Source organism: Mus caroli, unplaced genomic scaffold (assembly GCF_978045245.1).
Source record: "Mus caroli unplaced genomic scaffold, Mus_caroli_1 scaffold_16, whole genome shotgun sequence".
NCBI classification, from domain to species: Eukaryota; Metazoa; Chordata; class Mammalia; order Rodentia; family Muridae; genus Mus; species Mus caroli.
This window is the reverse complement of record NW_028227271.1, coordinates 72,883,733-72,936,024: the sequence shown is the minus strand read 5'-3', so window position 1 is coordinate 72,936,024 and position 52,292 is coordinate 72,883,733. Positions and strand designations below refer to the sequence as shown.

The 52,292-nt window shown below is 45.0% G+C and overlaps 1 protein-coding gene and 1 pseudogene across 6 annotated transcripts; both read left to right on the top strand.

Annotated features, from left to right (window-relative positions):
• Window positions 1–22,087: 22,087 nt before the first annotated feature.
• Window positions 22,088–29,489, top strand: LOC147000795 (igE-binding protein pseudogene; annotated as a pseudogene). 2 transcript variants are annotated; one of them, XR_015045651.1, is made up of 3 exons: window positions 22,088–22,194; window positions 23,790–23,993; window positions 29,308–29,489. The product of XR_015045651.1 is annotated as an igE-binding protein pseudogene, transcript variant X2 (transcript). The 2 variants fall into 2 exon arrangements; XR_015045650.1 differs by lacking the exon at window positions 29,308–29,489 and having other exon boundaries at window positions 23,790–26,089.
• Window positions 29,490–33,084: 3,595 nt separating this feature from the next.
• Cmbl (carboxymethylenebutenolidase homolog) lies at window positions 33,085–51,803 on the top strand. Of its 4 annotated transcripts, XM_021183140.3 has the most exons (7): window positions 33,481–33,642; window positions 36,151–37,020; window positions 43,341–43,574; window positions 45,425–45,532; window positions 46,731–46,873; window positions 49,867–49,958; window positions 51,373–51,803. In XM_021183140.3, exons 3-7 carry the CDS (start codon window positions 43,360–43,362, stop codon window positions 51,550–51,552), a joined length of 738 nt encoding a protein of 245 aa, XP_021038799.1. In that variant the 5' UTR covers window positions 33,481–33,642; window positions 36,151–37,020; window positions 43,341–43,359; the 3' UTR covers window positions 51,553–51,803. The 4 variants fall into 4 exon arrangements, with proteins under 4 accessions (XP_029325390.1, XP_021038800.1, XP_021038799.1 ...); XM_029469530.2 differs by lacking the exons at window positions 33,481–33,642; window positions 36,151–37,020 and adding an exon at window positions 33,085–33,246; XM_021183141.3 differs by lacking the exons at window positions 33,481–33,642; window positions 36,151–37,020 and adding an exon at window positions 33,123–33,256.
• The last annotated feature ends 489 nt before the right edge of the window (window positions 51,804–52,292 follow it).

The following is a 52,292-nucleotide window of genomic DNA, read 5'->3' as shown; positions in this document are numbered from 1 at the left end:
CAGGAGGGAGGCTAACAGAACACATATGACAGGAAGGTGGAAAGGGAAGAACGGGGACAAAGGGGACAGTGGGAGGGTGGGGGAGGGGAGCACAAACAGAGGAACCAGCAAAGCCCCAGTAAATGTGTGACGTGGTACATGCTAATCTCAGAAAACAAAGCAACAGTGCAGTGGGGCTGGGGAGACGGCTCAGTGCAACTCTGTCCCCAGAAACAATATACGAAGTCAGATAAGGGTGCGCATTTGTAATCTCAGCAGGAGACCTGCTAGCTCAGAGGAGTGCGGTGTAAAGGGTGGTGTGCAGAAACAAAAGAGCCACAACACAGTGGAGGGAGAGACTTGGCTTCCTGAAAGCTGTCCTCTGATTTCTACTCGCTTGTTGTGTCATCCCTGAACACATGTGCATACACACCTGCACACACATGAGATAAATACATGAAATTTTAAAACAAACAATAAAACCACAAGAAATGACAATACTCACATTCCTCTACAACTGATTTCTGATATTTTTTTAAATGATTAACTGCTGGGGAACCGCCCCAGCCTTTACAGGTACTGCTGAGATGGGACACAGCGTTGGACATAGGCCAAAACCTGAAAACTTTCTGGTCTTGGGACCCTCTCCTACTGTTCTAGGGGCCACGAGCTGAAAGCCTCTGGAAACTTAACTCCCTGTTGCTATTCTGTGGCTAAAAGCCACTGGTTTCTGGAAATGAGCTCCTGATGTGAGCCGCAGATTATGTAAAGAAGTAGGAGTTGCTAGGGCTCTGTTTCTTTCTGACTCAAGGGCCCCTCCCTTGCCAGGCGAGAGGCTTGGAGCCGGTTAACTCTTTGTGAAACAGAGAGGAAAAAAAAAGAAGAGAAAAAAATAAAAGAAGGAAAAGGGAAAATTCACGCATGTAGAAGAACACTCACTCTGGATGAAACAGAAAACGAACCTCCAACAACCTTTATTTTCTGTTCTTAGTAGGCATACTGTCTCTAAAAATTACCTTGTACAACTATCAGGCAGAATTGTTACAGCAGGATAATTGATTACATGATTTTCTAAGTACTTTTACATTCCAACAAGTTCCTAGTAACTTTAAGGCAATAATTCATGTCATCAATCAATAAGACTTAAGGAATAACAACAGAATTGTGCAGAAGGTGGTTCAGACTCTTTGATGAGGAAACTGCTGCCACTGAATGTCTTTGCCCTCAATTGGTTTTTGATCTATCAATAAATTCCCAGTAGCCAATGGCTGAGCACGGGGCAAGGCACTGAGTTGTTGCGTGGGTAGGACATAGTAGCAGGGGTGCAGGGGGTGAGGAGATAAAGCCAACCAGCCATGTGAGTTTTGGGTAAGTGGCCTCTGGCCACTTTCCCAACTGAGCCTAGGATAGCAGGGGAAGATTCAGGAGTGCCCAGTCATTGTGTTAGCCAAGGCATTTTAAAAATAACTGGTGTGTGTGTGTGTGTGTGTGTGTGTGTGTGTGTGTGTGTGTGTGTGTGTGTTTTCTATTCAAGGATCTGCGATAGCCCCTGGGTGGTTGCACAAGGTGGTTGGCCTGGGAACACAAAGTGGTGCAGTCAAAGCTACACACAACAGAATTGTTTACATGAGTTTTCATTAAGACTAGTATCTCACTAAACATTCATTATCTGTTACTATCCCCATAAATTCATTTTAAGCTTAAAGCAATAATTTTTATGTCACAAGTTAGCACAGTTTTGTCAAAAGAAAAATCATCTGTTTATGTCTTATTAGTTTTGAAGTTCTGTATAGATAAACTTGTCAATATTTTATGTTTTGTCCCTGCACCTACAATAAATTTTCCATTCCCAGTCTATGACCTTTAAATACCAGATAATGGTCTCATACCTAATCTAGAAGGAATGTTTTCCTTGATTACAACTTTGTTCTGAGCCTGCTTTCTTTGTCTAGTGCAGTTAGCCCATGGCACATGAAGGTTTACAGAGCTCTATTTACAGCTTTTATTCTATAGGGGGCCGAGATTACTCATATCAATTTAAGAATTGTATAAAATCATTATCAGGAATTGTGAAATCATTAATCCATTATTCATTAATTCATCTATACAGCATCACTACATGAGAGTACATCTTCATGTGGATCTGCAGAAAATCTGCCCAATAAGGTGGACTAATGCCCAGGAATCATTAGGCGTTGTAATAGTGACAGGAAAAGGCAGATCTGCAGCAAGAAGCAATCCTGGGATGAAGTTTCTTGGGATCTTGCCTCATAGAGCTCTCTCATCTCAGGCCATGCAAAACAGTGGGCCGGCTCCAAAAAATTCATTTGCATGTCTTTAGCCTTTCCTAGATGGCTTCTGACAGTTAACTGCATTAAAACTGCACTGAAGAAGCCGGAGAGATGGCTTAGTGGTTAAGAGCCCTGGCTGTTCTTCCAAAGGACCTGGGTTCAAATCCCAGCATTCACATGGTAGTTCATAACTGTCTATAATTCCAGTTCTAAGAGACTTGACACCCTCACACAGACATACATGAAGGCAGAACACCAATGTAAATGAAAATTTAAATGTTAGAGAAAAAAATCTGCACTTAATGTGAATTTTTCTATTCAAAATCTATTTTAACCTAATTTCACCCAGTTCACAGTTTCACAGATTAAGAGCTATGTAGCATCAGGCATTAGGGAGCACACTTTTAATCTCAGCACTGGAGAGGCAGGTGAATCTGCCCGACAGTCTACATAGCAAGTTCCAGGACAGCCAAAACTACATAATAGACAAACTCTCTAAATAAATAAATAAATAAATAAATAAATAAATAAATAAATAGCTAACTTGGAGAATTCCTTTAAAAGTGTCAAGTGTCACTGATACAATGGTGGCTGGAGGCTACAGTTAGGGCCCCCGGTGAATGTACACCTGTGTCTCCTCCTTTGCTGTGTGTCCCCTCAAATTGCTACAGCTTCATTCTGCTGTTAAGCTTGTAACTCGCTTTAAATATAATGTTGCAGAAGTCCAGCCATACAAGCACTGAGTCTAGGCCTTGAGAGATAATGTGAACCTTTTCCAATCCCTGGGAACAAGCAAGCATCTCAGTCAAGAGGAGCTGTGCTGATGGCCACACCAAGGACCCAGACCTATCCCGCTAACTCCAGCTCTCCATGGGTAACTGAACAGGGAGTGTAACCTGATTTGCTCCAGACACACCATACGATGCTGCTTTAGGATCTTTGGACTTCAGCAATGAATGACTAATATAACTGATGTCCTGCCAAGGCCAGAACGGAGTCCTTTCCTCATAGAAGACTTATGGACTGAGGACATTGGGGGGCGGGGGGAGGTAGTGTCCGGGTACAATTTTCAATTCCCTTAGCTCCAAAACCAAATCCCTAAACCCTAAAAACATTCCCTAACTTTCAGTACCATGGAGTAGACTTCCCACCACTGAAATGATTGAGAAAGTCTATGAATGTAGCTTTTAATCCCAAATAGAGCCATGTATGCCATGTGGAATTTTAGGACAGAGCTAAAGGGCTAGTTGGGGGAAACGGAACTGTTAATGAACTGCTCCTCATTCTGCTCTTATCTGTAATCCAGGGAGTGTGGCTCTGCTCACTTTAACCCTGGCTTTCTGCATTATGAAAGTTGACCCCTTCCTCCCTGCTCCTTTTGTTTCCAGACGGGAACACTTCCCCTCAGCAGCTGTCTGAACACACACATAAGGAAATACTTCTCTCTCTCCCATTCTCTCTCCCTGATAGCAGGATATTTCCTGCAGGAATTTAAATTAAAACTCTTTTTCCAAATCAAGACTTTGGGATAAACTGTGCTGCTTTATTGAAAAAGAAAAGGCAGGCAGAATTCTGTGAGTTCGAGGTCAGCCTGGTCTTCAGAGTTCCAGGATAGCCAGGGCTACACAGAGAAACCCTGTCTCAAGGGGTTGGGGGAGGGGAGAGAGAGAGAGAGAGAGAGAGAGAGAGAGAGAGAGAGAGAGAGAGAGAGAGAGAGAGAGAGAGAGAGAAAGAAGAAGAAGAAGAAGAAGAAGAAGAAGAAGAAGAAGAAGAAGAAGAAGAAGAAGAAGAGGAGGAGGAGGAGGAGGAGGAGAAGAAGAAGAAGAAGAAGAAGAAGAAGAAGAAGAAGAAGAAGAAGAAGAAGAAGAAGAAGAAGAAGAAGAAGAAGAAGAAGAAGAAGAAGGAAGGGAGAGAGGAAGGAAGGGAGATTTTTTTTGTTTGTTTTTGTTTTGTTTTGTTTTGTTTTGTTTTGTTTTGTTTTGTTTTGTTTTTTGAGACAGTCTCTTGTAGATCAGGCTGACCGCAAATTCACCACAAAGAACTATCTTAAACTTCTGATCCTCCTGCCTCCACCACCTCTTGAAGGCTAGGATCACAGGTACGAGCAACTATGCCTATGTAAGCAGTTCTGGGAATCAAACCCAGGAAGGGCTTCATTCATAGATTACATTGTAGCAAATGAGTGAGTCATTATGTTGTAGCAAATGAGTTACACCGCAACTGCTCTCCCTAGTTTTAGCTTTCAGAACACTAGAAATGGAACAGTTAAGATAAAACCTTTGAGACTGATTTTTGTCAGCCATCTACTCATGTTTTAGGCTACATGAATAACTTGTTTCCTTTGATGTCTAAGAAGCACTTCATCGTGCAGATGTCCAAAAGCTTGTTGATCCATTCATTACATGTTAAAATTGGTTCTGATTTGGCATGGTTATAAATAGAGCTATTATAAACCTCTCTTCATTTTGATTCATAAAATTTCAGTGTTTTTATCCAAAGCTACTGTGTCAGCAGAAATATTAAACCACCATTTATAATTTGTGGCTTTATATGTCAAGGTTTTTCCTTAGTAGTTTTGGGGAGTGTTAAATAAGGATAAACACTGTATTGTGCCCCTTTTAAAATGTGGACATTAATTAAAAAAAAAACACCTGATGTGTTTCATTATTAAATTTATTTTGACACCAGTTATGTGGCCCAGGTTGTTCTCCAACTCATTATGTAGCTGAGAATGACCTTGTACCCAATTCTCCTGCCTCAACCTCCCATGTGCTGGGATTACATGTGTGTGTCACTATGCTGTATTTTCCTTATGACAGTTTTGTACAAACACATTATCATACTCACCTATACATTACATATATACACCTCCAGCCTTCTGGCCTGTCACTCAATAGTTACCTTTCTGGCATGATATGTTTTTCTACATATTCAAGACATCTACATGTGAAACAAGAGATGCAATCATTGTCTTTCTCATTTGAAAAATAGCTAGGTGTGGCCACTTGTACTAAGTAAACTGTGGGTGGCTACAGACTATAAGGCTTAGCACTGGGATCAGCCGGACAACTGTGTGTGAGAAAGTTTCAAATTTCATTCTGTCTGTATCAGGGGCTTTGTAAAAAAACACAACTGTCTTGGTTGGGGTTTCTATTGCTTTGACAAAACACTATGATGGAAAAGCAGGGCAGGGAGAAAAGGGTTTATTCAGCTTACACTTTCCAAAGGAAGTCAGGACAGGAACTCAAGCAGGCCAGGAAACTGGAACTAAGTGATGCAGAGGCTACAGAAGACTGCCGCATACTGGCTTGCTCCTCATGGCTTGCTCAACCTGATCTCTTACAGAACCCAAAACTACCAGCCCAGGGATGGCACCCTCCACGATGCCCCCCCCCCACTAATCTCTAATTGAGAAAAATGCCTTACAGCTGGATCTCATGGAGGTATTTCCTTAAGGGAGGTTTCTTCCTCTCTGATGACTAGTTTGTGTCAGGTTGACACAAGACTAGCCAGTACAACTGACACTTTGTCAACTTAATACACAAATAGATCACTATTAAGCCTTAAGCCTTCCTTTCTTATTCATCCCCAAGATCTCACATTAAAAACATAAATAACTTTAAAAGTCCCAGACAATCTTTACCAATTCAACACACATTAAAATTTCAGTCCCTTTAAAGTAGCCAATCTCTCTAAATGCTCATAATCTCTTTTAAAAGTTCAAAGTCTTTTAGCTGTTGGCTTCTATTAAAAAAAAAAATCAGAAATAAATGAAATACCTCCTTCAAGAGTGAAAGAGAAGCATTTGGGAGGCAGAAGCAGGCGGATTTCTGAGTTTGAGGCCAGCCTGGTCTACAAAGTGAGTCCCAGGACAGTCAAGGCTATACACAGAAACCCTGTCTTGGAAAAAAAAAAAAAAAAGGAGTGAAAGAGGGCACAGTCATAACCTGAACCAAGAAAAATCAAACTCCAACAGTATAAATAATGTCCAATTGTCTGGGATCCACTCTCGATCTTCTGGGCTCCTCCCAGTTGCTTGTGTCACTTCTTTAGCTCTGTTCTCTGTAACACACACAGCTTGTCTTCCACTCTCTGATTCTACTCTACTGCCCCTGTTTATCCCATGGTTACTGGCATTTCCAAAATGCTAGAGTCTTTTGCTGCAACTAGGTTGTAACTTTCACCAATGGCCTCTCTTGGTCTCAGCTGTTCTCCATGACCCCTTCAAACTCAGTACCACTTGAGTGACTGTTACACTGGCAAGGTAACTGCCAACCTCAGATACAACCTCAGCCACTTCTGGAGCACAGCTTGTGTGTACTGACCCGGAACAAACACTATCCAAAAGATTTCACCACAGCGATGCTAGTCTCTTCTCAATCACCAATTATTTCTTAGCTCCAGCTAACCAGTATCAATTTTTCTCATAGCACATATGTTTCACTTTAAGGTTGCTGGTCTCTTGTTAATCACAGCCGAATCTTCAGTCCCAGCTCACCAGAATGACAAAATCTCAGTTCAAAATAGAAAACTGTCCTAATAGAGTCTTTACACTTCTTTCAGAACTCTATAAGCCAAGCCTCCATCTTTTGCACTGCTCTCAACAATTTTTTAAAAAAAGATTTACATATGTATGCATATAGAGATTTGTCTGCATGTACATTTGCATAACAGAAAAAGGTACTGGATCACATGGGACTACAGTTATACACAGGTAGTAAGCTGGCATGTGGATGCTGGGAATTGAACTCAAGACCTCTGGAAGAGCAGTCTTAACGACCCAGCCATCTCTCCAGCCTCCTCAACATTCTTATCTTGAGGTAAGAATGCTTCTACAGAACCTTCCACTGAACTCTCAACACTCAATGGCTTTTCTAGCCCAAAGTTCCAAAGTCCTTCCACAAGCCACACCAAAATATGGTCACACCTGGCACAGCAATATCCCACAATCCTGGTACCAACTTGTCCTAGTTAGGGTTTCTGTTGCTGTGACAAAACACAATAACCAAAAAGCAAGTTGGGGAGGATGGGGCTTGTGTGGCTTGCACTTGCTGTTCAATAGGACAGGTAGCTAGAACTATGTTTGGATTGTGCCTCTCCTCTGACCTCAAATGTTGAAGTGCTTCACTGAGCTTGAATTTGAAGGTAGAGCCTTGATGGATGAAGGCAAAATGAGGTCACAGGCTGGAGCCTTCCTACATCAGGACTACTGTCTTTACAGGAAGAGGAAGAGACAATAGGTGTGTCATTTTTCACAGGTGCACAGAAGTGACCCCTTTTTATAAATTTGGAAACTCAGTTCCTGTGATGTCCTGTGTTTGGACAATGGGCACAGATTGTGATTTGTTCTTGATCACTGATATCAATAACTTCCCCAGGAGCATCTAACCAAATCTCCCCCAATTCATCATTTGCTGTCTTTGGAATTCTGGGATTAGTAATTTGAGAACCTCATTGTTGTAAAAGATCTCTTCCCCACAGATTTATGGGCATATCAGCTACATAAGGTCTTAACTTCCCTGTTTGCATTTCTGGTTCCACGCAGTTAATCCATCAGGCACTCTATCTTATTCCTGATAATTTATCAACCCCTGTAAATTGTGTGAAAACCTTTTGCAGTCCGGATTCTGAGACTTTCTGGGAAAGTATACTAACATCACCTCCCATACCCACCAAATGTTCTATGTCAACACCATTCATTTGTAACATTAATTTGGGTCTCTGATCATTAACCACTGTTTGCCAGAACACACATTTCCCAAAAGCCCCTGTTCTTCCTACAGGAGTGGCCTTACCCCTGATGTAAGGAAACAACAACAGTTGAACAATTCTGCATCAATTTGCATCTCCTTTCTCACATATGCCACGGTTTTTATTTCTTCCTTATCATCTCCATCTATTATACCTGGATGCATAATAAATCCTTGAGAAGTTGATTCACTTCTTCCCAAGATTATTTCTACTTCCCCCGAAGGTAAAGGACCACACACACCAGTGGTTAACTTTTAACATTCAACTTTTGGCGATAACTTGTGGCCAGATGCAAAGCTGCACTTCCTTCTGTAGCATGTGTAAGAGCATAAATACTTAGTTTTGATTTTCTTGCCCGCTGGGTTTTCTTTGGCTGACCAAAGGCAAACGGCTCATATTGTTTGCTCATATTGTGCTCAAGCTGACAGACCCCTCGGTTCATTTCCCAATGGCAAGAGCTTACCTCGTGTGTCTCTCTTGAACCGGCAATCCTTAATCCAAGGTTTGCCTTTTCCACAAAACCCTGGAAGCCTTTGTGGATCACAGCAACCAAACAAAACCTGCTTATTCTCTTCTATGAATGACGTATTCTCCAGAGTCAATGTGTGTGCAGTCTTCTTTTAAACTATATGAATCATTATAATTAACAACAAAATATTCCTGTGCTTTGCTTTGGCAGAAATATGCTAATAAGCATTCCTGAACTCTAATAACTATGAGAAATCTAGAATATTAAAAGGGTGAACAACTCAAGTTCTCTGTTAAGTACTACAATAAACTTTAAATTTATAAAACTTCATCCTTAAATCACAAGGGTAAAACCACTAGGAAGCTATACTTTAAATTGGTATTAAATACCTGATTTTCCTATAGACTAGCATCCTTTAACTATCTAAAGAACATAAAGTATGTATATATCCCACTAAACAGAATTCCAGTAAGATTACAGTTTAATTCTTATAAGATTTCACTAGAGATAAGTATTCTCAACTAAAAGATACCTGCCTCCAAGGAATGGTGACTCATTTTCTCCCATCACTCAGCACTTGGAGCACTTATGAATCCTGGTACTTCAGAGATAGAGAAGGGGTCTTCTTGCTGTCTGAAAGCCCTGTGGAGTACTGTCCTCAACACTGTTGCTCCTGTGACTTACAGAGAGTGTGCCATGTGGCTCACAACTAAAGTCCTTACATACCTCCTGCTTTGATAGTGGTCTTAACATAAGAAACACTCGTGCCCCTCAACATGGAGGAAGGTTAAGCTTATTGGTATCTTACATTCTCTCGCTTTGTCAGACTGCAGGTAACTTTTGTTTAAAATGCGATGTGAGTGAAAACTGGATGCCACACATGCATCCATCCATCCATTGATGAAGTCATTCTACTGGCCAAGGCCTGGTGAGGAGCCTATAGGACACGGGCCAAGTCCTAACACGCAGAATCTGTGTTGGTGAGGAGCCTATAGGACACGGGCCAAGTCCTAACACGCAGAATCTGTGTAATCTTTTTACAGATGTAATCAAGGATCTCAAGCTAAGATCTTTTTGGACAAATGTTTTGGGCTTAAATTCAATGTGCAAGAGATGAGATAGAGAGAGGGAGGGACCTGAGATGGAGATGGAAGAGGGAGAAAAAAAAGGGGCTCAGGAACAGGTATTGGAAGGGACAAGGGAGAAGTACAGAAGATCAGGAAATTGAATAGACACATCTCACACTGGGGCATGGGGAACTGGAGGTAGCCACTAGAAAGTCCCAGACTCCAGGGAATCGAGAGGCTCCCAGGAGCCAGTGGCAATGACTTTAGCTGAAATACCTAGCAAAGGGGAGATAGAACCTGTAGAGACCACCTCCAGTAGATAGGCACAGCCCCCAATTGAGGGATGGGGCCACCTACATATCTCAAATTTTTTAACCCAGAAATGTTCCTGTTCAAAGGGACAAAAAATAGAACAGAGACCGAAGGAAAGGCCATCCAGAGACTGCCCCACCTAGGGATCCATCCCATCTGCAGACACCAAACCCAGACACTATTGCTAATGCCAAGAAGCGCTTGCTGATATGGTTACTCCCTGAAAGGTTCTACCAGCACCAGATGCAGAAACAGCCAACCATCAGACTGAGCCTGGGGGCCCCAGTGGAAGAGTTAGGGGAAGGACTGAAGGAGCTGAAAAGGATTGCAACCCCATAGGAAGAACAATATCAACTAACTGGACCACCCAGAGTTCCCAGGGACTAAACCACCAACCAAAGAGCACACATAAAGGGAACCAGGACTTCAGATACATATGTAGCAGGGGATGGCCTTATTTGGCACCAATGGGAGGGGAAGTCCTTGGTCCTGTAGAGGCTTGATGCCCCATCATCAAGGTGATGATGAGAGATGAGGTGAGAATGGGTGTATGAGTGGAGGAGCACCCTCATACAGGGGACAGGGAAAGGGGGAATGAAATGGAAGGGTTGGTGGAGGGGTAACCAAGGAAGGGGATATCATTTTAAATGTAAACAAATAAAATTATTTTTAAAAATTAAAAAAAAAAAAGGAGGCAACAGAGATGACTCACACAAAGAAAAGCCCTCATGCAGATGGAACAGAAACTGAAGTAATGCAGTTACAGCCAAAGAACACTTGCAGCCCCAGAAGTAGGAAGATACAGGGAAGAATCCTCCCCGAAGATACACTGCACAGTCTGTATTCAGAACTGTGAGTGAACACACTCTTGTTACCTCAAGTCTCCAAATGTCAAGCAGACATTTGGTAAGGTGGCCATATTCACATGGGATACACAGGACCCTCCCATTGGTGCCAAATAAGGCTATCCTCTGCTACATATGTATCTGAAGTCCTGGTTCCCTCCTTGTGTACTCTTTGGTTGGTGGTTTAGTGCCTGGGAGCTCTGGTTAGTTGATACTGTTCTTCCCCATGGAGTTGCAATCCCCTTCAGCTCCTCCAGTCCTTTCCCTAACTCTTCCATGGAATACATATTGAGACTTTTGAGTTGTAAGGATGGAAAGCTAATGGCAGTCTTAAGCTTGAAAGGAACTCTTGTCTTAAGGAAGCTAGCTACTAGAACTGAAGTTTGAGAAAGGAACTGGAGCTGGACTTGGTGGTTCACACCTGTATTCCCAGCACACAGACACTGAGGTTGAGACCGAAGGATCATGAGTTCAAGGCTAGCCCGGGATACATTAATAAGATCTTGTCTCAGAATAAAATATCTGAACCTCAAGATGGGAAAGAGATGGAATGCAGCTCTGGAGTCCTGGTGGGACACCGCCCCCCTCCCCGTCCTTACCTCTGTGCCTGTTTCCATGTCTTCTCTCACCAAAAGCTACTCACGTTGTAGAATATGACCATGGAGAACACCGCATTCACATGTGGCTATTCCAGCCCTGCATTAGCAAAGTAACTCATTTTTTTTCCTCAGCCACAAACCTAAGGGCCAGCCTAGTGATAGAAAATACAGTACCCCGAGATGTTGGCCAGTGGCTGCAAGTAGTAGCAGCCTTTAAGCAGCCTACCATCATAAGGGAAAGAAAAATTACTACTCTGTAGTGTGCTGTGCTGTGAAGCTGTGCTGTTCAGAAAGTTATATGCACCCAGTACTTTTTCCACCTAGATTACTTGCAATCTAAAGTAGGAGCCCAGGCTTTAGCATAACAGAGAGGCATCTGTGCTCCAGGACTTAAAGCAACAATAGACACTATTTTATTTCATCTTTCTGAGGCAAAACCAGGAGAAAGCCACAGTGCTTCTTGTGGCTCAGTCTAGAAGGCATTTGCTGTTGCTTGCCTTAACTAAGGGCAGCCCACGTTTAAGGTGCAGAGCCATCTCTCTATGGAAGAATCAGAATATTTATGGATAGATTTAATTTAATTTTTTTAACTTACTTTTACTTATGTGTATGTATGCTTACTTGCTTCTCTGTATGTGTAACACGTACGTGCAGGTACCTATGAAGGCCAGAAGGTGTCAGAACCCCTGGAACGAGAATTACAGATGGAGTGAGCCCCTTGTATGGGGGTTGGAAATCAAGCCTAGCTCCTCTGCCAGAGCACCAAGTGTTCTTGGCCACCAAGCCATCTCTCCAGCAGTACCTATTTATATGGGAGATGTTAAAAGTTACTACAAGGCTGGGTGATGGTCACCCACACCTTTAGTCTCAGAACTTGGAGGGCAGAGGTGGGTTAATCTCTGTAGGCCAGTCTAGTCTACAAAGTTAGTTCCAGGACAGCCAGGACTGCACAGACAAATTCTGTCTTGAAACCCACCTCTCCACAAAAGGAGACTCATTATAAGAATGTCTATGTGGCACTTATTGGATTCTGGGTTTTCTAAAGCTAGAAGAACTCTGAAGACAATTGGCTTAGGGATAAAATGTCATAATGTCTGCAATTTACATTCAGATAGGTCAAGAAAAAAGAAAAAAAGGAAAGAGAGAGAGAAAAAAAGCTAGTACCTCCTAACTTCCAACAGAGAGCATGCACATAAGCGAACAGTGTCTGCTCAGAATCCCCCAAGACCAAGTTCTCAACACAAAGATTTATTTGCCCGGGGGTGGGGGGAGACAAAGGTCAGAGACTAAGAAACAAAGATAGGAGATAGAGGATGAGGGAAAAGGGGAAGTGGACAAGGGAGAGGAAGGCAGAGGTATTTGTCCCAAAGGGGGGCAAAGGACTGCCTCTGAACAGACTGTAGTAAAACCAATTTAAGCTTGTCCCCAGCTGGCTTCTGGTTATTTTATTTGGCTTTGACAATTACTGAGGGGTAACCCCTAATCTACTCTCCTAACTGCTGGCCTGGCTACCTCCCCAGCAGTGTACCCCAGATACTTACTGTTTCTCCTGGCTCAAGGTACCTCTCCCCTCGTGGGGACTTCCTCCATTTACCTTCATGTCATCCTACCCAGACCCAAGAATCCTAAACCCCACCTATGTCTCTTCTGCTCAGCTATTGGCTGTTAGCATCTTTATTCACCAATTAGAAATAACTTGGAGACAAGGTCACATCGTAACTTGGCTCTACGGGTGGACTCTCTCATCTCTGGGGCAACCATGTCTTGAGGAGCCAGTATTAACATTAGAATACAAGCAACATCAGGCCAACCCACTACAGGAGACAGATGTGGTCCATAGGTCCAGGGCCTGCCAGAGCCATGTTTGCCATGCTCAGGCTGGCTAGAGTTCCTTCAATACAGTTATTTATCACCCTAATTTTTGACTTTTTGAAAATTTTTAAGTTTTTTCAAACCTAAAAGTAGTCAAATATAATAGGATAATTTGGGCTCCCATTTGGGGTAGGTGTCTCAAATTCAAGGGTGAAGACCCAGGTTGCTGTCCTTGGATTGGCCACAATGGAGAGTGGCTTTTAAGATAGAGCCCTGCTTCATCCACTGCTCCTGACAAGTGCTTTGTGTGGACCTCTGGGAACCCCATTCCTGAAGAGAAATATGACCATGTGACGAGGGCTTCTGTAGGGTGAGGTCTTCTCATCCAGGTGGAGAAGACACACTGTAGATGTTGAAGACATTTGGAAAAAGCAGAGCAAATCAGGAGAAAGACCAGCATCTCTACAAAACCCATAAATTCCAGAACTTTCTAGCCTCCCTGTCAGCATGCCAAAGAAAACCCCCATGCATCCTTTATCCACTGAATACCTGAGGTTCCTAGAAGGAAAGGAGGGAAGATCATGTGCAAGGGTAACCATCATTTGAGACCTCAGCAGACTCCTCAGATATCATCCTGATCTGCATCACAGAACACAACTGGAGTCATTGGAATTTCGATGGAAGCTGCGCTGAACATATAGATTGCTTTCGGTAATATAGGTATTTTCATGATATTAATTCTCCTACCCCACTACTGTGTAAGAGTTTCCCCCAAGATTAAAACATCCTCTCCTGGGGACTGGAGAGATGACTCGGTGGTTAAGAGCATTGACTGCTCTTCCAGAGTCCTGAGTTCAATTCCCAGCACCCACATGGTGGCTCACAACCATCTGTAATGGGGTCTGATGCACTCTTCTGGTGTGTGTTTGAGGACAGCTACAATGTACTCATATAAATAATAAATAAATAAATAAATAAATAAATAAATAAATAAACCTTTAAAACATCCTGTCCTGCAGCAAAGCTCCTTACAAACAAAAAGGAAATTCCAGCTGTCAGGATGGCTGAGTGGTCTAAGGTGCTGCGTTCAGGTCAAGTCTTTCCCACTTTTTTTTTGTTTGTTTGTTTTTTTCGAGACAGGGATTTTCTGTGTAGCCCTGGCTGTCCTGGAACTCACTCTGTAGACCAGGCTGGCCTCAAACTCAGAAATCCACCTGCCTCTGCCTCCCAAGTGCTAAGCAGATTAAAGGCGTGCGCCACCACCGCCTGGCTCTAATCCTACTTCTTACAAGTTGCTCTTTTCTTCATAATTCAATTTATACATAAACTGAATTAGGTAACCAAAAAGGAAATCCCAGAGCTTGAGGCCCACATGAGTGGTCCTAGCTCTCTTTGTTTCCGAGCAAGCCTGCTCCTATGTCTCCATGCTAATGAGGCATCTCAGTACCCTAGCTTTCAGCCAATGACCTTTCCTCACCCTGGATATGCTCACTCCAAAACTATTAACCCTTGGTTCACCCCAAATAAAGTGTATACATTCAAATCTACCCCCAAATAAAGAAAGAAATATGAGCAAGCTAAGATTGTCTCAGAGAGCTGCATCATTAAAGATTGTCAGAGAAGGCCTTTGCCTAAAAGAGCCATAACACTAAGATTCTCTAGCAAGATCTTCTCTTTCCCTGCCCTCCCCAGCACTGGCAAAGCAACCTCACCGGTTGGCATCAGTGTCTGACGTCTCACGGAGAAAACAGAAGACTGGGAACCACCGTATTTGTCCCTCTCCTTCACTCCCTCCAGGTGGGCAGTGGCCCTGGACGCCCTATAGGGAAGAGGCAGACAGCAGACCCCATCCATTCCAGACTTGACTTGCCCACCCTGGGAGAGAGGCAGAACCAGAACCACATTTAGGAAGTTCCTAAACTGATCAGAATCTAGACCCTTTCCGCCAAAGAAAACAATACAAAGAGCTAAGCTACTAAAAAGACTAACACCAGACCAGCTGCCATTAATAAAAAGAAATTAAAAATTAAAAAGTCCAAGAGCTGCCTAAAAACTGTTTAGCCCAGAATCAGTTGTAAAGGGCACTCCCCAGCTTTTGAGCTACCAGCAGGCTTTGAGGTTTCCAGGTTACCAGCCTTTGTGAGCTGTCATTCATGCTGGGGTGGGCTTTAACGATGCTGCTGGCTTTGAGTCATTGCTGCTTCCGTAAGTAACAAGTCACTCACTCCTGTAAGTAGCCCCAATAAAAGTCATTGGTTCACCAAGTCAAACTTTGGTGGTATTGGTACTTGTAGGAGGTTGGCCTGGCGCTGCTTGTATTCAAATGCTACATTCTGTACCCCAAGATCTGGCCGCTCCAAGATGAGCAGATCCTCACATATAACAGCTTTTGTTGTGTAAACCTTGCTCCCCAAGTTTTCCATGATTGGTTATCAAAGATGCCTACAGCCTGTAGCTGGGCAGAAGAGAGGTAGGCGGGACTTAAGGTTCCGGGGCTTGGGGTCTCCAAGAAGAAAAGACAGGAAGGGAAGAAGTTGCTATGGGGTAGGTGGATCGTGAAGGCCTGGCCCATTGGAGCAGGAGCAGCCCATGTGGAACATGGCAAGCAATGTTTCGGGGTTATTGACAGGGAATAGACAAAATAGCACGGAGGGTTGATATTGGCCCAGCTCTCAGGCTTATTATAAGTATAAAGGGCTTGCGTCTTTTTTTTTCAAGACAGGGTTTTTCTGTGTAGCCCTGGCTGTCCTGGACCTCACTTTGTAGACCAAGCTGGCCTCGACATCAGAAATCCGCCTACCTCTGCTTCCCAAGTGCTGGGATTAAAGGCATGTGTTACCACCTCCCGGCAGGGCTTGAGTCTTTTAACTGGGAACTAAACGATCTAGAGTTGGGTAGAAAAATAAACAGTATTTACCACAACACGTACGTTGGTCTGTCGTGGGCTCCCCGTATCTGAGGTGAATGAATATGTGTGTAGAAGCTCCTTTAAAAAGTTTTGTCACACAGCGACCATGAAGATGGGAGGTTGCTGTGTGGTCCCATGAAGACGGGAGGTCGTCCTGTCTCTTAGGAGTTTCTTTGATTTCTTTCTTCAGTGTTTTAATTCTTTTGCTGTAAAGATCGTTCATTTCCTGATTTAGGTTTATTTCGAAGTGGTTTGTTGTTGCTATTTTCGAAACGATTTGTGAATGGGGATGTTTTAATGACTGTACTGACTCATTTATTTTAAAGTTATACTAGTCTGTGTGTGTGTGCGTGCACGTGTATGAGCACACACACACACAGAAACACATGAATGAGCATTGCTAGCACAATGTTCGTGTAAAGGCCATAGGACAGCTCTCTAGAGTCAGTTCCATTCTCTTGTAAAATGTGAGTCTTGGGGATTGAACTCAGGCTGTGGAGCTTGGCAGCAACTATGTTCACCCGCTGAACCATATTGCTGGCCCTGACTCATTATTTTCTTAGTATGTTTGTTATTCATTGTGATGGTTTGAATATGGTTGGCCCACGGAGTGGCACTATAAGAAGATATGGCCCTGTTGGAATAGGTGTGTCACTGAGGGTGTGGACTTTAAGACCTAACTGCCTGGAAGTCAGTACTCTGCTAGCAGCCTTCAGATGAAGATGTAGAACTCTTAGCTCCTCCTACACCATGCCTACCTGGATGCTGGTATGCTCCCACCTTGATAATGGACTGAATCTCTGAACCTGTAAGCCAGCCCCAATTAAATGGTATCCTTATAAGACTTGCATTGGTCACGGTGTCTGTTCACTAACTAAGACACTGGTATATAGGAAGGCTACTGATTTTTGTGTTGTTTTTTATGCTTTGCTGAAAGTGTTAGCCAGATCTAAGACTTCTCTCGTGGGCTCTTGAGTCTCTTATGTCTCATCTGCCCATGAAGACATTTCCTTTCCGTTTCATCTTTGTTTCCCTTGTGTTCCCTTCCAGTATTATTGCCCTCACTAAGCCTTCCAAGTACCATGTTACATATGAGTGGAGAAGTGGACGCCATTGTCTGTTCCTGATTTTGGTGAAAATCCTTTGATTTTTTTCCCCATTTATATAGTTAGGGTGTAGTTTCATCATAATAAGCCATTATTATATTGAGACATGGTCCTATTCCTAGTTTTTTTTCAGGACTTTAGATCAAGGGATTTTTGTTTTGTTTTGTTTTTCAAAAGTCCTTCTTGCATTTTTTGATACAGTAGTGTGATTTCTGTCTTGAGCTTATTTATGGGATGTATACCATTACTGATTTGATTTATGTTATACCATCTCTGTACCACCGGAATGAAGCCGCCTTGAACATGATGGATGACCTTTTGATGTGTTCTTGAATTCAGTTTGCAAGTGTTTTACTGAGAATGTTTGCATCTGTGTTTACCAGAGAGACTTGCTTCTAATTGTGTGTGTGTGTGTGTGTGTGTGTGTGTGTCTGTCTGTCTGTCTGTCTGTCTCTCTCTGTGTGTCTGCATTTTGTTTTAATGTTAAGGCAAATCTGGCATTGCATGCAGTATGGTAACATTCTTTCTGCTTCTATTTTATGGAGTAGTTTGAGAAAAATTTGGTATTAGTACTTTGTCTGGTAGAATTGAGCGCTCTATCCCCCAAAGTCTGGACTTTAAAAAAAAGGTTTATTTATTATTATTTGTAAGTACACTGTAGCAGTCTTCAGACACACCAGAAGAGAGTGTCAGATCTCATTATGGATGGTTGTGAGCCACCATGTGGTTGCTGGGATTTGAACTCAGGGCCTTTGGAAGAGCAGTCAGTGCTCTTAACCGCTGAGCCATCTCTCCAGCCTCCCTCTCTTTTCTTTGTCAAGAGAAACTTTGTCACTGCTTTGACCTCATTGCTCATCATAAAACCATCTAAGTTATTTATTGCACATGCTTCGATTTAGGTAGGTTATGTGAGTCTAGAAATTTGTGCATTTTTAAAGGTTTTTTTTTTCCAATTTAGTGGAATACAAAAGTTTTTAAATACAAGTTTTTTATCTTACTGGTTTTCTGAGTATCCTTATCTAATATAATGTCTCTTGTGAAAGCCTTTCTTATAGTTTCCATGAGAAGAAGTGGGCAGGGTAAGACTAATGTCTGATAGCCCGGGCGAAAGGGCTATCTCATACCTGGGTGTCTCACTCCTGACCTAAAGCGAAAAGCTGTGGCCAGTGTTCTGAGTGTGAGAGCCCAGAGCCCTAAGCTCTGACTCAGGACTGGCTCATTTGCAGATAAAAGGAACACTGTCTGTAGGACAGCTCTGAAGGGGCATGTCCAGGTCAGCGCAGGCCGAAAGCATCAGAAACACACAGACCAACACTGAGTGAGTCAGAACACAGACCACAGCCAGCTGTGATGTTCACGGCAATGCTCAGTCCTCAGGACAGTGCTGCAGAAAGGCTGCAGGTCTAAGGTCAGCATGGGCTGCTTAGAGACAGAGCTTACACTCGACAAATGCGTGCTTCTCATACAACATACCTTCTAACCGCCAGGCATGTGAGCTTAGTGACTCAGTGGCTCTTGCTCAGAGTCTCTCTGGAAGTTAGTATCGCTACATATCCAGGGTTACATCATCTGATGCTTTACTGAGGTTCTAGCATCTGTGTGTCCCAAATGGACAGCCATGTGGCCAATTGGAGAGAATCCTTAATTCTGTGCTAGACTTTGATAAGAGCCTCAGTTCTTCATCGTGAGGCTTCTTGGTACTGGCCTCTCCTGGAACCTATGGATTGACAGAGGAGGGAAATCATGGTGGAGGGAGGGAAAATCTTAATCACTCTCTACCTTTGTTTTTTGAGATAGGTTCTGTGATGGTTTGAATAAAAATGGTCCCCATAGTTTCATAGGGAGTGGCACTCTTAGGAGGGTGTGGCCTCATTGGAGTACTTGTGGGTTGGTTGGAACAAGAGTGTCACCAGCAGGTGGGCTTTGAGGACTCAGTGTGTCTCAGTTCTCTTCCTGCTGCCTGTGGATCCAGACGTAGAATTCTTAGCTACCTCTCCAGCAAGTCTGCCTGCAAGCCGCCAGGCTTTGTACCACGATGATATAAGAGTTGCCTTGGTCATGGTGCCTCTTCACAACCATAAAACCCTAACTAAGACAGGGCCTTTCACAGAACCTGAACCTCATCGGTTCAGCTATGCTGGCTCTGCTTGCCTTCCCACAGGGCTGGAGCTACGGGCAGGCTCTTATGTTCAGATCTCTATCTGGATTTTTCGGATCTGAACCTGGGTCCTTGGCTTGCACAGCAGGTACTTTACTTACTTACAGAGCTATCGCCCCTGCTCCTGAAATCTTTAAAATGCATGTTTTCTGGTCATGCCTACAGTTCTCTGAGTGACAGAGTTCTCAACAGACCTACCTGTGCATCTAATGTTTGCTTAGAAGCCACTTCACACTCATGCAGACTAGTTCGCCTCTGAGAAAGCGACCATGTCCACAGCCACCCAGGCCCAGCTCCTGACATGCAGCAGAGTCCTCTGTTAAGACCCAAGAACTTCGAAAGAAGGCTCTTTAGACTCATTGAAGCAAACAATTCGAAACTTGCAGGAAGTTCCTGAAAGGGACCATATCACAAGACCCCTGACTCCAAGGTCAGATAAGCTGTAAGGACTGCTGAAGAGACTCAGATAAGACTAGCTGACTGTCAGAGATTCTCCAGCCCGTTGAGCTGTCTACAGTGAGCTCCAGCGTCCAGCTTTTATGAGCTGTTACTCATGCCGGGGTGGGCTTTTGATGACACAGATGTCTTTGAGTTATTTCTGACCCTATAAATAACCCCTTACCCAATAAACTCATTGCCAGAGGACTTTGGTGGAATCTTATTTTGGTCTGTCATTGATTCTCTATCTGGGGTGAAGAGATGCTTGTTCATGTGTCCCCAGGTATTGTGCCTGTGTCCCCATCAGCATCTTGAAGCAACTGGAGGAAATTGGCAAACCCCAACATTCTGACTTGAAGTGTCCCCATTAAGAACCCAGAGCAGCTGCTTCTTTCCCCGTGGCATCAGGGGACAGCACTAAGCAGTGTTCTGGCCAACTCCAGAAGTTCCAGTCTTTGCATTCCTAACAGCCTCGCCTTGGTCTCCTGCAAGCACCGGAAACAAGTTGAAGCTGTCCAAGGCTTTCAGCCACTCTCAACAAAGTCTTTTTTCCAGTTCCAAAGCCTCTCCCACATGTAAAAGCAACACCTACTCCAAGTACCAGTAATCACAAAAATTTAGCCATAATCTTAGTGGGTTAAACCATAAACTTAGTTTATTGTTGCATAGTTTGTGATTTGTCAGATTTCAGGGAATGGCTGGGCTAGGTGATGCTGACTCAGCATCTCTCATGAAGGCGTGAGCTAGGGTCGCAGTTAGACACATTCTGTGCCATATAAGGCCTTCCACGGGGCCACTTAAAGCATGGCAGCTGCTTGCCTAGAGTAGATATGTGACAAGTGAAGTGGGGAGAGAGGGAGAGAGGTTGTGGGGAGGGCGCAGTAAGCGTCGGCCCCCATGCCTGTCTGCTGCTGGGCAGCTTCTCCCTGTAAGTGGGAACAGAGGAAGTGGGGATGCTTTCCTCAGGCACCTCCCCCGATACCCTAAAGCACCAAAGTGCCGCTTCTGATTTTGTTCCAGTTTCTTTGGAGAGGTTGTTCAGAGAAAATTCTTTAGCTAACCTTCAGATCAAGGGCGGTGTTCTTCACAGAGGCCCGCCGTCAGCAGTTTGGTTTAACTTTGCCCTCGCTCGTTTGTTAACTCAGCTTGGACTCATTGGCCCTTGGAATTTGGTTCCTTATTTCCTAATGAAAAATCAAAACAACTTTGCAAGAGCAACTTGTGGCAGCTGCTGACATGGTGCTCACTTGGCTAGGAGAGCTTATCAGAATGCATCAATCTCTCTCTCTCTCTCTCTCTCTCTCTCTCTCTCTCTCTTTCTGAAAAGATTTTGTGACTATGGCTGGTCCTCAGTTCATTCTAGGTAATACACTGGTGGCTTATTCTCATTATTCAGATGTTTAAAAATAAGACATCGATCGGGTCTATCGATCGATCGGGTCTATCGATCGGGTCTACTTGGTGAGTTCCAAGATAGCCAGGTCTACATAGTGAGATCCTGTCTCAAAAACACAAAGACAAACAAAAAACAACAAAACTAAACCAAACAACAACAACTAAAACAAAACCTAAAACACTCCTTTCCTTTATTTGAGGTAAGGCTCAAGGCAGTATGTAACACAGCCCGACATTTCAGACTAGAGTATGAACTATTCTGTTTGAAGGTGGTGAACTACTTACATGCATGGCCTGTCTGCACACATAGTCAGACAGGTATGACAAAGCCACCCTAGGTTTTGGGGCGCATTACACAACAAACTCTTTGTAGGGCACTAACACATTAACACGCTCAGAACAGAGCTCCTCCCCAGGGGGCTATCTCTGACTACCATCACAGTGAATGTTAGGATCAGTGTCTGAATGGGGTATGTAGAAGTCACATACCCCATTTGAGGGAGGTCAGGAAATGCATCCACTATGGTGTGACGATTTGCCAATGAGTCCCTGTTGTAAACTGTGCCATATTTTCTAGAATTCCCTTTGCTTGTGTATCTCCAAGTTTGGGTGAGGTGGAATGTCTTCTCCAAGAGACAGAGAGTGAAAGACTGTAGTGGGTCTGTAGAACTCCCTGCTGGTGCTTTTCTGCTGGCTGACTCTCCCTGTGTGCTTCATCTCTGCACAAGTGTATGAGTCTAGTTTCACGAAGAACAGCTCTGGGTTTTTGCAGGACATGCTCAGCACCACAGTGAGAAACAGGAAGGACAAATCAAATACAGGGTTCGGTCCATCAGGTTTCTCTGACTCACCATCTTTTCTTACCAACTCTGCTTTCTGTGTCAACTTTGGCCTTTAACATGGGATGTGGTTACCTAGCAACACTTCAAGGCCAGCTTGTATAACTAAGCTGAAATCGTGCAACGATGATGCATATGCTCGGTTTCTGAGGTTCATCAGGACCCTTGGATGAGAAGCTCTGCTGCCAGGTCTTAGCCTTTCAGTTTCTGCCAGCCTCCCCAGGGGTGAGTATAAGGACCAAATCCAGTGTAATTCCCTCATTTTGCAGTTAAGGGGACAAGTGCAAGAGCCTTGGTCATTTTGTTGGGTTGCCCAGAGGGGGAGCAGGAGACTCCTCAGTGATGTGAAGAGCAGGCTTTCCTCACTCAGAGAAAGGTCCAAAAACCCAGTTCCAGGAGAAGGCTCCTCTCCATTACACTCTACTCATCCCCTCACCACAGGCTAGCAAACTGTGGCAAGGCAGAGTCCTCAGACTATAACATCCCATCTATTAATAACAGTGTTATTAAATCAGAGACTAGTACTGATGCTTAAGGAGCTAAATTTAGCAAATAGAGAAAAATGATATGTAATTAGTCATGTCTATTATTTCCTCGTCTACACAGTTTCAAAGATGTCGAATGATGACTCAAAAAAGTGTTACTTGTTTAGTTTTAATACAACAGTGTCTCCTGTAACCCAGGCTGGCCTCAAACATGACATTGTAACCAAGAAGGTTTTGAACTTGTTCTTGGCCCCCATCCCCCTGGGTCAAGGGCTTATACCAGCATTCCTGATTTTATTAAGCAGTTCTGGGAAGTCCAACCCAGGGTTTTGCGCATGTCAGGCATGCACTCTACCAAATGAGCTGCAGTCCCAGTCCTTGAAAACATTTAGAGCTTTTGAGCATTCTGTCTCCTGGTTACTATTTCACCCCCATCCTTAGTAATGTTTTCTTCTTATTTTATTTATTTATTTATTTATTTACTTACTTACTTACTTTCTTATTTTGAAAGAGGGTCATACTATGTAGCTCTGGCTATCCTAGAACCTAGAGCCTGAGACCAGGCTGGTCTCAGACTCACAGAAGTCTGCCTGACTGCCTCCTAGGTTTTAGGATTAAAGCCATGAACCACAGCACCTCTCTCCTCCTCCTCTTCTTCCTCCTCCTCTTTTATTTATTTATTTATTTATTTATTTATTTATTTATTCATTCACTTTACATCCTGATTGCAGCCCTCCTCCTGGTCCCTCCCAGCCCCTCCTCCACATTTCCCTCCTAAAAGAAGGGGGAGTTCTTCCCCAGTCCCCCACACCCCAGGTATCAACTCACCCTGGCACATCTACTCATTGCATCCTCTCTCACTGAGGCTAGACAGGGAAGCCTAGTTAGGGGAACAGGATCCACAGTAAATCGACAGAGTCAGGGACAGCCCCTATTCCAGCTTTTAGGGGACCCACATGAAGAACAAGCTACATATCTGTTACATATGTGTGGGTGCCTAGGTCCAGCCCATGCTTGCTCTTTGGTTGGCGGTGGTTCAATCTCTGGGAACCCCCAGGGGTCCACGTTAGTTGATTCTGATGATCTTTCAGTGGAGTCCCTATCCCCTCTGGGTTCCTCATTCTCATTTCTTCTTCTTCTTCTTCTTCTTCTTCTTCTTCTTCTTCTTCTTCTTCTTCTTCTTCTTCTTCTTCTTCTTCTTCTTCTTCTTCTTCTTCTTCTTCCTCTTCTTCCTCTTCTTCCTCTTCTTCCTCTTCTTCCTCTTCTTCCTCTTCTTCCTCTTCCTCCTCCTCCTCCTCCTTAATACACTGTATGTATTTCTGTTCCTTAAAAAAGAAAACCAGATCTTCCTGAGAAGTAAGCAATAAAGCTTTGCCGCAGAAGATTCCGGTTGTCCTGAGTGTGTTCTTGCCTGCGGGGACAAAAGCTCGGGATAAGTGGCGCCGAAGACCCGGGAACTTTATACCATCACACCGGCGCAAGGAAGATCCCTCGTTCGCGGGGCGGAACCAGAACTGCGGGACACTACAGCTCTGCAAGGTAAGTATAGTCTTGAAATTTCTCCAGAGTTAGATGCCCTTTTGATTGTTTGCACGGCGATCGCACTTTCCCTTTCAGTTTAGTTTTGCTTCCACCGCTGGAACTGCTGACTGGTTCCCAGTCGCAGTCAGGTTCGAACAGCACCTGGACAGTGCCTGGACAGCGATTAGTTAGAGTCACGGTCAGGACTGGATAGCAGCAGTATGGGAATTTCTCACTCTGTAGTAGTGGCGTTAAGGTCGGTCCTGAAGCAGTGTGGCCTAAATATCGCCACTAAGAGTATAGAGGCATTTGTCAGGGAGGTAGACCATGTGGCACCATGGTATGCTTGCTCAGGTTCATTAACTGTCACTTCTTGGGATAAACTGAAAGGAGGTCTAGTTAGGGAACAGCAGAACGGCAAACTTAAAGCAGGGATCATGCCGTTATGGAAATTGGTGAGATCGTGCTTAACAGATGAGGATTGTGAGCAGATGGAAGAAGCAGGGCAGAAGATTTTGGACGAAATTCAAGACAGTCTATCAGAGGCAGAGTGGGGAGAGAGATTGAAAGTTGGGATGAAACAAGGTGCACCAAAGAATTTAGGCCTTTCCACGGGCCTTGAGCCCGAGGAAAAGAGATATAAAGGAAAGAATGCCTTGGGAGAGATTAGAAAAAGGGATGGAAAGGGAGAGAAGAAGAGAGAAAGAACTGGAGAGGCACATAAGGAAAGGAGCCTCTACCCGCCATTAGATGAGTTTAAGGCACTAGCTGTCAGTAGCTCAGAATTGGATAAGGAACTTAGCTCCTCTGAGGAAACAGACTTAGAGGAAGAAAGATACCAGCCAGATGAAAGACGAGCTAATCAGTCACAGAATAACCTAAAGAAAGCAAAAGTAGCTAGAGACAAATGTCAAATCACTATGCGATCTTCAGATCCGCAACCTCTGGGTCCTAGTACACCTCCGCCCTACGTGCAGAGGTATCAATCAGACTCATTCATTTCAAAAGAGGAACAGAGAAAAGTGCAGCAAGCGTTCCCAGTCTTTGAAGGCGCAGAGGGTGGACGCGTTCATGCCCCAGTGGAGTATATACAGATTAAAGAATTAGCAGAGTCAGTTCGTAACTATGGAGTCAATGCCAACTTTACTGTAGCCCAAGTCGAAAGGCTTGCGACTCTGGCAATGACCCCCGGCGATTGGATGACCGTAGTAAAAGCCGCATCTCCTAACATGGGAATGTATTTAGAATGGAAAGCTTTGTGGCAAGACTCCTGCCAAGCACAGGCAAGGGCCAATGCCAATGTTGAAGGGGACCAAGGAACATGGACTTTTGAGTTGCTTACAGGTCAGGGACAACACGCTAATAACCAGACAAATTACCATTGGGGAGCTTATGCTCAGATATCAGCTGCTGCAGTTAAGGCATGGAAGGCACTCTCTAAGAAGGGAGAGGCAAGTGGGCATTTGACCAAGATCACCCAGGGCACACAGGAGTCATTCTCAGATTTTGTGGCTAGAATGACAGAAGCGGCAGGGAGAATTTTTGGGGATCCAGAGACAGCTATGCCTTTAATTGAACAGTTGATCTATGAACAGGCTACCCAGGAATGCAGGGCGGCTATTACACCTAGAAAGAGCAAGGGACTGCAGGACTGGTTGAAGGTTTGCCGTGAGCTTGGAGGGCCACTCACTAATGCAGGTTTAGTAGCTGCCATTCTACAAGGGCAAAAACGCCCTGACACGGCTGAGTTCAAACTCTGCTATAATTGTGGCAAACCGGGACACTTAAAAAAGGACTGTAGAGCCCTTGTCAAAAGGAGAGCACCAGGACTGTGTACTAAGTGTGGAAAAGGATATCATTGGGCTAGAGATTGTCGTTCAGTCAGGGACATTCGAGGCAGGCCCCTGCAGCCAGGATTCCCTCAAGCAGTAGATAATGAGACCATTCCAAAAAACCAGTACAGGGCCCTCAGGTCTCAGGGCCTGAAAACATATGGGACCTCGACAGGCAAAAGGTGGACCCCACAGTCCGCAGGGCAACAGAAGGATCAGCTGGGTTGGACCTCCGTACCACCACCCGATTCATGCTAATGCCCCAAATGGGGGTACAGCCTATTCCTACTGACTATAAAGGACCTCTGCCATCCGGGAGTGTTGGCCTAATATTGGGCCGGGCCTCCCTACCTTACAAGGTTTTATTGTTCACCCTGGAGTCGTAGATCAAGACTATGAAGGGGAACTTCAAGTTCTCTGTTCCTGTCCTCAGGGTGTCTTTTCTATTTCACAAGGGGATAGAATAGCTCAGTTAATAATTTTGCCAAGCCTACATGGCTGTTTTCCTTCCTCTGGTGTCCCTCGAGCTACCAGAGGGATTGGTTCTACTGGGAATGATTCTGCTTACTTAGTGATGCCTCTTGATTTCAGGCCATTCTTAGAATTAGTTATAGAAGGAAAACAATTTAAAGGGATTTTAGACACAGGAGCAGATAAAAGTATCCTGTCTTCCCAATGGTGGCCAAAAACTTGGCCCGTTACTCAGTCATCACGTTCTTTGCAAGGTTTAGGTTATCAGTCCTGTCCCACTATTAGTTCCCGTTCTTTGAGCTGGACAGCTCCTGAAGGTCAAACAGGACGATTCACTCCCTATGTTTTACCACTCCCAGTAAATCTCTGGGGGAGAGACATCTTACAGGCACTAGGATTGACCTTGACTAATGAATACTCGCCACAAGCTGTTCAAATAATGAAGAAAATGGGCTATAAAGAAGGAAGGGGATTAGGGAAAGGAGAGCAGGGTAAACTTGAACCTATCCCTCAAAAAGGTAATAATGGGAGACAAGGTTTGGGTTTTTTCTAGGGGCCGTTGAGGGCTCCATGCCCATACCATGGCTTACAGAGGAAGTTGTATGGGTTCCTCAATGGCCTCTCTCCTCTGAAAAGTTAGAAGCAGCTACAAAACTAATTTCTGAACAGCTACGCTTGGGTCATTTAGAGCCCTCTACCTCACCCTGGAATACACCTATTTTCGTAATTAAGAAAAAATCTGGCAAATGGCGCTTATTACATGATCTTAGAGCTATTAATGCATAAATGCGTCTATTTGGACCAGTTCAGCGAGGGCTACCATTGCTTTCTGCCTTACCCAAAATTGGGAAATTATAATTATAGATATTAAAGATTGCTTTTTCTCTATACCTTTATGCCCTCAAGATAGGCAAAGATTTGCATTTACCATCCCAGCCATTAATCATTTAGAACCGGATCAAAGATACCAATGGAAGGTCCTACCTCAGGGGATGGCAAATAGTCCCACCATGTGTCAACTGTATGTGCAATTGGCACTTAAGTCAGTTAGAGAGCATTTTCCATCATTACAGGTGATAATTTATATGGATGACATTTTGATTTGCCATAAAAATTCACAATTATTGCAAGATGCATACCCTATATTAATAAAAACGTTAGGGCAATGGGGATTGCAGGTGGCCACTGAAAAGGTGCAAGTTGCTCAAATGGGAGCCTTCCTAGGGTCACTCATTTATCCTGACAAAATTGTTCCTCAAAAATTAGAGATTCGCAAAGATCACCTACATACCTTGAATGATTTCCAAAAATTGCTAGGAGATATTAATTGGCTAAGATCATTTTTGAAAATTCCATCAGCAGAATTAAAGCCCTTATTTGACATATTAGAGGGAGATACCCACATCTCCTCCCACAGAGCACTTACCCCAGCTGCATGTCAAGCTTTACAAACGATAGAAAAGGCCTTACAAGATGCTCAATTACAACGCATTGAGGAGTCAAAATCATTTGAATTGTGCATATTAAAAACTGCACAGTTACCAACAGCAGTCTTATGGCAAAAAGGACCCTTATTGTGGGTCCATCCTAATGCTTCCCCTGCAAAAATTATTGAGTGGTATCCTAATGCAATTGCTCAACTTGCACTTAGGGGGATAAAAGCAGCTATTACTTATTTTGGGAAAGAACCTCATATGCTAATCGTACCTTATACTTCTGCTCAAGTTCAAACCCTGGCAGCAACAACTAACGATTGGGCAGTCTTGGTTGCCTCTTATTCAGGACAAATTGATAATCATTATCCAAAACATCCAATTTTACAATTTGCCTTAAGCCAAGCCATAGTGTTTCCAGTAATAACAGCCAAACACCCACTTCCGGATGGGGTAGTAGTGTATACAGATGGATCCAAATCTGGCATAGGTGCATATGTAGTAAATGGCCAAGTAACATCTAAACAATATAGTGAGACATCACCCCAGGTTGTAGAGTGTTTGGTAGTTCTAGAAGTCCTTGAAACTTTTCCGGGACCGCTCAATATTGTATCTGACTCTTCATATGTGGTCAATGCAGTTAATATGCTTGAAGTTGCTGGCTTAATTAGACCCTCTAGCAAGCTTGCTCACATTTTTCAGCAAATTCAGTCAGCCTTGTTACATAGAAGACATCTTGTGTATATTACTCATGTTAGGGCTCATTCTGGCCTTCCTGGCCCCATGTCTCATGGAAATGACTTGGCAGACAAAGCTACTAGAATCGTGGCTGCTGCTCTGTCCTCGCAGTCAGAGGCTGCAAGGGAGTTTCATAAATGCTTCCACGTGACGGCTGAAACATTACGCCGCCGTTTCACTTTAACTAGGAAAGAAGCTCGTGACATTGTCACCCAATGTCAAAACTGTTGTCAATTTCTGCCTACTCCTCATGTAGGGGTAAACCCCCGAGGCATCAGACCATTACAGGTCTGGCAAATGGATGTCACTCATATTTCCTCCTTTGGAAGAAATCAATATTTACATGTTTCCATTGACACCTGCTCTGGTGTTATGTTTGCTACACCTTTAACAGGTGAGAAAGCCTCTCATGTTATACAGCACTGTTTAGAAGCGTGGAGTGCTTGGGGCAAGCCCACAATTCTTAAAACTGATAATGGGCCAGCATATACCTCTACTAAATTTCAGCAATTTTGTCATCAAATGGATGTCACTCACTTGACTGGCCTTCCTTATAATCCTCAAGGACAAGGCATTGTGGAACGTGCTCACCATACACTTAAGTCTTATCTTATAAAACAAAAAGGGGGAGTTGATGAGACTCTGTCCTCAGTGCCAAGCGTAGCTGTATCTATGGCACTCTTTACACTCAATTTTTTGAATCTTGACGAGCAAGGTCGCTCTGCAGCTGATCGACATAGCTCAGACCCTGATAGACCAAAAGAAATGGTCAAATGGAAGGATGTCTTAACTGGTCTGTGGAAAGGCCCGGATCCTATTTTGATAAGATCCAGGGGAGCTGTTTGTGTTTTTCCACAGAGTGAAGACAACCCATTTTGGCTGCCGGAATGACTCACCCGCAAGATATTCATCAAGGATGGTGCAGAAGATGCAGACCTCCTGAGGACTGCTCCTGATCCTGACAATGCTGAACTTGTCTCAGGTTCCTAGTATGAGGGGCGAACAGAGATGGGCCATTCTCTCGACTTTCCCTAAACCAATGCCAGTTCGCCATAATGCTATAGTTTTTCCAAAATTCTTTACTACTAATAAAACATTAGATTTGCCATATCTACCCTATGATCCCACCCGAGCACCATTAGGGGAAAATCGCTCTTTATTAGAACAGGGTTCTTTATGTTTTCAAATTAATGGACCAGGAAAATGTATCAACCTCACAGCTCAAGCTTTGGGGAAGTTTAATGAGCACCGAGGAGGTTGGGTAAGCACAACCCAAGATACTTCCAATGCAGATATAACCTTTACAAATCGGACCTTTTGGCAGGAGGCAATTTGGGTTAATGGTACATTTCTACCACCTAACTTTTCAGACAAAGAACGTCCCCACCAACCAAAAATAGCCCCTCATTGTAGCTTGGAAGATGAAGGGCTGATACTGCCTTGGTCTGATTGTCAATCCTCCATCACTCATTGGGCAGATCAGAGTAAAACCTTTTCCTTTTCTCCCAACATGATAGATGATCCAGAGAAGGAATTTGTTATGAAAGAGGGACTTTTCATACAGGACTTTAGAATGCATCCCTTTCACAAGTGGGTGCTTTGTGGAGTCAATGGCAGTTGTACAGAACTCAATCCTTTGATCTTTATCCAGGGAGGAGCAGTTGGAAAGGCTTCTTTTACTGGCATCTCAAGATTTGCTCAGTATTGGGGAATACATGCTGCCTCCCAGGATTCTTATGGATATACTAATACCAGTGTAGAGATCACTGGGTTCAATAAAACTTTGGTAAACCAGATTAATTATCCATCTACCCCAGTCTGTGTTTACCCCCCTTTCTTGTTTATTCTTTCAAATGATTCATTTGAAGTCTGTTCCAATGATTCTTGTTGGATTTCTCAATGTTGGGACATAACAAAGAACACCCGTGCCATGGTAGCACGGATCCCACGTTGGATCCCTGTCCCGGTGGAAACACCCTCCACCTTATCCCTGTTTCGACAAAAAAGAGATTTTGGAATTACTGCTGCCGTGATCATAGCAATTTCAGCCAGTGCAGCTGCTGCTACAGCTGCAGGGTATGCTATGGCTAGTACGGTTCAATCAGGCACAAAATTAAACAGCTTTCAGCAGATCTGGCTGATGCCATCACTGTCCAAACTTCTGCTAGTACCAAGTTAAAGGGAGGGCTGATGATATTGAATCAGCACCTTGACTTGGCAGAAGAACAGATAGGAGTTCTATACCAGATGGCCCAGTTGGGTTGTGAAAGAAAACTGGAAGCTCTGTGTATTACCAGTGTCCAATATGAAAATTTTACTTATGCAGCTAATCTGTCTAGACAGCTTTCCTTGTATCTTGCAGGAAATTGGTCTGAGGGATTCGATGAGACTCTTGAGGCCCTGAGGGTGGCAGTTTTAAAGATCAACTCAACGCGAGTGGACCTGTCATTGACAGAGGGCTTCTCCTCCTGGATTTCATCTGCATTTTCTTATTTTAAGGAATGGGTGGGGGTGGGTTTATTTGGTGTTGCCACCTGCTGTGGACTTGTGTTCATGCTCTGGTTGGTTTGCAAGCTCAGAACCCAACAAACACGTGACAAGGTTGTGATAGCTCAAGCACTTGCTGCCATTGAGCAAGGCGCCTCCCCCGAAATCTGGCTATCTATGCTCAAAAATTAGTTGACATTGGTGGCTGGCCTCTTTTGTAGAGTTCGCCCTAGGTCATTTAGTAGTTACTGTCACATAGCACTGCGGTATCCAGGGATGGGCAACTTTCCTCATGCACAGATCATCCTAAGACACGGGGCCCGGTGGCGATAGGGTTACCCTCTGACAGGAAAAGCTGTGACATTGGAGGAACGACCTAAGACAGGAGCCACAGCGGATGGGCATAATTACACAGACCTAGTCCAGCCTCAATTTAATAAAATAAAAAGGGGGAGATGTGGAAAGCCGTGCAGTGAGCAATCGCTATGGAGAGCCGTGCGCGTGCCGCGAGCAATCACCATTATAAGATGGCGCTGGCCTCCACTGTGACAAACTAGTAAACAAGCCTTGTGCGCAAGTGCGAGAGTGAACTCACTCCTAGTCACTGCCCATTCTCGGGGTGTAATAGTGGTGTGATGAGCGAGCAACGAATCAAGAGCTGTCACGCCACATCAGGTGCTGAAACGTCATGGCTGAGTGCTATATAAGGGACTCCATTTTCTGGGGTCGGGATCTTCCTGAGAAGTAAGCAATAAAGCTTTGCCGCAGAAAAAAAAAAAAAAAAAAAAAAAAAAAAAGAAAACCAAAGGACTGGAAACCAGCTCAGTGGTTAAGAGCACCTGCTGCTCTTCCAGAGGTCCCAGGTTTGGTTCCCAACACCCACATGATAGCTCACAACTGGAGTCTGTAACTGCAGTCCAGGGGATCTGACACCTCTTCAGCTCTTGGAGAGCATCAGGCAACCACATGGTGCATATAAATACATACATACATACATACATCATGCATGTGTCGGGTTCCAAAGAAACTCAGGGCAAATGGCTGGCTATTAGCATACCGAAGCACACACAGCCCTCCAGGCTCACTGGTACTTGTGGCTCTTCTCACCTCAGCCCCTACCTAAACCTCTCCAGCAGAGGGACTGCTTCCCTTCCCCCAGCTTTCTTTTCCTATGTCGCCCCATCATTAGAGACACTGCACTCTCTTGGTTCTTTTCCCTTTCCATAGGTTCTCTTGGCTTTTTCCTCTCTTGCCCCGCCCCTCCTGCCCCACCCCTCTCTTGGCTTTTTCCTCTTTTGCCCCGCCCCTCTCTTGGCTTTTTCCATTCTTGCCCCGCCCCTCCTGCCCCACCCCTCTCTTGGCTTTTTCCTCTTTTGCCCCGCCCCTCTCTTGGCTTTTTCCATTCTTGCCCCGCCCCTCCTTGCTCCTCTCTTCTCTTCCTTCCTACTCTCCTGTCTTCTCTCTCCTCTCTTGGCCCGGTCTTTTTTGCTGGCCATGTTCAATCTGGATGTGTAGCTTCAATCCCAGGGGTCCACTTCCCTCTCTGGTCTCAGGTGACACCAGTCATGCTGACATACATGCAGGCAAAAGACCATATACATAAAATGAAACTAAAAAATAGGGGTTTGGGGAGATGGCTCAGCAGTTAAGAGCACTGGCTGTTCTTCCAAAGTACCTGGGTTCAATTCCCAGCACCCACACGGCAGCTCACAACTGTCTACACTCACGTGAACACGCATGTAGGCAGAACACCAATGTACCGATATACGTAAAAATACAAATAAATACATTTTAAAAGTTAAAAAATAAGTGAAAGCAAAAACACAACTGAGCCTCCCTCACAAACACCAAAACAAACAACAAGACAACATTAAAAACAAAACAAAACAAAAAAACCCCAAAAAAACAGAAAACAAAAAAGACCTCTCCATCTTAGAAAAAATGTTTTGCTTTTGTGGAACACTAAGAGGCAGCTTCCTCACTCCATTGTATGCATCTTTTGACAGTTTCAGAAACAGGGAGAGCAATCCTGTCCCACCTGAGACTTTTAACGGAGCTCATGGGCTTTAGATTCCATCCATCTTTCTCAGCAAAGGCACGGTTTGTGTTATTGGTTTGCCCTGAGGACAAGCCCTGCCCAGAGCAAGGCCTTGAGCCAGCACCCACATCTTCAAGAGACAGCACCGGAAAATTAACACTGGTTTCATTGCCCTTCCCTGGGCGATGCCTCCATCTTCTTTTCTCGAGACATTTTCTTTCACTACTTTCCTTCCTCGCAGACAAACGACCCGAGCCACACGAAGATTATATGTAAGTGGGGGTAAGTACACAAATGTAGTAGCTTATTGCTTGAAATAGCCCGATTGTGATTGACCACAGAGAAGTATGCGTCCCAGTAGACAGGTCCGGGGCAGTGTGCCAGGCTCCCTCCCTGCCTCTTTAGGCCTCTGTTTCCCTCCTATCACCACTCTTCCTACCCTGCCCTCTTGCTTCCATCCCGGAGCCAGTCCCTTCTCGCGGTCCTTGCGGACCTGCCCCTCCCCCCCCCCCCCCCCCCCGGCTTTTCCCGGGAATACAGGACACTGCCACAGCAGCGTCCACTTCCAGTGCAGACCGAGACTCCTCCCTTCTTCTGCATGTCCCTCCCTACCGGGTCAGCTCCAGGACGTCTGCCTTCTGCTGACTTGCTCTTCACCATTTGACAAGGTAGGTGCTGGTCGCTGGGGACAGACAAACCTGCAGGACCTTGCCCATGGCTTTGCAGGAAAGCAAAGAGCTTTTGCTGGTGCAGATGTGAGGCGCTTCCAGGATCATTTTCCAAAATGAGCTGCCATATATACTGTCCTGGCAAAAATGGCAAGGACCACAGCCAGCCCTAGGTGCCCACCCTTGACTTCTGAGGATATTTTTCTGTAGGTATTCAGATGTTTGTTTTTAAAACAGCTGAGAGTTTGTAGTCAAACTCACGTCCCTGAGAAGAACCCTTCTTCCCTGCCCTTAAATACTATTTTTAGGCTGGGCATTTTGATTGTATTGTTTTGTTGTTGTTGTTGTTGTTGTTATTGTTTTGTGAACATGGAACCATGAACAAACTGAGCATATTTGCATTAAACTCAGTACCCACGTCTGGCAACAGTTCTTCTGGGTAGATAGAAGCAAAGACAGGCTGTCATATAAGAATATGACATCCTAGATGGTGGGTGGATCTTGCCAAGACAGTGTGGTTTTACACTCCATGGCACTGGGGCTGGCCCAGGTCCTAAAGAGACTGGCCGATGCAGTTTATATCCACTTGCTGACAGAAAAGGCCACCTGTTGTCCCCAGAGTCAGTTTAAAACAAGGTAGTCAGAATGGAGCCCTGGGCACACACACACCACGGGACAGCTGCTGGGCCTGCAACAGAGAGAACAGACCAAAAGCATGGCAGTGATTGGCATGGTTAAAGAGGTCTCTATGTGCTGCTAAGGTCTAGCTTTCTATCTAACCCTGTCCAAACCATGGACCTTCTGCAGACTGTGCACATGGTCAGGAAAACTAAGTACTTGGGAGAGGGAACCGCAGAGTCACTCAAGGCTAGGAGTTGGCTCTGCCTTCCTCAGGGCAGGACACAAAATCAGGTGCAGTGAAGTTTCTACAACCTTTAACCTGGCAGACCGCCAGCCCCTCCCTCCTTAAACACCAGCTTTCTACAGGATCAAACTTGCCCTTGTACTCTGAGCCCATGACTGTGACTCCTTTTTGCAGGTACTTCCTGCTGCAATCTTGTTTGTGCACTCTGAGCTTGTTAAGGCTCTCTCTCTCTCTCTCTCTCTCTCTCTCTCTCTATATATATATATATATATATATATATATATATATATATATATATATATATTTCTTTTGGACAAGTTCATTGTGTGATCTGACTTCTGAGCTACACCAATCCTCAGAGCTTTAAATCAGGAAATCTGTACTCTGAGACGTGGTTTCTTGCTGTGTCTGACTTCCAGGGGGCGGGGAAAGTGATCGAGTTCTGCTCCTAAAAGACAGCCTTCCACAAAAGGTGAACATTCATCCCGGTGTAAACAGCCGAGGGGTTATGGTAGTCACGACAGAAGGGACGGATGTCCTAGCAGACTCGAGAAAGATGTCACAAAGAGCAGACTTAGATCCAGCAAGGGAAGACCCCAGGAAGGTGTCTATGACACCTATGACAAAGGAGACATGGAAAACCCTTGGAGGGGATGAGGGAGCCCTTGGAGGGGATGAGGGAGCCCTTGGTGGAGGTGAGGTGGCCCTTGGAGGAGGTGAGGTGGCCCTTGGAGGAGGTGAGGTGGCCCTTGGAGGAGGTGAGGGGGCCCTTGAAATTTGCCCATCACACCTACAACAGGAATGTAGGTTGTGCTCAAGCTCCTTGTGTACCCAAGGGCAACCCTGAACTTATGCCTTTTACCTCCTCAGTGATCAGATTACAGGTCCATGCCACCATGCTGTATTTGAGGTCTGGCGATTGAATCCAGGGCTTCATGCATGCCAGATGAGCACTCTCTCCACCAACTGAATGACCCCAGCCCACTCTGTCCTTTGCTTTGTCATTTATAGAGAGATTTGCCTGTGGGAGGCAGGCTGGTAGGGGCAACAAATGCTCTACTACAGGAAAAAGCCTGTGACTGACAAATTTGCAGTGTCTCCCATGAACAATTATGGGGGAATCTAGTACTTTCTGCCAATAGCCATTGTGGTTCTGGTCAGAGACATTATCATCAGGATGTTGTTCTTAGGGCAATGGTCCCACAACAAGTTCCCTGACTTTAGGAGGCTCTGCCAGTGGGGATTATGGACTTGCTCTAAGGGTGTGTGTGGCCTCAAACACACAGTTAATGAGCCTGCCCCAAGTCAAGAGGAACAGGAACCCTGCCACTCCCATGAAGGACCTGATAACTGTGCAGAAGAAACCACGCTTCCTCGCAGAGTGCTCTCCCTCTGTGGCTCACTCCCTGGCTCTATCCCATGGATCTGAATTTTGCAATTCTTTGTAGGTCACGGGTTATTGGTTAAGATGGGAGATTTCCAAATAGTGTCCTCCTGTCTGTTATAATCAATCTCCTTCTTGCTTCCATTGAGAAGAAACTTTGTATCCGTGTGAACTTCGTCTGTCCGTCTGTCTCACCTTCTTGAGGGCTCATGCTCCAGTCAGTTACAGCATCTCCCCCCTTTCTCTCCTGTCACCCCAGGTGTGAACGTACCATGGACTATGGACATATCAGAGTACAGAATGTTCTTCCACAAGGCGGCTTTCTAGAAAGAACGGCATAAACTATTCTAAGTGAAAATACCCGAAAGCAAGGGCATGAAGGGATATATCCTGGCGAGTCCATGTTATCTCTGTAGGAATGGCAAAGGCCTGGGAGGAATATGGTAGACTTTTTTTCACATGACTAAAGATGTATCTATCACAGAGGCCCTTTGTCATTGTACTTTATTTGCTTAAGCTAACTATAAATGTCACCTTGTGTTTTGTTGGCTTTGGTAATACTGAGAGTTGCTTTGTGCTGCACTTGAGCTTGGAGGCCTGAAGTCCCATGGTTGGTTTGTCCCCATTCAGATCATTTGATCCTTGAGACTTAGCTTTAGGGGCCACCGGGCTCATTGATCATTTTTCATCTGTGCGGGAGTGAGGTTCCTTGCTTTATCCTGAAGCTTGTCTTTTAGAAAAATGTGTCATGGGGAAAAGCAAGAATCCTGAAGGCAGACCCAGAAAAGGTGGGCTGCCGAAGGTCAAGCGTGTGTTCCCGAGTCTTAGCCTGAACCCCCACAGGCCAGTCTGTGGGTAGGCATTGCCTACCCAGTCTAGAGCCCACTTGGCTCCTGCCTCACAGGCTGGACTCAGCAGTTGAGACCGTGGGGAAGAGCTGGGCAGGACTCCAGGCTTCCACACGTGGCGTTCTTGGGCCTATGTTGGCTCTACCCCATTCCGTGGGAGAAAAAACTTGGCTCTCCTGGATGTAAAAATTCCTTCTGTAATTGGAGCTCAAGTCAGAAGAGCCTGTTGCCAGCAGCTTTGGGGAGCGTAGACTCCCTTGGGTCTTCCCAGCAGAGTCCAGGTAAGAGAATAGCTCACGGAACCAGTTCGTTCTTTTCTTTTTTTTCTTCTTTTGTTTTGAGATAGGTTGCTCACGGTCTCTCACCCAGGCTGGCTTCCAAGTCAACTTGTAATCCCTGTCCTAGTTCACTTTCTATGGCTATGATAAAACACCAGGACCAGAAGCTAGTTGGAGAGCAGAGGGTTTATTTGACTTACACTTTCACATCACAGCAGATCACTGAGGGAAGTCAGGACAGGAACTAACTCATCAGGTCAGAACCTGAAAGCAGGATCTGAAGCAGAAGTTGTGGAGTCTGTTCTGCCTGTTCTGCTTGCCTTCTCTGCCTGCCTGCTTGCTTGCTTACTTTTTTCTTTTTTCTTTTTGGAAGATTCACTTTCCTCCTCTGCCCAGAGCAGTGTACAGGTAGCCTTCGCCTGACTCCAGTTCTTACAGAGGCTACCTCAAGTCTGCCCACTTCGGCGAATGCACAGGGCAGAGCAGACTGGTCCTCCTCAGGAGGTCTTTCTAAGACATTTTCATAGGAACATGGGGGTCAAGGGGAAACATTAGACCCAACAATGGGAATCCAAGCCTTAGAGGAAAGGAGGAACACCAGAGGTCTTGGGGGGCCTGAGCCCAGGCCCTTTGCTTCTGTGGAAGGCTAAAGCAGAGAAAGGCTCAGAAGCAGACTGCAGACGCCCATGAGAGGAAGACTAGCTTTCCCTTAACCCCCAGAATCCCTATGGTTCTAGAGTTTCTATTGCTGCAACAAAACACCATGACAAAAATCATGGAGGAACCTGGAGGTAGAGCTGATGCAAAGGCCATGGAGGGATGCCGCTTATGGGCTTACTTCCCTGGCTTGCTTTCTTATTGAACCTAGGACCACTGGCCCAGGGCTGACAGCACCCACAATGCACAATGAGCTGGGTCCTTACCCAGTGATTACCAATTAGAAAATGCCTTACATCTGGCTTTCATGTCCTCTCTGATGATTTTAGCTTCTGTTGTTGACTCAAACCCAGCCATCACACCTGCCCAGAGATGGTCCTCCCACACCCCCAATCAGTCAAGATAATGTCCCACAGACGGCCTCCAGGCCAATCTGATAGAGGCATTTTCTCAACTGAAGTTCCCTCTTCTCAAACATCGTTGGCTTTTATCAAGTTGATGAAAAGCCCGAACGAGCATATCTGGTATCGGCCTGCAGAAAGCTGATATAACAGGCATACATCCTATGTCTGGCCTTGGAATCTCTTCTCAGCACAGTGTAGCAATGGGCATGGGTCTTGATGCTGGTTTCTTGTGACGTGTTTAACTGGTAATCATTCTGTAAGTAGCTCAGAAAAACCCAGAAAAGTACTTGTCTTGTTTGGCTGAATAACTTCTTAATTTCTTTTCTCTTAGAACTTCCACTAGCCGGGCAGTGGTGGCGCACGCCTTTAATCCCAGCACTTGGGAGGCAGAGGCAGGTGGATTTCTGAGTTCGAGGCTAGCCTGGTCTACAGAGTGAGTTCCAGAACAGCCAGGGCTACACAGAGAAACCCTGTCTTGAAAAAAAAAACCAAACAAACAAACCAAAAAACAGAACAACAACAACAAAAAAACCCTTCCACTTCCCCTCTGTAAATTTGAAACACTAACAATATTCAGTAGAAAACATTCACCACTCACCTTATCAGCCCAACATATAGCCCAGAGATTGGAACCTGTGGGTCAAGACCCAGTGGGGCCTGCAGATTAGATATCCTGCATATCAGTATTTATATTACAATTTATAATAACATTAGCAAAATTACAGTTATGAAGTCACAATGAAATAATTTTATGGTTGGGGGCCCACAACATGAGGACCTATATTAAAGGGTTGCAGCATTAGGAAGGTTGAGAACCACTGACATAGAGCCTAATATTGATGTATATCCTTCCCCCGTTTTGAGACAGGGTCTCACTATGTAGCTCTGCTTGCCCTACAGCTCACTATATAGACCAGGCTGGTCTCACAGTCACAGGACTCCTCCTGCCTTTGCTTCCTGAGTGCTGAGATTAAGGCATTTGCCATCACACCTCACTTACCTTGTTATGCTATATACAAATTGAAAGTTTTTAGAGCCAGACCTGGGGGTGCATGTCTGCAGTCCTAGCAGTTGGGAATCACAGACAGGAAAGACAGAGAAGTTCAAGGCCATCCTTGATTACAGAGTGAATGTAAGGCCATCGTGGGCTGAGATGTTCTTGCACACACACACACAAGAAAGAAAGATTTCAGGGAAACACAATATAAACCCATCGAGGGCCATCTTAGTCTCCCCCCGGCACTACTATATTTATTCTCTGGAGTTCTGGAAGCAAGAAGTCCGACATCGATAAAGCTACCTTCCCTTTGAAACGTGTAGAAAAAAAATCCTTCCATGTCTCTCAGCTCCTTGTGACTTCCAGTGGTCCAGTCTCTTCATGTGGTCTCTCCAGAATGTCTATATGCAAGTACAGATAACCCTATTCTTGTGAGGAGACCACCCATTGGGGAGGGCTGACCCCACTTGGTGTGATGCATCTGCTAGGACCGTAGTTTTAATTAAGGTCACATTTAGAGACTAAAAAAATTCACAACTGAGCCCAGTGTGATGGTGCACATCTCTAATCCCAGCACTGGGGAGGCACAGACAGGCAGATCCCTGAGTTTGAGGCCAGCCTGGTCTAAGGGGAGTAACCCTTTCTAAAAAAAGGGAAAACAGCAAACATTTTTTGATGTGTAGTTACATTGTATCCAATTGTTGTTACCATGCGGGTCATTGAGAACCTGTTTCTTCACTAATGTGTGATAGTGACAAACATTTTCTTTTTGATGTGTAGTTACATTGTATCCAATTGTTGTTACCATGAGTGCCACTGGGAACCTTGCTTCTTCACTAATGTGCGGTAGTGTGCATGGATCTCTGACTTTCTACAAGACACACATCTCTTTTTTTATGGAGCCTTTAAAATCTTTATCAGACAACCATCTTACTATGTAGCCCAGGCTGGCCTCCAACTCAAGATATCTGCTCGATTGTGCCTCCTGAGTACTGGGATTAAAGGTGTGTGCTACTACACCCTTTGCCTTTCAATCTTGTTATTCATTCTGATTTTTTGAGTCCCAAACATCTGGTCACTTCATTTGTACAGATGTCCTCAGTCTATGAAAGACAAGACTCTGTCATATAGCATCTCTCTCTCTCTCTCTCTCTCTCTCTCTCTCCCTCCCTCTCTCTCTCTCTCTCTCTCTCTCTCTCTCTCTCTCTCTCTGTGCTTATGTGCACTGCATGTGTGTTGATGTTTTAAGTATCAGAGAGAGGGCTTCAGATCCCCTGGAACTGGAGTTACAGACCACGTAATGTAAGTGCTGAGAACTGAACCCAGGTCCTCCGCAAGAACAGTGAGAGCTCTTAACTGCCGACTCATCTCTCCAACCCTGACATTTTTGTTTTTTTTCCTTAACAGTTGGCTAAAGTAAATTGAAATTTACTAATCTTTTTCTTGAGGTTATGACTTTGGAGTCTCGTTTAAGAAACCCCATGGTAGTTTAGTGTTAAAGGAAAAGTATTCTCCTGCATGTGCACAGAACAGACTAATTCTGCATTCTCTACTTGGATTTGGAGGCTTGGGAGATGACCTCTGTTGTGCTGGGAGAGGCTCTGTGTGACTTGTTTTCTCACCTGGGCCTCTCTGTGTGGCTTCTGTTGCTCCTTCCTTGGGCAGTCTGTCCTTCCCACGTGGGTCAACTGGTCATCTGTCATGTCTTGCTAGCCTCTAGGATAACCTCACAGTACCCTGCTGTGCCTTTCTGCCCACCTGACACCTGTTCCTGACTCTAGTATCCTGCTGGAAACACAAGGCCTGGGGATGTAGGACAGCTTCCCTCCTGCTTTTAGCTTCTCCCTGATTCTTAGTTCTTAGTTCTAATAACAAAAACAAAAAAAAAAGAAAAACCTCTGGTCCCTCACAGTCTTTCTTGGGACACAGTCCCTGACTGTGTGGTGTTTTTGTTTGTTTTCTGAGACAGGGTTTCTCCGTGTAACAGCCCTGTCTGTCCTGGAACTTGAACCGTAGACCAGGCTGGCCTTAAACTCACAGAGATCCACATGCTTCTGCCTCTTGGACACCATGTCTGGCTCTCCCCTGTGTTTTTTACCCCTGCTTGGTTCCAAAGAATTTCACCACTAATTTCAGATGTTTTACATTATTTTTTTTTATTTTATGTTTTTTATCTCTTTGTGCATGTGTATGTCTGTATGCGGTACATGTGCATGTGTGTATACATGCATGGAGAGGCCAGAAGACAACTTTGGGTAACATTCTTCAGGTGCTGGACATCTTTTAAATATTTTTTAAAAATTTCTTTTTGTCTTCCTCCCCCACTGCTCTCTTCTGCTCCCCTCTGTACCCTCTGCTTTATTCCTGTGTTCTCTCTCTCTCTCTCCCTCCCTGTGTGTATGTGTGTGTGTGTGTGTGTGTGTGTGTGGCGCGTGTTACACATTGACTGTATATGAACCTGGTTTAGAACTCTTCCAGGAGTCAGAGTTTAATGCCTTTAGTTTCTTCTTCTTGTTCATCTCTTTGAAGGATTTGTGAGATCTGAATGTACATATACTTCCAAAGTAACTACACAGAACCAACCATATTTCTGAAAGCAGAGCTATCAGGAGATGGGGGTCTGTGGGGAGGGAAAAGTCACAAGGGCCACTATGAGCATCCAGAGAACTGTCTGTCTGATCCTTTCCGTGTGAGGGCACAGGGAGGAGGTGACATCGGTGGGTCAGGAAGAGTTCCTGCTGCAGACTGCAGTCGCTCTGCCGCTTTGATCACGGGCTTCTCTGTCCACAGTCTTCAGGGTGCTTTTGAGTTGTCTTTTGTTGCAGCAGCCAGCGTAAGTGGACTCACAGGAGGTCTGCTCTGTTTCCTCTTGAGGCTGAGCTCATTTTCCCTCCGTCCTCCTGAATACACACAGTGTAGACTGGAGAGTTCCCTGCAGCCCATTCTGCCGACTTACTGGCCTTTAAACATACTGTTTCCATGGTAACTGATTTGCAAAGCTTCTGAGTTTTTATGATGACCTTGTCATATTTAGCTAGTTAGTTTTGAGACAGCGTCTCTCTCACACACAGTCCAAGCTGGCCTCGGATTTGCGATGTAGCTGATGATAACCTTGAACTTCTCATCTTCCTGCCTCTGCCTCCCAAATGCTGGTCAGGGCCTGTCTTGTTTCAGGCTATCTGTCTTTTATTCAAGGTTCACACAATCTCCAAGTATCAAGGGAATGTTATTTAAACAAAGCAAAGCAACAGAACAGGTCAGATCCACCATCAAGGGTGACAGCAGGGCATAGGGCTGAAAGGGGCCCTAAAGGTCCTGGTTATGGCTTGGGCCTTCTGTTTGTGGAGTTTGAGAAGAGGGAGAGTTTGGTTAATAGGGGGACGATTGGGGTGGTTTTCATTTTGTTTTGGAAACAGAGTCTTACTGTTACTCTTGCTGTTCTGGAGCTACGTAGATCAGGCTGGGCTCAAACTTGCAGAGATCTGCCTGCTCTGCCTCCCAAATGATGGAATTGGGCAACTATACCCATGTTTTTGTTGTTGTTGTTTTTGTTTCTCTATTAAGCTATATGATCTTTTTTTTTTATTGGGCAAGTCCCTCCCCATAATGCACTTGATTTTAGCACATTATGCTCAGTTATGAATAGGCACAAGATGGCAAATAGAGGATTCTTTCTAAGTTCATTTAGAAGATACAGTTTACCTTACTGCAATCGCCCCCACAAACCAGTTGAAACCAGATCATCCCCTCCTACTGTAACTCAACTGGAGCATGATGGACTAGAACCTTAGTGTGATGATTGTTAAGGAAAGGAAAAACGTATTCCATTGTTCTGAGGAGTTGCATATATAGCCTGATGCCAGGGGAAGCCCTGGTGTTAACAGGGTTGCTATGGACATTGTTCAGAGAGGGTATGTATGCATAGTATGTACAGGTAAGGTTTCCAGGCTGCTGGGTATGTTATTAGAAGAGACGTGTGTGCATAGCCCAACCCAAGTGGAGTCCTAAGTAGCTAAACTATTCCCTATGCTTGCCTGACTTCATTGGTTTTACAGGTGTGCACTACCATACCTGGTTTATGAAGTCCCAGGGATCTAATTCCAGGCTTTATGCACACTAGTGAGCTGCTCTAGCAACTGAGCTACATTTCCAGTTTGATCCACATTAGCCATCACACCACTGAGTTTATTTATAGTTTATTTAGTATAGATTATCCTTAGATCTGAATCACTCAGCGTGTGATGAATATTCCATTCCCTCCATAGCCCTGACGTCAAGACCCCAATGGCTAACGAAGCTAACCCTTGCCCATGTGACATTGGTCACAAACTAGAGTATGGTGGCATGGGCCAGGAAGTTCAGGTTGAGCACATCAAGGCATATGTCACCCGGTCCCCTGTGGATGCAGGCAAAGCCGTGATTGTCGTCCAGGATATATTTGGCTGGCAGCTGCCCAACACCAGGTATATGGCTGACATGATTGCCGGAAATGGATACACGTAAGTTCTGCTCTTTGCTTAAATGCATGTCGATTTCTGTGGTCCATTTGGTCTGCTTCAGAAAGGCAAAACCAAAACCCAGCACAGCTTGAGTTACATTATCGTTTACATTACCTATTTTGTTATCTCGATGATTCGTGGTGGGACGTGGGAACTGTCCTTTGAAATTTAACTCTAACCTTGTACAGCCAATTCTTCCCAACAGAATCCCAGGACATCAGGTTCCCAGGGTACCCAGCCCTACAGAGAGTGGGACAGTTCCCTGGGGAAGCCTCCAAATATACCTATCATAGCCAACATGGACAGGGACCCTCCCCTTCTAGTGGCCCTGGGAGGGATGGATAGTACCGTCCCCATATTGCAGATTGGGAAGTCAAGGCATGGAGACAGAGGTTCTCAGTTGCTCTGGGTGAACCATAAGCAGCTGCTTGTCGTAGGAGTGTCCTTAGGTACAGCAAGGATATATAACACAGGCAGGAAGATAACTAGACCTTCTGGGGCTCTGGCCTGTTCATGGTTCTCATTTACTTACCCCCAAGTCATCTGAGGCTGGACAGTCTACACTTCTGTCGGTCTGGTCAAGAATGTGAGCCCTGGGACGGGAGAGATGGCTCAGTGGTTACAAGTACTTGACGACTTGGCAGAAAACCCAGGTTTGGTTCAGACAACACACATGGCAGCTCACAGCTATCTGTAACTAGGTACAGGGGATCTGACACCATCTTCTGGCCTCTGCAGGTACCAGGTATGTACGTAGTACACACTCTGTATGCAGACAAACACTCATAAAAATAGATACTTTTTTTTTTTAAGTGTGAGAGATAAAAAAGTGGTCAGTTACTTGTCAAGTTTTCTCTACAGTACAAGGTACTGAGACCTCAACCTGGCCTGTCAGGCTCGGGCCTTGGTGCTCTGCCTCCCTGTGCAGCAGAGGGGCTTGTCTTGAGAGGACAGAGGTAGGACTGCACACTGGAGTTCATTCATGTTGTTCTTCTAAAAGCCAAGTCAAGATGGATGGAGCTAGGGCCACAGTCTCCCAAAGTAACGAGCTACCTGTGGCTGTGTTTTAAGGGACCCTCTGCTGCACTGCCAAGGCTCAGCTTGCTTGAGAGTAAGTAAAGTTACTAGGATTAGTGATGCCCGTGATTTCCAGACTGAGTTGCCCATTGCTGGGTGAGCTATCATTTGATCTTTTACATGATGTGTGTGTATACAATGACATATACATGTGCGTATGATTGAAGGTTCATGTTCACCGTTGTGAGCATTTAGAGGTTAGAGGACAACCTCAGGCATTAGCCTTCACTTGTTTACTCTTCCCATAGCCTGTTCTAGAACCTGCTGTGGACCTTACTCTTGGGGCAGGAAACCGTTTGCCAGCCTGGGCAGACACTGGACCGTATTACTCAATCACAGTGACGAGCGAGCCCTCATATTCCTCAGGGGTGCCCTTTGGCCAAAGCCAGTGTCTAAGACCAAGAGAGTCCTGGGCTGGCTGAGAAGACCAACTAAGACCATTGAGGCAGGACCTTTGACAGGACACACCCTTTGCCCATAGGTCTAGTTTTCCCTCCTGCACTGGAGTCACTCTTAAGAAGTGTCCCTGCTGATGGCCCTCTCACTTGCTAGAGCAGGGTCACTCCAGAACTGCTGGAAGCTATGTACTTGCAGTTGTGGAATCTGAGGCAATGTGGCCTGCAGCAGATGACCTCTGTCGCAACAAAGGATGGCCTTCGTGGCCAAGGCTTTCCCTTCCCTCTGCCTAGAATTGGCAACTCAACATGGTATCTAATAAACCAGGACACTGAGTCCAGGTGACTCAAAGGTTGATTCACGCCCATATTTTACAGAACTATTATCCCAGACTTCTTTGTGGGTCAAGAGCCATGGGACCCAGCTGGTGACTGGTCCACTTTCCCTGAGTGGTTGAAATCAAGAAATGCCAGAAAAGTCAATCGGTAAGTTTCCAAGAGGCTTGGTTTTGTACTGGATGTAGCCCAGGGAGGGAACAGACAAGCTGAGCTCCCTCCTTCCCTCTCTCCCTCTCCCTCCCCCTCATGACTTCACTTGGCTCTAGATGAAGTCCTTCCAACAGCATGATGGGAAAGAGTTTTGGTCCAGCACACTATAGGATGGAGACTGACACGTGCTCTTTGCCACACTGCCCCAGCAAGCACAGCTGCTCACTTCCTTAGAAGTGTTGAATTCAAAGTCCTGCATCTACCTAAGTCCTTGGTTGCAAGTGATAGAACATCTATCCCAAGTGGATCAGCAGTTAAAAGAGCTATTGATTTATAGAACCAAAGAAAGTAGTTTCGGATCAAGTGGGAAGTGGCCTAGCTCTCATCTGTCCATCACAGCTCCACCCTACTTCCTGTATGCTGGCTTCATCCTCAGGAAAGCCCCCACCTCAGAGGCAGCCCATTGGTCCATAGCCTCTCTCCCAGCAACCTGGAGAGCACCATCCCACACTCCCGTTGGCTCTGTAGTCCATCCTGAAAACTCATCATTCTGATGAGGAGATTGCTCTTCTCTGATTGGTCAGGTATAAGCTGCAGATATTTAGTTTACCCCAAATTCTACATTCTACCATGAACTTGTTGCTATTGTTGTTGTTGTTTTATAGTAACAGAACAAAGACAGATTCAAAATCAAGACACTTTCCAAAGACATTGGTGGAAAGATTAATTGGGTGATTGCAGCAGAGTAATCTCAACTATGAGACCCAGATGCGATCTGATAGCAGTCTTAGATCTTTGATTGGTGGAGTACATAATTTTGTTGAGTTGATACATTCCAAAGTTTTTTTTTTTTCTTTTATCTACTTATCAGGGTGATAGGTTTGACTTTATCTGCTAATTACAGGAGTTCAAGCCAACACACAGGGGCAAAGAATGGCTCACTAATGGGCTAAAGATAGCTCAAGATAAACTGTGATCGGGCTCCAGACCTGCAACATCCCAGACTCCTTACAGCCACTGAGTTTTAAGCAGTCAGTGAGCCTTGACGTTGCAGCTCCTTTCTAGGAATTCTGGTTCTCACCACCAGAGAAATCACAAACATCAAATACTATTCACTGAGACATTCCAGTTACCAGCAACCCGGAGGGTCCGCCCTAGCAGCTCTGTCTGCAAGGCCTTTCTCTTTCTGTTCTAGGGAGGTTGATGCTGTCTTGAGGTATCTGAGACAACAGTGTCATGCCCAGAAGATTGGCATTGTGGGCTTCTGCTGGGGGGGTGTTGTGGTGCACCAAGTGATGACGACATACCCGGACATCAGGGCGGGGGTGTCTGTCTATGGTAAGTGCCCAGCACATTTTACTCAGGGAAAGCAGGGGAAGGCTGAGTGACAGGCTTCTCCCACGCTGCAATACAAAACCCGATGGCGTGCGGTAAACCAGCTTAGCATGGTTTTCAGAATCTAAAAATAGAGCTGGGGAGATAGCTCTGTCAGTATAGCTCTTGTCTTGCAAGTGTGAGATGCTGAATTTGGTCCCCAAAACTCATGCTAAGGGAGAAAGGGACAGGTGATATTCTGGGCTTTACTGGTCACTTTGCCTAGCCTACTTGATAAGTTCTAGATCCTGTCTCAAAAATCTAGGTGGAAAGACTCCCTAGGAACATGTCCAAGGTTGTCATCTGACCTCTGATGTGTATGTGCACCCGTTCACAAGCAAGTCTGTGCATACTCATGTGCGCTCATACACACACACACACATGTACGCAAACCACAAACAGCAACTTTAACTTTCTTTTTAATTAGCAGATTTTTGTTTTTGTTTTCGAGACAGGACTTCTCTGTGTAGTCTTGGCTGTCCTGGAACTCACTCTGCAGAGCAGGCTGGCCTCGGACTCAGAAACCTACCTGCCTCTGCCTCCCGAGTGCTGGAATTAAAGGCGTGTACCACCACTGCCTGACAGCAGATTTTTAAAAAATCTGGTATGGGCATGCATGTCTATGCCCATGTGTGTGCCCTGGTGCTTACAGAGGCCAGAAGAGGTTGTCAGATCCCCTCTATGCTTATGGTTGTGAGTCGCGATGTGGGTGCTGGGAATTGAATATGGGTCCTCTGGAAGAGGAGCCAGTGCTCTTACCTGCCGAGCCATCTCTTCAGCCCCAACATTTACATTTTAGCCAACAGGAAACAAAGTTGTTTTAACTATGAGATAAGAACCCTTTATCGGTTGACAGAAACAGCACACTGAATGTACAATTCAAGAGCATCCAGACTAAAATATGCCAAAAACATATTTTAGTGCTCTTTCAAAGTTACACATTCACAAGCTGTTTCTATCTGGTGCTTGAACTCCTGGACATGGTATTTCATCTTCTATTAGCACTAAGGAAAAAAAAATTTTTTTTCTTACACAAAAGGAAATAAAGTGAGGCATGTTACTTGTGACGCCAGTACTTGGGAGGCTGAAGCAGAATTGAAAACTTTGGGTGAGCATGGGCTACATAGTGAGAGCTAGTCTCACACAACAAAACAAATGCAATAAATCACTAGTACGAGGCCAGCCAATTGTCGGGCCAATGGTGTCTATGGGTAAATTAAAAGGTGGTCCTGGATGCATGCCTTTCTAGCGCCACCTGCTGGCTGCTGCTGTGCATGTGAGTGGCAGGTTACGGCAGGAATGAATGTCCAGACCTATTATCTGGCTTTGTCAAGAGGAGCCCTGATATCCTTTCTATGGCTCACTGTCTTCTGGAGAGGAGTCACGGGGGGAGAGACACTGTGTGTTACTTAGCTCTGCTCTCACCGTGGCAGGAAGCAGGGAAAAAGTTGTTTTTCCTTTCATCTTTTAAAATCATTGATCATGTGTATGTGTGCATAATGTGTGACTGCACACAACAATGCCTGTGTGGAAGCCAGAGAACAACTTGATGTGGGTTCTGGGATCAATCTCAGGTTCCTAGGCTTGTGGGGCAAGTGAGCCATCTCACTAGCCCTTTCCTGCCCATTCTCCCAACAGAACATGGACTTGGCTTTTTCCAACCAAAGGCAACAGTGGGCTGCCCTAAGCCTGGCAGAGCAATGCTTTGCACAAATTAACCTTTAGGATGTTCAGACAAGGATGAGCAATAAAACATATACAATAACCTGTAGAGTCGACACTGTCTCTTTGGGGTCCTGTTTGAATAATAACTTGGTCCAATGGTTGTTCTTCTTATAAAACTGTCTAAAAATTAAAAAAAAAAAAAAAAAAAAGAAAGAAAGAAAAGGCGGGGCGTGGTGGCACACACCTGTAATCCCAGTACTTGGGAGGCAGAGTTAAGTGGATTTCTGAGTTCCAGGCCAGACTGGTCTACAGAGTGAGTTCCAGGACAGCCAGAACTGCACAGAGAAACCCTGTCTCAAAAAACCAAAAAACAAAACAAAACAAAAACAACAACAACCCCCAAACAGAAAACAAAAAAAAAAACTGTCTAGTTTACTGAACATGTGGGGTCTGTGTAGAAAGTTCTAGAGTGGTGGTTTGAAAAATGACCTGGGGGCTGGTGAGATGGCTCAGTGGGTAAGAGCACCCGACTGCTCTTCCGAAGGTCCAGAGTTCAAATCCCAGCAACCACATGGTGGCTCACAACCACCCGCAACGAGATCTGGCGCCCTCTTCTGGAATGTCTGAAGACAGCTACAGTGTACTTACATATAATAAATAAATAAATCTTAAAAAAAAAAAAAAAAAAAAGAAAAAAAGAAAAATGACCTGATGTATAAAGCTATCTCAGGAGAGAGCAGCATTGTTTATTGGCCTGGTTCCTGTTGAACAGGATGCAGAGTAAAAAGATCTGGCTAAATCGGTTGCACTTTCTCAGAATCTCATAGACTAGGCTTCTGTGGGCTTGCTAAAAATAATACACACACATCTGGGGAGATGGCTAGGGCAGTGAAATGTTGGCCACATGTCCATGGAGACCTGCATTCAGATCCCTAGCATCTGCATAAAAGTCTGTTAGGCGTGTGTGTGTGTGTGTGTCAGGTTTTGCACTTATGTCACCCCAGGACTGGGCAGGTGGAGACAGATGGGTTCCTTAGATTCCCTGGCCAGCCAGTGTGCAGAAATCCCTGAGCTCTAGGCTCAATGAGATCCTATGGTGAAAACGAAGAGTGACTTTAAGACACCTGGCCTCCACACTCACAGACACAGGTGCACTAGACCCCATGTGGGCATGCACACCACTTCCACCCCTAACACATGGAAGCAGTCTCTAACCACATGGTCTACTTTGCAAAACCACACTGAATCCAGGCAGCTTTCTGCAGAAGTCAATGTCCCTTAACTCTTTCTAGGTATCATCAGAGATTCTGAAGATGTTTATAATTTGAAGAACCCAACGTTGTTTATTTTTGCAGAAAATGACGCTGTGATTCCACTTGAGCAGGTGAGTAGGCAGCCCTTCATTTGCATATCTAATTACATACCAGGACATTTTTAGAGAAAGTTTTTGTTGTTTTTTTGAGACAGGGTTTCTCTGTGTATCCCTGGCTGTCCTGGAACTCACTCTGTAGACCAGGCTGGCCTCGAACTCAAGAAATCTGCCTGCCTCTGCCTTCCAAGTGCTGGGATTACAGGCGTGCACCACCACTGCCCAGCCAAGAAAGCTTTTAAGAACTAGTTTATTAGTTTTCCAATGATGAACATTTACTGATGGAACTTAAGCCCCGAATGGATCTGTTCAGAATGACAGTTGAAAGATGTGTTCCTGATACAGCCTGTTCACTGTGAATGGTTTCCATGGTAATCCACCAGTTACCATAGCCTGAGATGGATTTATTAAGCAGGAAGTTGGTTAGGAAAAAGTCTAAGTTAAAAGTGGCCATTTGTCAGTAAGTCTTAACTAAGATCTCAATACAAATAATTTGCAATAGTTGCAAACTTAAAATCACTTGGTTTGCTTTACTATGGGCAATAGTAACACACAGCAGGCCAAGTTTGAATTTGGATCTTTTTCTGGACTAGTCACCCATGTGTATGGTCTCCAGTTGATAGCTGGGGCAAAGTGCATCTCCCCAGTAGCCCCATAGTCACTAGGGAAATGAGCAATGGTTTCAACGGGCTGTGCTTGGCTAAGCTAGGATGGTAGTAGGGCAGCTACATTGAAAGCCTACCCCAAGCCGGGCGTGGTGGCGCACGCCTTTAATCCCAGCACTCGGGAGGCAGAGGCAGGTGGATTTCTGAGTTCGAGGCCAGCCTGGTCTACAGAGTGCCAGGACAGCCAGGGCTACACAGAGAAACCCTGTCTCAAAAAAAAAAAAAAAAAAAAAAAAAAAAGCCTACCCCAGCCCTGTGCTGCTGAGGATGGAAGCTTCAAGCATGCAAGAATGTGCTTTTCTCAGACAAGGATCTCATTATGAAGACCATGCTGGCCTCAGAGATCTGCCTTCCAACTGCAGGTGTTAAAAATGTACACCACCACGACTTGTACAACTCTGACCTACAGTCGATGTTGGGTCTCGGCTCCAGTGTAAATGCAAGAGCTTCTAGGACTGGAGGAGCCATTACGCTGCTCTGCAACTCCTCAAAATGGCCAGGAACTGTTAGACAACTCAATGGCTGTGGAGCCTGTTCACTGTCAACTATTGCAATAGGACTCCTTCTCAGTGCAGTGGTGGACACCATCCACCAGCACTTGGAGGGAAAATAGGAAGCCAGCCCAGTTTACATATTGAGTAAATTCTAGACACCTAGGGCTTTGTAGAGACCAACCCCCCCCCCCAAAGGACTGAAAGATGCTACTGAAGGGTTAAGGTCACATTACCCTCACATTTTTATATATCAACCCCCTCCCTTATTAGGTTTCTACACTGACCCAGAAGCTTAAAGAACACTGCATAGTTAATTACCAAGTTAAAACATTTTCTGGGCAAACTCATGGCTTTGTGCATCGGAAGAGAGAAGACTGCTCCCCTGCTGACAAGCCCTACATTGAGGAGGCAAGGAGGAACCTAATTGAATGGCTGAACAAGTATGTCTAACAGCACCCAAGCACAAGGCAGCTGTTGCCCAAATTTGCCTGAATTAACCATCTCTTAATATCCATGATAGCATGACTATTAGGGGAACCCGGGGCAATTCAGGGACCAGCTAGATTCTCAGATATGGCCTTACATTGGCAATTCGTGTTAAAATGTACAAAACCAGGAAGAGCAGCTGTCACTATGTATATTCAACCTCCCCTAATGAGCAGTGTTGACATTCAACCTAATAAAGTGATTTTTAAAACTTGTGAATGTGTAGCTTCACTTTTAAACACTTGTATGCGCCTACATGCCTTTGTGGAGGTGAGAGTTTAACTTGTGGCAACCTTTCCACCACACGGGTCTGAGGAATCACGGGTTACGGGGGCTTGGTGGCACCCTCCACCCTGGAGAACAGAAAATTTAAGATTACCATCCTGCTGTGTCCATCAAATTGGTGGAGGGGGAGCAGACTGCACTGCAAGGAAGGGCCTCCAGACTTAATCAGAAGTTCTACTTCTCACAGGATCCACCGAGATAGGTAATTGCTAGGCTGCATGGGCTGTGACCTCCAAGGAAGCCTCAAATTATGACATCCAGCCAAAAAGGTACGTATGCTTCAATTGCTCTCTGAGCATATGCCCAAAGCACAGAACTGTCCAAGCCAGTTCTGACTGGCACCTGAGCTAACTGGCCATTGTCCAGCAACTTGGGAGGAACAAGAGGATTCAGTCACTAGCACTGGTTCCATCAGCCAA

Bases quoted from the DNA above. Each gene is read 5' to 3' on its own strand.
- Cmbl (XM_029469530.2), top strand. From the start codon at position 43,360: ATGGCTAACGAAGCTAACCCTTGCCCATGTGACATTGGTCACAAACTA. The intron at 43,575-45,424 runs GTAAGTTCTGCT...CATATTTTACAG, and splicing joins ATTGCCGGAAATGGATACAC to AACTATTATCCCAGACTTCT. The intron at 49,959-51,372 runs GTGAGTAGGCAG...CTCCCTTATTAG, and splicing joins CTGTGATTCCACTTGAGCAG to GTTTCTACACTGACCCAGAA.